Source organism: Capsicum annuum, chromosome 10, assembly GCF_002878395.1.
Source record: "Capsicum annuum cultivar UCD-10X-F1 chromosome 10, UCD10Xv1.1, whole genome shotgun sequence".
Lineage (NCBI taxonomy): Eukaryota > Viridiplantae > Streptophyta > Magnoliopsida > Solanales > Solanaceae > Capsicum > Capsicum annuum.
Window position 1 is genome coordinate 35,290,448 of NC_061120.1, and position 72,089 is coordinate 35,362,536.

Below are 72,089 nucleotides of genomic sequence, written 5' to 3' on the forward strand. Positions count from 1 at the left end.
CTCTTTTCCTCTGTACCCAGCTTTTTATTCTTTTCTTTTATGCTACCTTTTTAAATACTTATTCTGTTTCATGCACCCCTATGATAGCCACCCTCAACTTAGGCCATTTTCCTAAGTCAAAGTGCATAGTATCCAAGAAGGACCAGGGCCAAAATAGGTTCATTGTGATCTAAATGGGAAGGTGACAGGTGTCATAAAAAGAAATAGCCTAATCAGGCTCAAAACAGGGATCAAGGGATATTATGCACATAGGGAAGGTCATTTAGGATAAAGTGAGCTCATATCAAAATGTCCTATGATCCTTTCCCCTATACTTCAACCTAGGTATGACTAACTGGGAAAGTTCTGGCTTCAGCATATAAAGGGAACTAAGTAACATCTCACACACACTTGGCACACAATTATATCGCAATCTACTACTTATTCAGTTCATACAGCTATTTAGCAATGATTATTGTGTTACTATAACTAATGACATACAAAGATGCACAGTGGTCACACTTAAATGCAAATCACACAGTTAAAGAAGTAGACCACTTGAAGAGGTATACAAAAACCATAAAACAATTCTACTGCCTCAAGTACAAGTATTTCTCTTAGTCAGCTACAAAATTTTACAACAACAATTTACCCTACACCCTCAACTTAAAATTAAAGAAAATCTAAACTTAGGATTAGAGTATACCTGGAATAGATCAATCCCGGGGGTCATGGGTTGCCTCCCATGTAGCGCCTAATTTAACATCGCGGTATGACTTGGTTATCTTGACTACTCAGACTTCGCCAAGACAACCTGCTGATACCTCTTTACCATCTTCATAGAATACGTCCACGATTGAGAAAACACTTATCTCTTTTTGCTGTGTCATAGATGAGTGTATTTTGAATCATGCTTCTTTATCATTTATCCTGAACTTCAGCTCATTTATCTCCATTCTACGATCACTCTCCCAGTTACAAGGAATGGTCTGCCCAAGATGATGGTCACTTCAAAAATCCACCTCACAATCTAGGACTACAAAATCAGCAAGCAGAATAAATTCGGCCACCTTTACCAATACATCATGTAATATGCCCACTGGACACTTTACAGACCTATCTGCTATCACCAATCGCATGTTCGTAGGGATAGGATTCCCCAAACCCAGCTTCTTATACACCACAAATGGCATTAGGTTTATACTAGCTTCCAAATCCCATAGCACTTTTGTTAAATTCAGGGACCCAATAGTGCACGAGATACTAAATGTTTCCGGGTCTGCCTTTTTCTGCACTAAAGACCTTGTAGAGATAGCTCCACAATGAAGAATATTATCCTCTAGCTCATAGATAACCTTCTATTTCTTCGTGACGAGGTCTTTCATAAACTTTGCATATCCTGGCATTTTCTCAAGTGCCTCAACCAAAGGCACATTTATTGTCAATTGCTTGAGCATTGTCATAAATTTGCTAAATTTTGCATCAGCAATTTTTTTCTTCAACTGCTGAGAAAAGGGAGGTGGTGGTCTTGGGATAGTTTTCAACACTACCTCCTGTTCCTTTTCTTTCTCTTTTTCTAGAGCATCATCAAATTATCTAGCTTCTCAGACTCCACTGGACCTCCTTCTTCTGGTTCATCATCAACTACCTTATCAACGACATGTATTCCCATAGAAGGGCCAGGTAATATATTACCAATTCTAGTGGTAATCGGCATACATGAGCCATCATTTCATGGATTTTGGACCTATCACTTTGTAACGTTCTGCTCTTCCTCTGGTTGAATGTTGCAGAGAGTTGGCTCATCTACTTCTCCAACTGTTTGATTATGGTGCAGTGTGAGTTCACCAACTGACTAATAGATAATAGATCAGTCTTCATGGTAGTCACACTGGAGTTGGTAGCTTCCACTCCCTTCAACAACTTAGCCATCATGTCCTCTATGGACATTTTTTCATAACTTATTGTAGAAGACTCACGATTTTTAGGAGGGACATAGAGCCCGCTCGTATCATTATTGTTCCTCCAATTTCCCTGCTCTCCATATTTATAACCAAGATTATCATACTAATTCCAACCTTAATTCCCTTGGCCATTGCCTCAGAAATCCCCCTAATTATTAACATAGTTCGCCTCTTCTTCTGCTTCAGCATCAACTCTATCTTGAGATCCCACAACTTTCACCTTCTCAGTCTTACCTAATAGTAAGTGATTGGTTAGCAAGTCTATATGCATTTTAAGGTGAGCCATGTCTTGGTCACGCTCCTCATCTCTTTTGCTTTGTTCCATAGTAATACCCCCAGACACAGTGGGGCTAGCTACCACAGAGTCTCTTGTATGCCATGTCCAACCCTGTTTGGTCATTCTTTCTAGAATCTCTGAAGCCTCTAGAAATATAAGATCAACCAACGAACCACCAGAAGTATTATCTACAATTGGCTTTGTCACAGAGTTAAGAGCCCTATACAAAGTCTCTATGAAGTTAGGTTCGTCATATTATGGTTCGGACACTGTATTGGCTTCTTCTTAAATCTTTCCCAGGTTTCATGCAAGGCTTCAGTTAAGAGCTATCTAAAGTTTCTGATCTCATCCCTCAACTATACCCTCCTAGAAGGCAGAAAGAACCTTTCTAAGAAAGGTCCTTTCAACTACCTCCAGTTGGTTATAGAATAGGTTGTCAGCTCATTTAGCTATAAAGTTGCCTCCCTAGACAGAGAAAAAGGAAATAATCTCAACCAGATAGCCTTCTTGCCCACTCCTAGGTTATCAAAAGATTTACAGATGGTGAAAAAATTTACCAGATGCAAGTTCGGGTCATCCCCAGGAAGGCCACCAAATAACCCCTTCAGATTGAGGAGTTGAATCATAGTACTCATAATGTTGAATTTAGCCCCAAGTGCCAACGGTGGAGAAATGATTTCACCCTTTGCACCTACTCCATTCATTCCATCATCATCATCATTGAAGTTATACTAGATTGGCTGGTACTCTTGCCTTTCTCATAGCAAATGGTTCCTGTTAACATTATGTCGTACTGGTGCAGCTACTTGTTGTGCACGCCTTGGGTTACTAGGATTTAGCAACTTTTTGTCTCTCAAATTTTCATCCTCAATATTTTGATGTCGTGCTTGTTGACCGATATTTTGCCCATTCACCTAAGCTCTAGCTAAGGCTACCAATCTGCCTGCCTCTTACTATTCTGCCATTCATCTAACTCGTTGTGGTTTCGGATTAAGTGGTAATAATGGTTCTTCAGAATTTCTGGTACTTGGCATACACTACAAAGATCCTTTAATAAAAAAAATAAAAAATAAATGTAAAACTAGGAAACTTGACTAACAGTCAATTAGCGCACCCAACTTCAATTTACAACCGTATTCCCCAATAACGGAGTCATTTTTGATAATGCTCACACTACACCTCTCTAGTGAGAATGTAATCCATCATTGTCAATATAAAACCCAACTAGGTTGGGGTCGAATCCCAGAGGGAATATGGTGTGAACTTAAGTCATTTTCAATTTAATCAACTAATTGCTGGATGTTTCCTGAAATGGGGGTTTTTAGTTTAGCAAGTAATAGTTGGTCACTTTAGTTACAGTGTTCGTAATCAAGAGTTTATGGAAAAACCAGAATTATGTTCACTAGGGATTTTGGTACTTGACAAATGCTAATGGTGGTTCAAGATTCTCACAGTAGGTAGGACAATAAATTATCTTTATCAAAGTTATGCCTAAATGTCTCTCGACCTACTTAAGCATTTAATTACCTAATCCTCTTGAACTTAGGGAATTTATATTCATGACCAGATTTTACCTTAGGTTAATCAACCTTTTTACAACATCAATTATTAAATGGAAGTTTTTAGTGCTTCTAAGTCCCTGTTAATAATTCTCTTCCCACTATATTTGATTTCATTCTCAAGTAAATCAAAGCAGGTGTTATCTATCGCTTGCAACCAATAGACGATAATTAAAACCTCAGAATTATCAAGGAGTCCTACCACCTTTTGAATCTTGAACACTCAGTACCTTATCAAGACATAACCCTAGATCTCATAATTCAGGTTAAAGGAATTTAGCCACTCATGATGTAATAATCAAAACAACTAGTTATATTCATGATTTGAAAGATAAATTTACCTCTATATGAATAGAAACTAGAGATTCTCAGATTAGATCACAATAGTAATCCCAAAATAATGATGATAAACTCTTTGGAATAATTGCTTGTTCAAGTTAAGAAACTAGAGAGAGAAAATATCAAAATACGTGTCTCAATACTCAAGTTTTTTCTCCTCTTTTTAAGAAAACCCTCAATAATGCTTTAAATAGTTCACCCTAATTATGGAAATAAAATAATAAAGTTTATAAAATTCTCAGATTAGGTGACTCCATTTGTGATAACCTATCAGGAGGCTGACGACTTATCACAAATGTCGTCAGCTCCTTTTTGTTTTTGTTACTCTATGCCTAAAGCTGACGACAACCGGTGACATCCTATCAACTCCTTGACGACTTATTATAATTGTCGTCAAGTCTCTACCTCAGCCCTCATGTTCTACCTTAGGCTGACGACAACTTTGACGACCTATCATATCCTTGACGGCATATCACAAAATATCATCACAACTCTCAACTCAGGTGCATTCTCTGTCTGAGGCTGATGATGAAGCTGATAACTTATCACAGGGATGATGACTTATTAGAAATGTTGTCAGCCACACTTCTCTTCGAATTACTTCAGATTTCAACTCCTTTGCTTCTATCATTGTTGGTTCTCTTGCATCATAGCTTCTACTGCAAAATCAAACATAAAATAATCAAAAATGACAAAAGTTGCTCAAGACTTTACAATTATTCCTCGTTAAAAGCCTCAAATGTGTTAGCATTAGCTCATTCATCAACAACTTCATTTCTCCTCTTCAACATCAAAAACTAGGGTTTTTTACAAATTAAAACCCTTCTTTCTTCTTCAAGAGAAAAATCAATAGAAATCAAGAAATCAAGAATCTCTCCAAGAGCCTTAAAGAAAGAGTTTCCCTAAGGTATGCAGATTTGATTCTTTGGTCCCTTTTATCCAAAAAGCTCAAGAACTCTTTTCTAAATTTCAAAGACCTTATATTTATGAGTTTTCATGATTCATGTGATTTGAAATTGAATTTTATGCTACTATTGAGTTTTATTCACGTTTGTTTACAAGGTTTTTAAGCTTTGACCCTAGTATGTGATATTCATGCGATGTTCATGATAAAACATCTTCAGGTTTCTTGTTAAGTGATATGTTCATGTCAATTAAGTGTATAAATTATTGAATAAGCAAAGCATACTCCCCATATGTTTGATAAAATATTTATGTGAAAGAGTTAGAGCCATTATAGCATGTTGACTAGAAATCCCCAATTGTGTGCAAGCTCATGCATGCCAAGTGTTTATGGAAAAGCCTTAGTGAATGAATTATGGCATGATAGCATAAAATTATCCAATTATGTATTTTTTAATACATGCTAAGTGTTTGATGCAAGGCCTTGTTGAATGGAGTATGAGCTAATAACGTGTCACCCTATATTATCACATGTTTATGATTCCTAAATGCTTGAAGAGATGCTTTAGTGATTGTGATGGTGTATGAATATCCATGGTCTTGATTATTCAAGAATGGCTATATTTTACTTTTACGTTATCGCGTCCTGAGGGTATTTATACTTGACAAATTAGCTGCAGTCTAAAGACAGTGTTAGTTTTCTCGATAATCTCAGTCAAATTGCGATTCTCGAAACTCAGTGAGTTATAAAACTCTATACTCTCAGTTAGATACAGAACGTAAGAAATCTCAGCATTCTCAGTAATCTCAGTATCGATAGTATTCTAGCCTCAGTTTAGTACTCAACTAAGATCTAGTAGTATTCGAGTGCTCAGTTCAGACCTCAGTAGTATTCGAGTAATCATTCCAGAGCTCAGTATCATTCAGTCAGATAATGAGATTCAGTAATATTTCATCAGATATGAAACCAAGTGAATTCAGCTTAACCCAGTCAGATCATTCAAGAAATATGATCAGTAACAGACTCAGCTCAATCTAAGTTTAGTTAGAAATCAGTTCAGAGTCTTTCATTTGAGAGTAGGAGATAGCACCGAGCGAGTGCAGAGATGACGACTTTCCCGTTAGAGAGGTAGAGTCGTTAGAAGCAATCCTTTAACTCTAGAACTGCATAGCCAGTGCAGGATGTAGGAGTCACTCGTTAGAATAAGGCTTGACTATTATACTACCTTAGGCTTGACTTTTTGTGAGGGTCACCCATTAGAAAGGCTTGACCAGAGTTGAGGTCTTTACCTGTGGCATGGTATTGACACCCTTCCAACTGGGGTTACAGGTTGGACCCCACCAGTTCAGATTCAGGGCATGTTGGTTAAGTGAGAACTACCACAGTTATAGTTTCAGTACTAGTCTTTAGAGTAGAACTCAAAAATCAGGACTGTCAAATACAGTCACCTATCTCAGTAAGGAACATAGATAGTTCCATTGATTCATGGAACACCCGCTAGATAGGCATGGCCTCACATAAAGTTATTCAGTATTAGTATTATCAGATCCATAGATCACCCGTTAGATAGGCTTGATCTCAGTCTTAGATTCAATTGAGTAATCTCATTATCAAATCCAGAGATCACCCATTAGATAGGCTTGATCTCAGTCTCAGATTTAGTTGAGTATTCTTATTATTAGATCCAGAGATCACCTGTTAGATAGGCTTGATCTTAGTCTCAGATTCGGTTGAGTATTCTTATTATCAGATCCAGAGATCACCCGTTAGATAGGCCTGATCTCATTCTCAAATTTAGTTGATTATTCTCATTATCAGATTCAGAGATCTTCCGCTAGATAGGTTTGATCTCAGATATAATCTCTTGTTATTATTGATATTAGATTTAGGGATCATCCGTTAGAGAGGTTTGATCTCTGATTCAATTCGTTGAGAGTAGAAAACTCAGAGTGCAGTCATTGATGTGAGTAGATTCAGTTAAACAACTCCAATAACATCAGTTTCCAAGATCACTCGCTAGATAGGACTGATCTCAACTCCAGTACTCAGTTATCAATATCAAGAGATTCAGTTATTCAGTATCTCAATATTAGTTGTGAGTTTAGATGACATTAAAACGCTATCCGAGTTTCAATATTTCGAGTCACAATGATTTCAGTTATGATTTGTGCATTCATGCATATGTCCTCATTCAGTACTCTCATGATTATCTAGTTAAATAATTGTTCATGCATAAGCCCTTGCATTTAGCCTTACATCATCTTCATACTCGGTACATTCCCGTACTGACACATTTGCACTATAGTGTTTTATTTGACACCTTAGGTTTAGAGGGATGAGATCTAGAGAACCCTTACCAGTACAGTCCCAATCAACAGTAGTAGACGTAGCAGTAAGTCCTCTTCAATCGAGGATGATCCTTATTTTATTATCCCATCATATTTAGTTTATTTTTAGTAGACAGAGTTAGTTGGGGACATGTCCCATCAACTCCACAGTTCAGACAGTTTAGAAGCATTTCAGATAGATGTATCAGTATTCAGTTTCCAATTTTTAGTATTTTAGATGTTTTGAACCTTATGGCTAGTTTTCGCCAGTTTTCCATATTTATTTCAGATATTATGCAGTGCATAGGTATAGATATCATAGAGGGTTAGCTTGTGGTCCTTCGGGATCATGAGCACCTGTGATGTTCCGGTTCTAGAAAAGTTAGGTCGTTACAACTAGTGACCTGACTATACGACAAATATGGTCTAGTTGTATCCAAGACAGAATCCTAGGGATTCTACACTGGACAACATACGACTCAACCTTGCCACTCGTAACCTATCCTCACGGCTATTAGTGAGCCACTCGTACTAAGAGCCAAGTCAAGCCACTAAGTTACTAATTTGATTAAGGATCGTCCTAATGACTCGTCACCACCCCTAACGACTCTTACTGCCAAGTCATTACCAAGACCAAAAGCCCAACCACTATCCACTGGATACTTAACAACTAGGGTCACTTAACCCATACCCACACCATATGATTCATATGATGAGTCGTTACTAGGGCTGTGATCTCAAAGCTCAGGAAATTTTCTTGGGCCAGAATCCAGGGTGTTTTAATTCTCCCATACTTGGATCATTGTCCTCAAATGATGGTACAAGGCAGTGACTAGCATGATTAAACCCCCCAAACATCTCTACTCTTACATTTGAGACCGAAAACAGAATACCAAGGAATTCACAATCTACCTATAGCAAAGATAGAAAATAAAGATATTAAGAGTAACACATACCTTAAGCATGATTTTCCGAAATGGGAAATAGGAATGGATACTTGGACTTCATGTCCTCTTCAGCTTCCCAAGTAGCCTCTTCTACCTTGTGGTTATTCCATAAAACCTTTACCGAAGCTACGTCCTTGGTCTGCAATAGATGAACCTGCTGATCCAAGATTTCAATGGAGACCAACTCATAAGATAGGGAATTTGAAATACCAATATACTTGATAGGCATAATTTGCAATGGATCACCCACACACTTTCTCAACATAGAAACATGGAACATCGGGTGAATAGAGCTTAAAATAGAAGGCAACTCTAACTTATACGCAACATTGCCAACACTTCTCAAGATCAAGTAAGGACCAACATGTTGAGCTTCCCCTTCTTCCCAAACCGTATCACTCACTTCATGGGAGATACCTTTAAGAACACCCTATCCCCAACCTCAACCTCCAACTTTCTATGGCTTACATCCACATAGGACTTTTGGCGACTTTGGGCAGCTTTAACCTATTCGGAATCACCTTCACCTTCTCCATGGCCTGGTGAACAAAGTTTGGCCCAAACATGTCTACTTTACTAAGCTCAAACCACCCAAATGGAGACCTATATCTCCGACCATACAAGGCCTCAAATGTAATCATCCCATGCTAGAGTGGTAGCTATTGTTATATGCAAACTCTATTAGAGGCGAATGTTTAACCCAACTACCACCATAGTCAATCACCCAAGCTCGAAGCATATCTTCCAATGTCTGAACAGTTCTTTTTGCTTGCCTACCCGACTATGGGTGGAAAGCCATACTAAGACTCACTTTAGTCCCTAAACTTTGTTCAATTGACTGCTAAAAGTGCAAAAAAATTGCATACCATGATTTGGGATAATAGAAATAGGTACCTTATGCAACTTTACAATCTCTTAGAGTTATAGCCTTGCATAATCCTTCCACCTATAAATCTCCATAAGGTCATGCTATATTTTCATCGAGCCAAGATGGATAACATAACGCGACTCATGCGCCTCTATATATCATCGAGCCAGGATGGATAGCATAGCGTGACTCATGTACCTCAGTCAAGATCCTCACTCACAATTCATCCACATATGGAATGAACAATCTCCCTTGGTGTCATAAAGTACCATCAACACTAACCTCAAAATCCATTACTTTCTTCCTACCTACATCACTTTTGATCCTCATCAAGATAAGATCTAACACTAGCTTCTCTTTTACCCCAGTACCCAGGGACGACTTCGCCACCTCCTTGATGAACACACCACTATCCTCAGAGTCCTAGAGGAAAACTCAAAGGTTAGACAAATGGTGAACATCTTTCACTAATTCTCACTTTCCTTCATGCACATGAGCTATATTTCCCATGGATAACCAGCTAAGAGCATCAGCAACCCTGTTAGCTTTACTTGGATAGTAGTGGAGACTCGTGTCATAATCTTTGAGTAGTTCAAGCCATCTCATTTGCATAAGGTTAAACTTTTTTTGGAAAAATATATATTCCTAACTCTTATGATCTGAAAAGATATCCACATGCACTCCATATGAATAGTGACACCAAATTTTCAATGCGAACACCACGGACAATAACTCCAAGTCATGAGTCGGATAATTCTTCTCATGCAACATCATTTGTCTAGAGGCATAAGTTATCACCTTGCCATGATACATCAAAATGCACCCAAGCACCACACGGGATGCATCACAATAAACCACAAATTCGCCAGTGCCTTCAGGCAAAGTCAATACCAAAGCCTATGTTAGCTTATCCTTCAGTTTTTTAAAGTTACCCGCACAAGTATCAAAGCACAAGAACTGTACCTTCTTCTAAGTTAACTTAGTCAATGGGGCAGCTATAGTCGAGAAACTTTCCGCAAACCTTCTATAATAACTAGCTAAACCCAAGAAACTTTGAGTATCAGTTGGAGTCGTGGGTCTAGGACACTTCTTAACCACTACAACTTTTTGCGGATCCACTATGATCCCTTCACTAGAAATAACATGGCTAAAAAAGTGATAACGTTCAACCAGAATTCACATTTAAAAAAATTGGCATACAACTGTTGATCCTTCAGGGTCTGCAATACAATGTTGAGGTGATCGGCCTAATCCACCTCACTCTTTGAGTACACCAGAATATCTTCTATGAACACAATGAGTAAAAATTCCAAAAACAGACAAAAAACTATTCATTAAATCCATGAACGCCGTTGGGGCATTGGTTAATCCAAAAGACATAACCAAAAACTCAAAATACCCATACCAGGTATGAAAGGCAATCTTAGGAATAACCACCTCCCTAATCTTTAACTGATGATAACAAGACCAAAGATTAATTTTGGAGAAAAACTTAGCACCCTGAAGCTGATCAAATAAATAATTTATCCTTCAAAGAGGGCATTAATACTTTATCATCATCTGATTTAATTATCAGTAATCAACACACATATGAAGGGAACCATCTTTATTAGGCACAAAAAATACTGGTACACTTCACTAAGACACAGTAGAACAGATGAAACCCTTGTCTAAAAGATCCTTTATTTGCACCTTAATCTCTTTTAACACGACTGGAGCCATTTTATATGATGGAATAGAGATAGGATAAGTGTCCGAAATAAGGTCAATGCAAAAATCAATCTCCCTATCGGGAGGGACACCAGGAAGGTCATTAAAGAAGACTTTTGAGAATTTATTCACCACCGGTACTAAATGTATAAATGGATTAAAGCATTAGAGAAATTATCCCATAGGGATGACTCAACATCATAACCCCTCAACTGGTCCCATTCCTTATACCACTGATAAGATACATCTTCCAACTGCTTGACAGGACATGCATAACATAGAATATCTTTTCCATCTCATCTAGAAAGCCTTAAGGATCCTCCTCGACCATAACTTAAGTAAAGGTTGGAGGATTCAACCTCATAAATTGGCTAACCCTTGTGGGCACAAATGATGGTGTAACAGATTCACCATGCTCATCCTGAGAGGTTACCAATTGTGCTAACATATGAATAGATCAACGAAACTTTGCATTTATCACATCATCCTGAGGAGCTCAAGAAGGACTAGAGAGGAACAACGGAACTCCAGAGAGACAGTTAGGAACTGGACCCGTAGGACAAGTCTGAACCCCATATGTAGGACGTGACCCATCAACACTGTCCTCTGGTAGAATAGAGGAGTTTTCATGAGCTTCGGATCATCTAGGAGGCATGATTTAAAAAGCGAACAAATGGGATTTAGGGAATATTTTAGGACCTTAGACTCTACAGCTCAAAAATAGAATACGAGAAAAAGAAACATTCCTAAATGCCTTGTAGCCTCACCCTTATAAGTGTAGCGTGCTACTCACCCTTAAAAGAGACTACACTCGACATGGCTTTATGAACTCTGAATTGACCATGAACCTAGAGCTCTGATGCCAATCTAAAAAAACCCAAACCAGGGCAAGTCGTGTCGGGTGACTCAAGTCCAACCAGGACCGGAGACCACCCTCAATACTGACAATGACCCAAAACAGGGCCTAGTCATGTCAGAAATCTCAATTCCATCTGAGACCAGAGACCGTAACTAATATCCAACCATAACCACGCTGCACCCATGTCAAATGAATTCCAAACATATAAAAAAATAAAACAACAGTAATTGAAAGAAATTTAATAAAGTCCATAACCCTAACCAACCAAATATCATACCTATGTCAACCGAATGCCAATACCAATACCAAGACTAACACCAATACTGACACCGCCCATGCCCATAGTTGTCAGGAGAAAACTCTATCTAGAATCAATAACATTTGTTTGGGACATGCCCCCGACCATATCCAAAACAAAACTAATGAAATGACAAAAATAAAAGAAGTCCATACCATTAAAAGGAGCCTTCTGGAGTATTGAAGCTTACCACTTTATTCTGAATCAAAGTGATCCCTGAATCCAAGTCACTGAGCAGGAGGAATGATAGTATGGCTGGTTCTTTTATTGCACGGGGATAAGAGCCTAAAGATGTTAGCAAAGTGAACGCTAGCATTACTCAGGGATAAGATAATATTATGCCAGTAATTCAAAACCAAAGTAAATAACCATATGCAATCACATAGATACATATATATATCATATGGTATAGGTTCCAAAAATTAGCATTCATTTAAAGCCTTAATGTGGGTTGTGTAGCTTGGCTGTCCTAAAACTACCCATGGCCTATATGGGTTCAGCTCCCCTACTGAAAGGGCCCAGTGCTTGGTAGTGTTCGACCAGAGAATAAAAACCTGGGATGACTAGTACATCCCCCAAAATATAAAGTGTGACGTAATACACACGGTCACAAAGACCACCCTCATATCAACAAAAATGAGTTTTCAATGGCAATCCCCCGGGAACCCCACCCTGCACGACTTTGCTACTCAACCCCCTTTAAGTCCAATTAAACCTTTTTCACATAAGCAAACCATTTAACAAGGAGTCTTTTAATTAGGCATTAACCATTGGTATCGTCATACCAAAATTAGAGCTTACAAGTCTATCCTTTTATGTCATACCAAAACCATTAAACCAAGTTGACTCCCAAGTTTTCAATTGAACAAAAACCTTGACTATCAAGGCCTTTCCAAACCATATAAAACCAACCAAATCAATTTAAGTTCCATTACCATTTATGCAATGAAAAAATATCAAAAGTAGCCAAACAATGTGACAAAACCATTCTCATTGGCATTTTAACAAACATGTTGTGGGTATATAGTTTCCAAACGCAAAACCAAGTATAAATTGACCATTCCCATGCAACCACATGTTCAAATCATAATTATAACATTAAAAACCATAAGTAAAAAATGGTAAACATTATCCAACCATGAACAACAAAAAACCCCAACATCTATTTAAATACCAAAGCAAATCGAAATTAATACCATGAGAACCATACATTAAAATATACTTTTAGTTGAACGAACAATGAGGGATGAGTAACATGCTTTAGACATGAAGGAAGACGAAGAGATTCACTCTTGAGAGCCCCTAATTAATTGTCGTGTAGAAACCCTAGCCTTTTCTTAAAACAAAAGCTTGAGAGAGATTTTAAGAGATTTTAAGAGTGTTTGATTTAGAATAATAGGTCAATAAGGCCCCAAAAGGTGTCTTATACTGTAGGGTCAAAAGAAGTAAAGAGGGGAAATGTCCAGAATGCCCCCAACTTCAAACTGTAGAAAACTCATAGGTGGGTATGAGTGAACCCTCCAACTCATCACCATAACAAACGAGTGGTACCCTCAAGTCATCACTAGGTCAAAAAGTAGGACACTACATTCTATCCAACATACGACTCCTTTTTCCCAACCCATTACCATACCATATGACTGGTACCATATTATCGTACCCTAAACAGAACATCAAGGGGTAGACACCGAACAACATATGATTGAACCTAAACCTCTCTTCACAAGAACATATGACTCGTGTGGAGTCTACCATACCGAGGATGGAACTTGGTTAGCAATACACTGACCAATATATGACTAGGGTCCCTAGACCCATTCCCACACCAAATGAATTATATAGTGGATCATTACAAGGACAGTGAGTTCAAAACTCAGGAAATTTCCAAGGGCCAAAAGCCCGAGTGTTTTAATTCTTCCCCAATTTGATCATTCATCCTTGAATGATGAGATAATTAGCGACTAGCATGATCAAACCCCCAAAAGTCGCTACTCTTACCTTTCAGATAGAAAATAGAGATACCAAGGAATCAATCTTTCCTTTAACAAAGTCAGAAAACAAAGATTCTAAGAGCAACATATATCTTAAGCATGAATTTTTGGAGCAGGAAATAGGAATGGATACTTGGACTTCATGTCTTCTTTAGCTTCCTAAATAGCTTCTTCCACCTTGTGGTTCCTCCATATAATCTTTACCAAAGGTACGTCCTTGGTCCAACATTGATGAACCTACCGATCCAAGAGCTAAATCGAAACCTCCCCATAAGTTAAGGAATCTAAAATTCCAATATCCTTCATAGGCATAATTTGTGACAAATCACCCACACACATTCTCAACATAGAAACATAGAAATCTGGGTGAATGGAGCTCAAACTAGAAGGCAACTTCAACTCATATAAAACATTACCAACTCTTCTAAAAACCAAGTACGGACCAACATATCGGGGACTGAATTTCCCCTTCTTCCCAAACCACATCACTCGCTCCTTTTATGGGAGACACCTTTAAGAATGCCTTATCCCCAACCTCAAACTCCAATTTCCTATGTCTCACATTTGCATAGGACTTTTGGCGACTTTAGGTGGCTTTAAGCCTATCCCAAATCACCGTCACCGTCTCCATAGCTTGGAGAACCAACTTCGGGCCAAACATATCTGCCTCACAAACATTGAACAGCCCAATCAGAGACCTACACCTCGTACCATACAAGACTTTAATGGGAGCCATCTTAATTCTAGAGTGGTAGCTATTGTTGTATGCAAACTCTCAAAATGTTAGTGCTCAACCCAACTACCATCATAGTCAGTCATGCAAGCCCTAAGCATGTCCTTCAATGTCTGAATAGTCTTTTTTGCTTGCCCATCCGACTGTGGGTGGAAACCAGTACTAAGACTCACGTTGGTCCCCAAACCTTTTTGAAACAACTACAAAAAATATGATGAAAACTGAATACCACGATCCGAGATGATAGAAATTGGTACACCATGAAACTTTATAATATTTTAGAGGTACAACCTCGCAAACTCCTCGGCCTAGAAGTTAGTCCTTACTGGCAGGAAGTGAATTAACTTTATCATCCTATCTACAATGACCCAAATCAAATCGAATTGATTCCAAGAATGGGGAAGAATAATGATGAAATCCATGTTGATCACCTCTTGGCAAATCAACTTCTTGGTAAAATTCTTCAGGCCTCATGTGATCAACCTTTACTTGTTCAAACACCATACACTTAGACATAAAACTAGCCATACCCCACTTCATATTATTCCACCAATACATCTCCTTAAGGTCATGTACATTTTTGTCAAACCAGGTTTAATAGCATAGAGTCACTCATGCGCCTCAGCCAAGATCCTCTCTCACAAACTATCAATATTCAAAACATATAATCTCCCTTGGTATCACAAGGTACCATCACTATTAATCTTGAAGGTCATCATCTTCTTCCCACCTACATCACCTTTGATTCTTATAAAGACAGGATCTAACACTTGCTTCTTCTTTACTTCAGTAACAAGAGACGACTGTGCCACCTTTTTCAAAACCACACCATCATCCTCTGAGTCCAAGAGACAAACTCCAAGGTTAGCTAAACGATGAATATCTGTCACAAACTCCCATTTTCCTTAGGTCCAATGAGCTAGACTTCCTATAAATAACTTGCTAAGGACATCAGCAACCACATTAGCTTTACCTGGATGGCAGTGAAGGATCATGTCATAATCTTTAAGCATCTCAAGTCATCTTCTTTCATCGAGGTTAAGCTCTTTCTTAGTAAACACATACTACAGGCTCTTATGATCAGAAAAGATATCCACATGCACGCTATATAGATAATGACGCCATATTTTCAATACAAATACCATAACCAATAATTCCAAGTCTTGAGTCGGATAATTCTTCTCATGCACCTTAAACTATTTAGAGCCAGAAGTTATCACCTTTCCATGCTTCATCAAAATAAGACCAAGTCCCACACGGGACACATCGTAATAGACTATAAAACTGTCAGTACCTTTAGGAAAGGTCAAGACCGGAGTTGAAGTTAGCTTATCCTTCAGCTTTTCAAAACTACCCTGAAAAGTATCCGACCACAAGAACTTTACCTTCTTCTGAGTTAACTTAGTCAATGGGGCAGCTATAGAAGAATAACTCTCCACAAAACTCCTATAGTAATCAGCTAAACCCAAAAAGCTCTAAATATTGGTTGGAGACGTGGGTCTAGGTCACTTATTACCGCGACAACTTTTTATGGTTCCACCATAAATCTCTCACTCAAAATGACATGACCTTAGAAAGTTACAACATTTAACCAGAACTCACATTTTGAGAACTTTGCATACAACTAATGCCCTTTAAGGGTCTACAACATTATATGTAGGTGATTAGCATGATCTACCTCACTCTTTGAGTGTACCAGAATATCATTTATGAACACAATGATGAATAAATACAGAAGCTGTTGAAAAACTCTATTCATCTAATCCATGAATATTGTCGGGGCATTAGTCAACCTAAAAGACATAACTAAAAACTCAAAATGCCTATACTGAGTACGGAAGAAAGTCTTAGAGATATGCACCTCCCTAATACTTAACTGAGGATACGTGGATCAAAGATTAATCTTGGAGAGAAACTTAGCACCCTACAACTAATCAAGCAAATCATCTATCCTTAGAAGAGGGTACTTATTTTATCATCACCTTATTCAACTGTCGGTAGTCAATACATATCCGAAGGGAACCACCCTTCTTACGCATGAATAGCACTGGTGCACCCCATAGGGACACTAGGATGGAGAAAACCCTTGTTTAAAAGATCCTTTAGTTGCTCCTTAAGCTCTTTCAACTCAGTCGAAGCCATTCTATACCAGGGAATAAAAATAGAATGAGTGTCCAAAACAAGATCTATCCCAAAATCAATCTCCCTATTAGGAGGAACACCAGTAAGATCATCAAAGAAGACCGCAGAATATTCATTCACCATCAGGACAGAATACAAAGGACCCTCTGAATTAGAATATTTAACCTGGAATAAATAATAGAGACACTCCTTACAGATTAATCTTCGAGCTCTAATATATGATATAAACTTTCCCGTAGGATCTAGGGAACCACCCTCCCATTCAATAACCTACTCATTGGGGAATTTAAAGATAACCTTACGAGGCTAATAGTCTAAATAAGAATAGCACAAGTGCAATCAATCCAGCCCCAATATGATAAAGAAATCAATCATATCTAATTCAAATAGATCTACCAGAGTATCCCTACCACCCAAAGATACCACATAACCCCTATAGACTCTTATAGCCACTATAGAGTCCCCCATCGGGGTAGAAATAGAAAAAAGGTCTTAAACATACTCTGAACCAAAACCAAAATGAACATCCATAAATAGGGTCACATAAGAAAGATTGGACCTCGGATCAAGTAAATAGTACACATTAGGGGAAAGAGTTTCAACACACCAGTACATCAGGAAATGCCTCAGACTCCTGGCAGGTAGTAGAAGCATTAAGAAGGTTTTGACAAGTGCCGAAACTATATGGTGTAGGAACCTTAATTTTCCCAGAGGCAACCTTACCAACAAGATAGTTTCTAAGCATAGTTTCTAAGCATGTGCCCTGACTGACCATAATTGAAGCACCTGTCCCTTTTCTCATCAAAAAAGCCCTAATGCAAATGACCATAAAATCTACAAAGAGGGTTTGATAGATCTGAATTGACCCCACTAGCCTGAGATTGGGCACCCTATGCCCTATAATTGTTGCCACTCTAAAAATGCCAGTCACCCAATAACTTTGGGTAGGGAGCACTAGCCGTCGAGTAAGACCTAGATTTGCCCCACTTATTCTTTTGTTATTTCCTACCATCCCTTCCACTCTATTATTGGAAACCACCCTGCTGAGAGAATCTGAACTTCTTGCTTTAACTCTTCCCACTCTTAACTTCCTTTTTCTTTTCTTTGTCAACCTGTTGTATGTTTACAACTAACCTGGAAATGTCCATGTCCTAGTTTAAAAATGTTGCCTTACTCTCCAGAATCAAATCTCAAGATAACCTAAGAGAGAACTTCCTTATTCTAGAAACAAACTCACAGCATATTGAGACAACTTGTAAAACTTTAAGGCATACTCCTTGACTGACATCTTGCCTTGCTTCAGGTTAACAAACTATTTCGTGTTTTTTCCTCCCTCAACTCCTGAGAAAATAAATGGTCCGAAAAAGCACTGGAGAAATCATCCCACGAGTCTGACTCAGTATTGTCACCCCTTGACTACTCTTATTCGTCATACCATTGGTAGGATACATCTTTTAGTTGATAGGCAGCAAATTCCATACGCTCGACATTGGTAGCATGCATAATATGGAAGATCTTTTCCATCTCATCCACAAAAGCATAAAGATCCTTCTCAACCCTAAAACCAGTGAACATAGAAAGATTTAACCTGATGAGCTGGCCAAACTTTATGGCCTCAGAAGATGGAGTAACAGAAGCACCATGTTCATTCTGAGAAGCTACTAACTACGCCAACATATGAATAGACTAATGAAAATCAACATTTATCACATCAGCTAGAAGAGCTCGATAAGGACTAGAGGAAACCAATGAAACTCTGGGAGGACAATCAGTAACTAGACCCCTATATCAAGTCTGGACCCCATAAGTAGGATGGGTCCCATCAATATTATCCTCGGGTAGGATAGAGAAGTTTCTGTGAGCTGCAGATCATCAAGGAGGCATAATCTGAAAAGCGATCAAATGAGAATTAGAGAAGATTTTAAGACCATAGACTCTATAGGTTGAAAATATAATACAAGAAAGAGAAACATTCCTAAATCCATTGTAGCCTCTTCCTTATGATTGTGGAACACTACACATGCTTAAAAGAGCCCCTACTTGACACGACTTGGTCAGATACCCAATTAAGCATGAACCTATGGCTCTGATACCAATCTGATATGACCCAAACTAGGGCCTAGTCGTGTCAGGCATCTCAAGTCCAATCGAGACTGGAGACCATCCCTAATACCAAACCATAAATGCCCTGCACCTTATGTTGGATAAATTTTAAACATATAACAAAATAAGAAAATAGTAATTGAAAGACATTTAATAACGTCTATAACCCTAACCAACTAAATATCCAACTAAATATCCAATTGTTGTCAACCCTAATGCCAATACTAATACCAAGGTTGACACCAATATCGATACCTCCCATGCCCATAGTTGTCTGATAAAGCCGTCATCCAGAAGCAATAACATCCAATCATATTCAAAACCAAACAAATAAAATAAAAAAATAAAAAAAATCCATAGCATTAAATGGAGCCTTCCAGAGTATGGAAGCCCACCACTTTAGTCTGACTCAAAGCTATCCTCGAATCTAAGTCACTCAGCAAAAGGAATGGTAGTGGGGTCGGTTCCTGCATCATGTGGGAATACAACACTCGAAGACTGTTAGCAAAGTGAATTCTAGCACGTACTAAAGAATACAATAAAATAATGCCCGTAATTCAAAACCAAAGTAGATAACCATAGGCAATCACATAGATACATATATATTATGATGGAAAAGGGAATCGGGTTTAACATGCATTTAAAACCTTAACCTAGGTTGTATAGCTTGTCATCCTAAAACCACCCATATGTTATATGGGTTCAGCTTCCCCTGGTGAAAGGCCCCCAGTGCATGTTAGCCGCACGACCGGAGAATAGAAACCTGGGATGACTAGTATATCCCCCAAAATTTAAAGTGTGACAAAATGCAGATGGTCACCAAGACCACCCTCACATTGGCAAATGTGAGTTTCCAATGGCAATCCCTTGGAACCCCCACCTTTCACGGCTTTTCTACTCAACCCCCTTTAAGCCTAATTAAACTTTTTTCAAGTAAGCAAATAATTTACCAATGAGTCTTTTAATTAGGCATTAACAATTGGTATCATTATATCAAAATTAGAGATTGCAAGTCTATCCTTTTATGCCATACTAAAACTAATAAACCAAGTTGACTTCCAGGTTTCCAATTGAACCAAAACCATAGCCATCAAGGACTTTCCAAACCATTAAAAAAAAAACAAACCAATCTAAGTTCCATTACCATTTATGCAATGCAAAGATATGAAAATTAGTCAAACGATGTGACAAAATCATTTTCACTAGTATTTTACCAAACATGTTAAGGGCATATAGTTTCCAAAAGCAAAACCAAGTATCAATTGACCATTCCCATGCAACAACATATTCAAATCATAATTATAACATGAAAAAACCATAAGTAAAGTATGGGAAAACATTATCCAACCATGAACAACCAAAACCCCCAACATATATTTCAAAATCAGAGCAAATCCATATTACTACCATGAAAAACCATACATTAAAATATGCTTTTAGCTGACCTAACAATGAGGGAGGAGTAAAATTCCTTAGACACCAAGAAAGACAGAGAGATTCACTCTTATGAGCCCCCAATTGATTTTCTTATAGAAAGCCTAACCTTTTCTTAAACCAAAAGCTTAAGAGAGATTTTCAGAGCGTTTGATTTAGAATAATAGGTCATTGAGGCCCCAAAAAGTGATTTATGTCATGGGGTCAAAAGGAGTTAAGAGGAAAAATATCCAAAATACCCCTACTTAAAACTATAGAAAACTCGTAGGTCGGAACGAGTGGACCCTCCAACTCATCACCACAACATACGAGTGGTACCCTCAAGTTGCCACTAGGTCACAAAGTTGGACACCATATTCTGTCCAACATATGCCTCCCTTGCCCAACCCATCACCATACCATATGACTTGTACCATCTAGTCGTACCCTAAGCAGAACATCAAGGGCTAGACACTGGACAACAAATGATTGGACCCTAAACCTCTTATCACAATGTCATACAGCTCGTATGGAGTCTATCGTACCAAGGATAGAGCTTGGTTAGCAACACACCAACCAACATACGACTAGGGTCCCTAGACCCATTTCCATACCATATAACTCATATGGGAGGTCGTTACAAGGATAGTGATTTCAAAAATCTAAAAATTTCCAAAGGCCAAAACCTAGGGTATTTTAAATACCCCATCATTAGCCATGCTACAACCAATGTTGGATGAATTCCGAACATATAATAAGATTTACAATAATAGTCAAACGACAATAAAGTAAGTCTATAACCATAAATAAATAGCCACAACCAAATATTCAACCAATCCCAATAACAATACCAATACCAATGGTAACATAAATACCGACACCATATATTCTTATAGTAGTCCGACAAAGACTCTATTCAAAATCAAAGAATATCCAGTCGGGATATGCCCCCGACTATAGCCAAAACCAAAACCAACATAATAATAATTAAAGAAGTCCATAGCATGAAATGGAGTCTTCCGGAGTATTGAATCTCACTACTTTTATATGACTAATTTTTCCCTAAATCTAAGTCACTAAGCAGGAGGAATGATAGTATAGCCTGTTCCTGCATTGTGTTGGGATACAACATCCAAAGATAGTTAGTGGAGTGAACGCTAGCATATAACTCAGGGATAAATATAAAATAATGTCATCATTCAAAACCAAAGAAAATAACCATATGCAATCACACACACTTATATATACATACACATACGCACACATATATATATCATGCTGGGGTAAGGAATAATTTTAGATTTTATTTAAAATCTTATCCTGGATTGTGTAGCTTAACTGTTATAAAATCCACCCATGGGCTATGTGGGTTCAGCTTCCCCTACTGAAAAGACCCGGTGAGTGTTAGCCATACAAACCAAGGGTATCAAGAAAGAAAAGGGAATGCCCTGAACACATGTCAGACTAAGACGCAATCATATTAATAGTGTGAACTATGCACACAGGTTATCAAGACCAAATCTCATGATGGAAATCATGAGTTTCTAGTGTTCGTCCATCTGACCCACACCTTTATGACTAGTTATTATAATCCCCATTATTTTCCAATTTAAAAGATTTAGCATATAACCAAACAACCAATTCTAGGAGTCAATTATTAAGGCATAATAAAGTGGTATCATCATGCCAACTATAGCTTGCAAGTAATATCTCCAGCTTAGGGGAGTCCTTCATACTATGTAGACTTCATTATTAAAATTCATTTGGGGGATTCCTTCATACCCTACAAGGTTTTCAAAACCATCCTTAACCATTTAAATATTTTTGTTCCATGCATTAGTTTCAAGAAATAGTCAACACACTTTAGGGATTCCAGGGTACCCCTAGTTCAAATTCCCACTTTTCTCATAACTACTAACTATTTTCACAAATCAAGGTTGGGGTTATATCCACTTAAAGATTCACAAGTTTAAAGAAATTTAGCATTATCAAGTTCAACCACCATACCCATGTAACCACATGTTCAATACTATAATTAAAATAAGAAAAATCATAATTAAATAATGAGAAGCAATATTCATCCATGGACAACCAAAGCCCCAACATTTATTTCAAAACCATAACATTACCATAAAAACCATACATTAAAACATAAGTTTTTTTTATAAAATAACAATGAGGGAGGATTAACATGCCTCAGACACCAAGAAGTACCAAGAGAAATCACCCTTGAGAGACTTAATTGATTAACTTGATGAAATTTAGCTTTTGCTTGAACAGAGAGTTTGAGAGAGAATTTTGAGAGTGTCTTACTGGGAATATTGCATTAATAAAGTCCCAAATGATGTTTTAAGTTATGGTATCAAAGGGAATTAAAGTTCGAATTATCCAAAATGCCTCCAACTTAAAAATTGTAAAAAAGTTGCATGTGGTTCTGAGTCGACCCCTTGACTCATAACCACAACATATGACTCATACTCTTAAGTCGCCACCAAGGCAGTGAGTTGGACACCCATACACTGTACACCATATGACTGCATGATACCAGTTGTGACCTGACCATATGACTCGTATGGTCTAGTCATATTCAAGATAAAATCTAAGAGATTGGACACTAGACAACATATAACTCAACCCTACTACTCGTAACCTATCCTAACGGCTCTTAGTGAATACTCATACTTATAGATAAGTTAACCCACTAACTTATTGATTTGATTAAGGATCATCCTAAAAACTTATCACTAGCCCTAACAACTCATACCACCTATTCATTACCAGGACCAAAAACCCAACCACCATCCACTAGACACTTAAAAACTAGGATCACTTGACTCGTATACACACCATATGACTCATATGATGAGTCATTACTAGGGAAGTGAGCTTAAATCTCAGGAAATTTCCAAGGGAAAGAATCCAAGGTGTTTCATGCCAGTCAGTCCTTTCTTTATTAGATCCCAGATCCACTTATTCTTATATATATATATATTTACTATGGACCACAGTTTGAGTTATCTATTGATTTATCATTTATGCCATTATGCTTATCTACTCCTATGGGTGATTCTTTATTAGTGAATTAATATATTATGATCAGGTGTTGTGGCTGTCAGTGATATTGATACTTAGTTTGACCTATTATTTTGGTTATGGTGTATTTTGGTGTAATTTTTGGAATGGAATAATTATCCCACTATTATGCAGTCATGGACTATTTTTCCTAGATTGTTGCCTTAGCTATGCCTGGTGTACCCCCAGTCATATGGTACAGAACGGTTATCCATAAGCCAGTAAGAATTATATCTTATGTTTGTTCTAGGGTACTTATTTCTAAGGGTTTCGAGTCTTATTTAACTTATGTTTTGATTCTAGTGTTGAGTGTCTATCACTTGACTCTGTCTTTATTATTTGTGAGTTTCCTAATTTGTTCCCTACCAACCTGGATAGTATTCCCCCATCAGGGAGATTAGGTTTTGTATTGACCTAGAGACTGGTACCCGACCTATTTATAAGGCACCTTAATGTATGGCTCTTAGAATATTTATATTAGTTAATAGGTAGCTTAGTAAGGTGATGGTGAAGAACTATTATCTTTTGCCTTGCTTTGATCTATTATTTGACCAGCTTCAAGATGCAGTCATATTCTCTGAGTTTGATTTGAGGCTTTGTATGGTAGGAGCTATCGTTATCTAATTAGATGGGTTTATAATTCCAAGGTGAGACCTCATGGTTCATATTTGCTTCAGGACTCATTCGATAGAGTCAGGGTAATTTAGGATACACTGAGAGTGACTCAGATTAGGCATTGGTCCTATGCACACTGTTGGCTTCGTGCCTTGAGATTTGGAGTTAGTGTCCGAGTATTACTTCATGTTTCACTAATGTCATGTGTGATAAGGTTTGGAAGAAAGGGTAAGCTCAGTTCGAGATATTTTGGACATTTTGAGATTCTCTGCATCATTGGTGAGGTAGCTTATGAGTTAGCTGTACCTCCAAATTTTTCTACAGTTCATCTAGTTTTTCATATCTCCATGTTGTGAAAATATATTTTTTATTCATCTTATTTACTTAGATGGTACTCAGGGCAGTTACATCAGTAGTTGACCTTTATGGAGGAGCCCGTGCATATTTTTGCTAGTGATGTGAGGCGGATGCATACCAGGGAGATCCCTATAGATAAGGTTTAGTAAAAACATCATCTAGTAGGGGAGTCCACTTAGGAGATATATAGAGAGATTCAGACCTAGTATCCTCTCCTGTTCTTGGCTTAAAGTACTTCCTTATCTTTAACTTTTTAGGGAGGAAAGTGCCTTAGTAGTGGATATTGTAATGTCCCTTCAGGTCATTTTTCGTACTGTCTGCTTATTTTCGTTGTTAGAGATTTTACATAGCTACCCATAGTCATTTATGATTTACTAGAACTAATATTTTGGTTACAACATAGTTCGTTTGGTTTTAGGACCAATTTTCTATTTAAAAGTCTTCACTAGTTTCGAATAGCCGTCAAGCGAAACCTTCAGTTAAATGACCACGAATGCAAATTCTGACCATGCCAGCAGATCTAGAATATTGTTTTAAAACTGGAAAGACCCTTTGTTTGATTCCCAAGGCACCCTAGTTCATTTTGACCAATTGGTTAGAAAGTGAGAAAATTTGTAAACATGGGTATGGGGCCCACAGGTGGCCTAAATGACCTTTAATTGAAAATTCAAATTCACCAATGCATACAAAATGACTAATTTAGTGGTGTTTCATATTTTGTTTGAAAAAAAAAAAGTCTGAATAAGTTTGGGAGTTCATAAACAAGAGGACCCCATTTAACCGTGACCAAGGTACTATAAATGGCCCTTTGGTCGCGAAATTAACCATTTTCACTCCTCTTTGAGCCATAGAAGCCCTATAATGATATATTATCTTCAAATTGATTCTTGGGGGTGAGTTAGAAGCCTTATTAATATATATTTTTGTGATTAACAACGGATTAAAGGTATGAATCCTTCCTTTTTGAAGCTGTAATTTCTTGAATTTTGATGGAAACCCCAAATTGCTTGTGGGATTGATTTAGCCCAAATATTCTTCGTTTTTACCTAATTCTTGAGGTTTATGATTCCCAAGTATTGTATGAACATTGGATTGGTCTCGATAATGTATTTTTCATATGTGGGACCCATTAGGATTTTGGGTGTCGTTTTTAGACCCAAAACACAATGGTATAATATGGGTATCAAAATTCTCATAACTATGTGTAGATTGTGATTTTGATATCTTGACACCTTGAATAAGCTTCTCAAAAAGAAAAACCAAACGTTTAGTGGTTGATGGGATTTCTTTGGATTTGAGGTACATTAGGTTTACTCCTTGTTAGATTGAACTATTTTTTGATATAATTGTGATATCTTGTTAGATTAAGATGGGTTTTACATATTGGATTGATGAAATTTAAGACTTGGGTTAGTTGAACCAATTAAGCTATTTGAATTTTGGAAGTTGGAAAGCTTGACTTGTTTTTCATTATATTAGGTGGAATAGACTTCATTACTTATGTTTAGCATGAGACTGCCTTAGAATTCTCAACCTTAGATATAATTCTCTAGTTGCTCATACTTAGAGTAAATTGACCTTAGTTACTTATACTAGGGAAGGTTTCCTTGGTTCCATTAGACTTAGTAAAGGTTCTTGAGTAGAATATCTACCTTATGTCTTATGGTGGCTTGCTATACATCTAAGAGTTGATTTAGATACTTAGCCTAGTCCAGGATAGAAATTGACTTAGAATGCATTTTGAGGATTTAGATGTGGGCTTGTTGACCCACCTTAAGACAAGACTTGTTACTAGTTCCCTCTAACCCTTACGCCTAGTAATTGACTAAAAAGTGCTTTTTAAGGCAATATTGATGATTCTTGGTACTTGTTGGTTATGTGGAATGGTATTGAGAATGATGCCCAAGTAATTATGCCTTTGTATGCCTTTTTTTCTAAAGCGTATGTCAAGCTATTAATTATGTTAGCACGGCTATCTATTGGTTGGTCTAACGAATATGTTATTAAATGAGCCCTTGTCTATAATATAGCCTAAGTAATAAATAATATTATTGACCATGTTATGAATAAGTTATGGATCATGTAATGCTTTATCCATTGTTCATACTAATGATGACATATCTTTAGGCCAATAGTAGGCCAATGAATATGCTACTAATGGCCATTGTTCATGATATTATCATTATGCCTAAGGTCTAAATGACTAAATTATGGATTTTGTAATGATGAGTTCTTGACTATACTCTTGATTAAGCCATCATTTAGGCTAGTGTTCAGACCATTAACTATATTATTGTCCAAGTTATAATGATGTTTAATAATTATGGTAATAAATCATATTAAAAATCTTTCTTATTGTCCATATCGAAAATAATGATGTTAATGGTGTTAAAAGGCATTCTTATTGACTATGCATAAAGATACTCCATAGATTATGTTGGACTCATGTTATTCTTTGTCTAGTAACCCAATAAGAGATTAAGTTAGAATACCTACTTGTTGTTAATATTATGAGTCATGATACTAAGGGTTCTAAAAGGTATATTTATTGAGAGAAGCTATGCTACTAACCATGTTGAACCCATTAGCGCTTTGTAATATTTATGCTATATATATATATATTCACATATTTATCGATAAATTATCCTCAATGATGAATGATGAAATATAAAAGAATGCTTCTTCATACTTCTCTTGTATTTTAGCCCTCGTGGGGATCGCACTTTACTTTAGCCCTTATAGGGATTATCATTTACTTACCTGTCATTTACTTTAGCCCTCGTGCGGCTTGATCTTTACTTTATCCCTTATGAGGCTTGTCATTTACTTTACCCCTTATGGGGATTGTTCTTTAGTATTGATATTTATTATGTATTATGATGATATTGGGATAATATGATGATACCCGGTTTGAGTCTGGAGGATATGTTATAATATTGATATTTGGTTTGAGTTCAAAGTATATGTTAATGATATTGATACCTGGTTTGAGTTTGGAGGATATATTTATTATATTGATACCTAGTTTGAGTTTCGAGGATATGCTGATGATATTGATACTCGATTTGAGTCTGGAGGATAAGTTGATGATATTAATACTTGATTTAATTTTAGAGGATATGTTGATGATATTGATACCCAGTTCGAATCCAGAGAATATTATGATATATATTGGTACCCGATAAGGTTGAAGGATATTATGATGGTATATTGATGCCCAGAAAGGTCGGAGGATATTATGATGATATATTGATGCCCAGCAATGCCAGAGGATATTATGATGATATATTGATATCTGTCAAGACTGGGGGATATTAGGATGATATATTAATACCCATTTCGAGTCTGGGAGGATATTATGATGACATGTCATGCTTGGCAAGACTGGAGGATATAATTATTTATGTACCTATGTGTACACCTACCCATTGAATCTGGCTAGCCCTATGCATTACAAATATATGTTTATTTATGTTCTTGTGTAGTTGTCTATAATATTGATATTAGAAGTGTTGGTTATAGTCTTCTAATGGAGTAAGGTATAAAGTGGTATAGATGTTGACTTAAGGATAAAAGATGCTTAGTGGTAGATATTACTTAAGTGGCTAATAGTGACTAGTGAATTTGTGAACCTTAGTGGAAAGAGGACTAGTGGCATTGATGGCTATTAATAGGGCTGATTATTTTATTATGGTGGTTAATGATAATGGGTTTAGCGATGGTGATGATTAGTTGCTATTATGACTAAGCTTATAATGTTGATTAATTGTTTAATGAGGATTTTTGGATTAATGATTCTAGTTAATAAGAAATGTTAGTTAAGAGATGAATAAGTGTAATCATGGTTATTAGTGGTCTTTTGTTAAATGGTGACTAGTGGGATTATGTTGGCTAGAAATGAATATTGGTTAATTGGAGAATTCGGTCTAGCGATGAATCTTGACTAGATGCTACTTTTGGCTAGTGAGTAAATAATGGTTAGTCATTGATCCATGAATAGTGACTACATGATGAATACTGGATGGATAATAATTAGAGGTTATATGATGACTAGTAAGTAATTGGTTTAGTAATAAGCTTTGGCTAGCTAATAATGAGTGAATATGGTGTAATGATGAGATAGGTTCCTATATGGTGGTATGATGGAAATTGTGGAAAACTATGGATAATGAGAAAGTTGGCTATATATATATATATACACACACATATATATATGTATACATAAATATATATACACACATATATATATATTGGACTTCAATGATTTACTTTATGCTCTCTTGGGTGTACTCTCGGGTGGTATGGGAGGCCATGATAGGTTCTTTATTTTATGCACTAGTTGGTATATAGTAGCCAAATTTTTATTTCTGTTTGCTTGTAATTGTAGTTGTGTTGCTTTATGATTTTGAATCATTTATTCCTTATGCTAGACAATATTGGCATGCATTGATACCTTATATTATATTGTTATTTCTTATATTCCATGCTTGTTAGGTGCGGCGATATTGGCATGTGTTGATGCCTTATGTTATATGGTTATTTTGAATTGCTTACTTATTATGTATAGTGATGATGGAGATGATTCGGGTTTGATTCTGTACCTTGACTTAGTTATGATTATCTTACATTTTATCATTCTTATATCATAATTTATCTCAGTCGGTGATGATTCCTACTGAGTACCTGTTGTTTTGGCACTCATACAACACTTCTGTACCTTTTTGGTGCATATTTGAGTATTAGTTATCCCCATTGATCATGTTTCATGAATTGATTGATTTTTGGAGATAGGGTGAGCTCTTGGAGTTTGAGTCACCTGATTTCCTTCCATTTTTTTATTTAGTATTTAGTATCTGAGACAGATGTATTAACTAATCTAGACTTAGAGTTGTATTAATACTATTAGTTGCTCTTATACTAGCTCTACCAGATTTTGGGATTGGTATATATATGATTTCTTATTCTATCTAGAACCCTCGTGCTAGTAATTGATGTTCTTTAAATTTTGCCTATGTTGGGCCTTTCTTACCGAATTAACCCATTGTGTTAGCTCCAGATTATAGTATTGGCTTATCTACTTGTGGGAATTAGTAGGTGCCATCATGACTGGTAATTAGGTTGTGATATTTAAACTTCTATATTCTCCACTTAAAGAAAACCATTTTGAATGGTAATCCTTTGACCCACATCCATTTAAACACCTTGTTAGGACATTCTTTGTAAGTTATGTACTGTCAAGTTGTCTTAACTGTGAGATTTCCATTTGTGCTCAATATCTAATAAGGTCTATTAATCTCTCATTCTAGGTCAAGGGGTTTTATATTCTTCAAAATATGTGTTACCACCTCATTACTGAATAATTAACCCAAAATCTCTGAATCCCACTCTATTTTTTGTCAGATCAGTAATGGTGTCATAAGTATCACACTATTCTCCCTCTTCTCCCGTGTAAGTGTATAGGTCACCCAAGCCTATCCAATTATCATGACATACCTTGGAGTCTCTTTTTATTTGTGTATTCCACCATATTTGATGCTCTACCAAGTCTCTAGCTTGCAATATTCTTTTCCAAAATTAGGATCCTCCTCTTCCTTACTAACATATCACCAGGTTACTGTAACACCCCGTATTTCCCTAGCATAATCTAAGTTAGAGTGCATAAGTAATCATATATGAAATTTCTAAAACACTCTTTATTTTTCATTTTAGAGTCTGTCATTGCATAGGAAATTCAATTAGGTTTCCAATGATATAAAATTTGCCCAAATCCGATAACCAGGTAAGAAGTTATAGCGTTTTTATGTTTCAGTCGCAAAACATCATTATTTTAACCCTTAGCGCGTCGCGTAGAGAGTCCTAATGACAATTGTCGATTTCCAATGAGACTCCGCGATCATGGCACATCGCGGAGCAAGCTAATTTCCCGTTTGTCAATTTGCAATGGGCCTCCGCGATCATGACACATCGCGGAGGTGGAAAAAATGGCATCCACAGGCTTACCGTGATGGTGGCGCATCATGCCATTTTTCCAGGTCCAAGTTGTCCCTTTTCTAGTGGCTTGGCATGATGGTGGCGCATTGCACCATGACCAAAAATCGGGATGGTCAGTTTTCAGCTTTCGGTTTTAAATTCGTCCAAGGGTATTTTTGTCTTTTTCCACGACCCTAATTAACCTAAAACATGAAATTTAACCCCTAAACACCCCAAGTAGTCATCATTATTCAATTATTCTTCAAAATTAAAGATCCTCTTTTTCAAGAACAAGAAACCCTAGCTCTCAAATTCAAGGCAATTTCTCAAGAACTCTCCATCAATCCATCCAAATTCGTTATTCCAGGTATGTTAGATGTTCATCTATGGATTTCTTTCATTCATGGAGCTCAAGTAACCTTTTTAATTATAAAGTTATGATCTTTTAAAGTTATTTGATTTTAAATCATGATTTCATCCATTAATCTCTATGGACTTTGATTTAATACCATGTTCTAATGAAGTCATTGTTGTTATTCTATTCCTCATGTTTTAGTGTTATCATTTATTGAATTAAATCATGAATTAATTTTTTCCATGATAATTTCATGTCAATTATGCCAGTCCTTTTGTAATTCTATGATTATTTTAAACCATGAACTATAAGCGTTTGATAAAAGGCCTACAAGAGCAGTTGATTTAATAAGAGTCTTCATGCTATGTCCTTCAATGTTTTAGTGTCATTCTACTACTAGTGTTTTGAGTCCTGGGGGTATTGAATACCCGAAACCGTAGTTGTTTACTTAATGTTGTCTCAGTATCTTCAGAAGAACTTCAGATTATATCATGAGCATTATCAGAACAGTCAGTTAAACTCATAATAGTCTAGCGTTTCAGTGTCATTCAGTTAGGAGTAGGATTTAACACCGAGCGAGTGTAGGGATGAAGACTTCCCCGCCAGATAAGCAGAGTCGTTGGTAGAAGTCCCTATACTCTAGAACTACATAGCTAGTGTAGGATATGAGTAGTCACCCGTCAGATTAGGCTTGACTATCTTGCAGGGGTCACCCGTCAGTTCAGGCTTGACACCCTTAGTCCTTTGGACATGATATCAGTTTAGTGGATCCACACAGCCAGCGTTAGTATCCGTGGTACAGTATTAACACCCTTTCAACTGGGGTTACAGGTTGGATCCAAATTAGCTCAAATTAGGGAATGTCATTTAAATGATACCTCCCACAGTCTCAGATATAGTTTCAGTTATAGTTCCAGTTTAGTTCTTCAGTCTTAGTATTGTTTGACCAAAGCGTATAGATTTCAGTTAATTTCAGTATTTCAGTTTACAGATTTTACTCAGTTTATGTCATATGCTTGGTCATATATCCTCAGCGTCTACAGATTTTCATGCATGTTCAGTATCTACAAATTTCATGCTCTCTATTCAGTATTCCATGCTTTACATATATATTTAGACAGATCATTACGCTTATTCATGAAACCTTGCATGTTAGCCTACCTTATTTAGCATATCAGTACATTCAAAGTACTGATTGCATACCTTTATTTTGCGCTATGATGTCTCATATCATAGGTAATAATACTCAGTTCCCAGATCGCACTAAGTACCTCAGATTCTCAGTAGTACAGTAGCAGTGGTGAGTCCTTATCCCCCGATGACAGGCTATCTTATTTCATGTTTTTATTTTAGTAGTTAGTGGAGTTAGTTACGGGCTTGTCCCATCAACTCTCAGTCAGTCAGTCTTAGAGGCTTTTCAGATAGTACAATCAGTTAGTTTTTCAGTTTATCAGTACTTAATCAGATTCAAATAGTCATTTTCCTAGTTTTATATTTCAGTTTAAATTTAGATATTTAAAACCTTATGGCACTTCAATTATTCTTCCGCAATTCTAGATTATATTATCCAACGCTAACAGCAGGTACCAGCTCTTGGGTTAGTTTGTGGTCCCTCGGGACCGTAAGCACCGTGTAACGACTAAGGGATAGTCTCAGGTAGTTACAGTTATAATATTTTTTATAATATTTATTATTCATGTAGTTAATCTAGATTTATTTTTTATTCTAAAATTCCACCATAGCTTACAAAATAGTGCCACAGATACATCTTGCAATAATCTAAAACCTAACACTCTTTCTTTTTCTGGTAGGCATAAATTTCTCTACTTTTTCCAATGCCTACCTTTTCCTCGAATGTAGCTACTCTAAAAGAACTGTGCCATCATCTATTTAATTTGATTTAAAATATTCTTTAGGAGAGTTCATAATTGATAAGCAATGAATTGGAATACTCTGAAGAACATGCTTAATCAGTATTGCCCTTCCTCCATACGATAATAACTTTCCTTTCCATGCCTACAATTTTGAAAAATCCTGTGAACCATTTGATTATAGAAACTTTTCTGCTTTCTCCTATAGAATATTGGACAACCTAAATAGGTGAAGGGAAATTCCTTTCTTAGTATTCTAGTTACCACTTCTATTAGTATTACATCTCCCCCTAATGCACTATAATGCATATATATTGTACTTTTTTCTTTATTTATTTTCTGGCCTGATATTGATTTATATTTATCTAAAGTCTCCGCTACTAATCTCATAACTGCTTCTACCTTACATACAATTATCATATCATCCACAAAGGCTAAGTGATTAATTGTTGGACTTGTCGTGGGCATGCCAAAATTCTTGAACTATTTCTTATTTATTAGGGAATTTAATGCCTTGAATAAAACTTTGGATGCTATTATAAATAATGTAGGAGATAATGGATCTCCCTGCTTTAAACCTCCAGAACAGCTGAAAAAACCTTTAGGCCGGCCATTGAACAAAATGGAGTATTAGTTATTACTCAACAATCCAATTATTATGTCAATTATTCTCTCACTGAATCCACTTTTTCTTAAAGCTTGCATAAGAAAAAACCATTCCATTATGTCATATGCTATCATCATGTCCAATTTAATAATTAGATTAGGAGCTTTTTCCCATTTCTGATCTTTGCTATTATTTTATTGACCAACTATATATTCTCTATAATGCTTCTTCCCTGAACAAACCCTTCTTTCTTCTTAGATATAATCCTTGGAAGAACTCCATTCATTATTGCATTTATGATTCTTGAGAATTTTTTTTAACAAAATTACTCAGAGATATAGGTCTTAAATCTGAGAAATTATTGACCATTACCTTCTTAGCTTGCAAAAATAAGTTTGTATGAGTTATAAATCTAGGTAGTTCTGCTCCGCTAAAAATGTATTGGACAATTTTATAGATGTCTTTTCCACAATCTCCTAAGAATCTTAATAGAAAGCCTCGGTCATTACATCTAGCCCACATGCATTGTTTTTATTCAATCCCATTATTGCTTCATATACCTCCTATTTTCTTGGTATGTTCTAAATTTTTTCATTCTACTCACCTCCTATAATATTAGTAACTCCTCCAAGATATAAAAATCGCTATAAGAAGGTTGTTTCTTAAATTGGTTTTTATAAAATTGCACTGCTATTTCTTCTTGCTGTTCCAACCATTCTCCTTTTGCATTTTAAATTCTATTAATCCTGAACCTATTCTTCCTACTATTAACAACTGTATGAAAGAACTTCATATTTCTTTCCCCATCACTAAACCACTTCATGCTAGCTTTTTGCTTCCGAAATTCCTCTTCTTTATGAGGATATTTGGTTAGTTTTTCCTGAGCTTCATAAAGTGTTTTGTCAATTTGCAACTGATGGATCATTTTAAAATTGTAACTCCTATATCTTAATTACCTCCTCTAAAGTAGCAATCTCCTGAAATATATTACCAAAAGTTGCTTTACTCCATAATGAAATTTCTTTCTTGACTCTTTTCATCTTAAACCGATAAACTGAAAAAAAAAGTTTCTTCAAATTTTGTATGCTAGTTTTGCTTGACCACTTCCATAAAAAATCTTCTTTTAACCAAAAGTTCAAAAATCTAAAGCATTTGATCGCCTCTTCTGTTTCGTTCTTAAAATTAATGAGAAGTGGTGCTTATTAACAAATGCTCACTTCAATCACTGTAAACTTTGATTGCAATAATTGGTTAGACAAAACTCTATTTAGCCTCTTGAAAATACAATATGATCAGTTCTGCCATTCCATCGTGTAAACTTACTACCTTTAAAGCCCAAATCTATTTTTTAACAGACATTAAGACAGTGATTAAAATTCCTTACTTTATTTTCTATTACAGAAAGCCCCCATAATTTTTCTGCCTCATTTATAATAACATTAAAGTCACCTCCCACGATCCAAGGCTTTTGAAAGTTGATAGAAACTTCATAAAGGGCTTTCCATAACTGCATTCTTTCTCCCTGGGTGCATTTAGCATACACAAGTGTTATCACACTATCTACTGGTTTTGGGACCCTTAGAGTAAGATGTTGTTCCTCATCTCTCAAGATTTCAAAGTCTATTAATTCATCCACAAAAGCCCATATTTTTCTATTTACATTTATACAAGCATGTTTGAGCCCCAAACTTCTTCTGTATAGCTGTAGCTCTTTTCTATTTTTAAATGGTTCCATCAACCCAACAAAATAAAATTTGTATCTCCTTTACAAGTTAATAAGTTTTGTGAAAGTTTTTTTGTATTAACTGATCTTATATTTCAATTCAAAGATTTTCTTTCAACTTATTACCTTTACTAGTAGAACTTCTCATTTGTCTAGAATGCTCTTGCTCTATTAAATATCCTTCTACTCTTTTCTTATTTCTTTTTGAGTGACTTTCCTTGGATAAAGATTTCATTCCCTAGCCAGTTTACTGACATTACTGTCCATATCGTACTATCTTGACACCTTTTTTCTATATGCACCTAATTCTCAAGAATTTCTGGTTGTACTACTAATAGAAATACATCAATGTCATCCACCTCAGACACTGCAATTGCACTTTTTTCTTTGACTTTTGAATAGCTTATGAATTCTCCTGTTGTGTATGTTCTATTAATGTTGCCTCCTTTTTTGTGGGGTTCTCTTAATTTAGGTCCTCTAAACCCTAATTTTATTCTTGCTTCTCTCTTCTTTCCTGTCTACATCCTTTATACTCTCCATGTTAATATCCTCTACAATTCATTTATCTGCTCCTATTTCAGTTTGTACTATCTTACCGATTCTTAGGTTAGCCATACTTTTGTGCTCACTTTTCACTAATTATCTCCTTGCTTTCCTTTCTCTACATGAATTTCTTCCTCTTTATTCCATAAAATATCAAAAGAAATATTATCATTATACTCAATTTCTCCTTAAATGTGTCCATATTGATCATTTTGTATTTGTTTCTTCTCATTGTCATCCATTACTATTTGTATTTATTGGTGTCAGTCTTTTTCCATCTTTCACTCCTATTTTTTGGCATTATCCTCTCTCTTCCCTAGTTTTTCTTGTTTCTTCTTCCTTATAGCTTTCCTCTTATTTCTTTTTAAATAATTCTAGATGTACATTCCTGCAATTCTCCTCATCATTCCCTTGTAAACAATATTCTCTACAATATTTTGGCATATATTTGTATTGGATTTTTAGCCATTTTTACTTGATTTTGCCTGTAATAGTATCTTAATCATTGATTTTAACCCTTTCTGGTAATTTTGTAACTAGATCCACTTTAATTTTTACCTTAGCACAACTAGGTCTAGTTTGATTCTTTGAGGCCATACCTACTGTAAGTTGTTTCCCTACAACTAATGTAATAGAGAATATTGCATCCATAGCAAAAGATTTGGTGGAAGAGCTGGTAAGGAAATCCATGCAACGCCAATTGTTGTTTCAACTTTTTTATCAAACCATGGATCCCACTTAAAAGTCCTCATTTGCTAATACAACTCTTTAGTCTTTACATAAAAGCTTGTTGTTGATAACATATGAATGTAATCTTCTAGTGTGGACAGCCTCAACAAAATATGTCTCGTATCCAATACTCCTATGGTACATGCACTCTTGATACCACATTGATTAGGAATAACTCACCTTAGATCCTCAATGTTAGGCTTTCCATACGAAAATTTTTGTACTATAGCATATTGAAGGTTTTTTGTATAATCAATGTGTCGATCTCTGATTTCTTCCATGTACTTGTGGGTTGTCTTTATAACATAATTACTAGTTTAGGTGGTACACTAGGCCTCTTTTGAACTGTAGGTTTAAAATATCAGAATACTGAGTTGTATCTGTGGAAATTATTGTCATCTAGTTAAGATTTGGAACTTTAGTTTTGGACAATAAAGGAGGAAATTCCTCCAGTAGGATTGCCCCACCGGCAGAAGTACTAGTCATGCTGGCCGACGGCAGTAACAAAGTATTTTTTTTTAGGGTTTAGGGTTTCATCTGTCGTTGTTGTTGACAAAAAATGGACGGTATATTTGGAACTAAATTTCATTCATTATACTATCTCCTAATAACTTGGACTAAACTATTATCACCTTATATTCATCTATTCTATAACTTTATTCTCTCTTTAGTTATCAATATTGAGTGCTCTCTTACTTTGCAAAACTTACTAACAACTTAGTTAATGTTCTTGCTTACAATTACAAAAGAAACAAAAATATTTTTTTGTCTTCTTCAAAATTTCATGAATTACAAACAATTGAAGGAGGATAACACTATTCTGATATCGTTATATGGATATCAACTTATTAAATTTTGGATCCATGTTTTATTATTCTAACTTTAGTTTATAGTTTTCTTGAAAATTTCTTGGTGTTATTCTTAGTTCATAAGAACATATTTTTATTTTAATTAATATTATAATTTATTCAATTTAAATATGTTGACTAAAAAATATGATTTTAATTTTGATTAAAGAGGGAGAAAGAGAAAATTTGAAGAGAATGAGGGCTCATTTGGTTGAAGGATAAGGAATAACTAATCTCGAGATTAATATTAATAAGAACTTATCTCATGTTTGATTGGAATAAAATTCTTGGAATAACTCATCCTGAAATTAATTATTCTAGAATTGTAGAGTTATTTTTATTCCTTCTTGATGGTAGGATAATTAATCTTGGGATAACTTATTTTCCAATCAAATGGCCCATGAATGGATTAGTTATATTATCAATTGAAAAGGAATTATTACAATAAATTAATTATTAAAAAAAAAGAATTAATGACACATCAAAAAAGCTAGAAAAGTGAATCTTAAATAAAATATGGTGATCTTATATATATATATATATATATATATATATATATACACACACACATATACACACACACATACATGCATATATATACATATATATTATACATACATTATAATAAAGGTTTGAAGACCCTTAAAAAAGTGATTCAAACTTTTTACCCTTCATTAAAATATTCCGCAATAGACCAAACCTTCTTTCCTCCTTTTTTCTTAAATTTTTATTTATTTAGTTTTATACTTTTTAAAATTAAAGAGTCCTAAATATAGAAAGAGAAAAACTCATTTAAAAATAAAAGAGTCCTAAAAATACTTGGTAGGAGAAAAATATATTAAGAAATCCTAAAACTTTAGGTTTGTGCACGATTTAGTTTCATTCTGACAACATAAAGCAAACAACTTTTATATATAAACTAGTTTAGGGTACATGCATTTTACGTGCATGTTACGTCGATATTATTAATTTGAATAATATAAATGTTTGAAAAATCGTAATATTATTGTAAGCCTACATATTTTTTTTATTCTTAGAGTGAGTATGAAATCACATAAAGCCTGACTAAGCTGATTTGCACCTAGTAGATCCCATTCGATGGTGGTACACCAAACCAAAGATTTTTTCATACCTAACTTATACAATTCTAAATAGATGGAATTGTAATAAATGACTCTAAACATACATTGATTTTAAATTTAAAGCATATATTTTTAAAAATATTTTATAAAAATTATTATATTTCCATTGATTTATTATTGCTCAGGAATAAAATAAGACAAAACAACAAATTAACTCCTTGTTCAATGACTTTACCCTCTTCTAACAACGCCTTACTCTATGCACAAATCATATCCTTTCACTACTAAAAATTATCCCTATGTCAATGGACTTTTTTGTAGCAGTTGTCAAAGTGTTGCTATAGATGGTCTATCCAATGGTTTCAACCATTGTAAAAAAATAATAGTGATTTAGCACTATAATCGTTGCTATTGATAACTATCCTTTGCAATAGATAGTGTATACCAATGGTTATTTAAATTATTGCCATAAGGTTATCTATGACGCTTAATTGGAAAAAAATCTATTGTATCTTTTCTTTTATTTCCCTCCCCAATATTTGATAAATTCTCCAAAATAAAGAAAACCTCTATCTCAAACCCTTTCATCAAAAAAAAATCAATTTGCTCTCTCTCGCGATTTACTCTCAACTGTGAATAGAAATTGCACTTCAATTTTAGCTCTGTTAGTGTTGAAAAGTAAGACCGAACATAGATCTCTCAAATTTGTAATTTAATTTTTGAGCTTTTTTTGAATTTTCTTCTTCAATTTGAGTTTTATAAGGTTATTTTATTCTTCTAATTGGCTATTTTAACCTAATTATTTGAGTTTCTATTTTTGGGTGTTTTCTTCTCCTTCACTTTGATTGCTGACCGAATATTTGATTGCTGAGATAAAATTTTAACATGCACTAATATTTTTTTACTGGGTAAATTATGAGTGTCTATAGGGTAAATTTCGGCATGGGCTATGAATGCTAAAAATGAGTGTTTATACTGTTGGTTGTAATTGTGTTATTGTGTGATCTATTTTTATTTGAAGAAATTGAGTTTTTCTAAGTGCTTCAAGAGATGGAAATTAGTTCTCATTATTTCATTTATTTAATTTCTTGTTTTAAATGGATAATTTATTTGGTATCGAAATAGAATATGGAAAATTACTTTGTTTAGAAAGCAGTAATGACAGAATTGAGTACCAATGATAAGGAATTGAGGAGAGCATGTGAGGCGACATTAGAAAGTACTAAACAGATAATTATGACATCAATTAGAGTTGCAAAAATATGTGGGATATGGGAAAAACTAGCAAATTAGATCGTAGTAATACTACTAAACCTTGAGTTTTTTCCATTTTCAGAACATAAATTGATATGTTTTTTCTGTTTTGTATAATTGTGTTACTGCGTGATCTATTTCAATTTGATGAAATTGAGTTAGTTGAGTTGCTTCAATAGCTAGAAATGAGTGATTTAGTTAAAATCTAGTTTTAAATTTCCTTTTGCATACATATTTTATATTCATGCTTAATAATTTTCATTTAGAATTTTATTCTAAAATAGTATACTTTTACATAATTTTCGAAGTCTGATTCAAAGAAAGCTAGTGAATCACTAAAGAGGATCGTGGCCTCATTGGTAAAATTTTCCCCCTTCTGCATTATTTCTCTTTCATTTTGCACATTCAATGAGAAATTGAAATTGAAGTGTTAATTTGTTCATGCGAGTTTATTAACATAATGTTTTGCTTCCATTAAATGCAGGAAAAAGAGTACACAGAAGCTCTTGAGCATTAACTTTGATGACTTTTAAGCTTACTGATTCTCCCCATCGTTACAGTTAGCTCTCTAAAGGTACTTTTTCACTCTGTTATTGAGCTATTTTGTTATAATTTTAGTATTTCTTAAGTGAATCAGCTATGAAAAATATGTTAATTAAGGATGTTGTCATCACTAGTTGTGTTTTGGTTTATGCTCATGTAAATGTTTGGGAATTGTGTAAAATTAGTTATTACCTAATGCATATCAGAGTAACCAATTAGTTAACTATGTTTTAACCCCAAATTTAGGTATATGAATCTGTTGTTTTATTTCACTCGATATATAAATCTATATTTAGTGAATTCATTGTAGTCAGAATATTCTTTGTACTTCGATTACTCAGATATTCTGAGGTACAGTGGAGTTATCATTCTCGGCTCTTTTACCTAGTAAGTAGGGCATTCATTTGTTTTTTATATTGTGAGAAACAACAATCTATTCATGCCCACCATGATAGACTACTGCAGTGGACTATAGACTAAAGCAACTTCCACTATAAATATAAGAAATATAATCATGCTTATATATAGTTAAGGCCCTGTCATTCTCCATATTTAGGTCATGGACTCATTCTAAGGATGTGTTGCTAGCCTGTGTGCAATTAATTTTATGAAGACTAAAGATCATTTTGAAGCTATTGATGCAATTTCACTAGGCATGAACATTGTTTTATGAATATTTGTCTATTCACTTATATGGATATCTCAAATTATCTTGATTCTTGGTGTTGTTTAGTTACTAAATAATTAACTCGGTAAAGAGAAACTATATTTATGAGCTGAGAATTGTTTTAGAATGTTCACCATTACAAGGTTTATTCTGAAACTTCAAAACATTATCTTTAAGAAATTGAAACACATGTATTACTTATAAAACATTGCCTCAGAAAACTCTATTAGTTGAAACAGCTTGACCCAGAACACAGTTCGAATCCATTTTTATGTTGTTGGTTGACTAGTGACATTAAATTAAACACTTCTTGAAGTTTGCAGTTGTTTTATTTGGACTGATGTTTGGCCTATGTTATTTACCATCTTCTTTTGGTTCCTACATGAATGTTCTGTGGTTCTCATCAAATTTGTAAGAAATTTCTATCCACTTCTAGTTTCTTAGACGTATATTGTCATGGAATTTCTACATGGTCGATTGGTTAGTTGCTTTATTGAACCATGTGATATTGTTACGTAATGTATTGCTATTTGGTTATCTCTAAAACAACCCTCATGGAAATTCTTGATTTCTGGATGTTTCTAGGGCTATTTTGAGATTCATGCATCTTTGTGTGCAAGTGAGATGTATCCTTGCTTGGAACTTGTTTTGTTCCTTACTCGTGATTTAGTTGTTCTGAGTTTTTTTACTACTCTAGAGTTGCTAATTAGTCCAAAATTCCCAATTAATTTAATTTTCTCTAATTGGGACATTTGACATTAATTAGGAATTTTATCTTTTTTAATAATATAGAACATGCAAGACATAACTGAACAAAATTCTTCTTTTACATAGTTGTAGTGACATCTGTTGTTGAATCATTTTCCCTCCGTAGAAAAAAATGATCATAGTTAACTGTGTCCTTAGTTTGTATTAGATGAGTCTTGTAACTTCCTCTCACCTAATTATCCTTCAGTGAAATATCTCATAATTATTTTCTAATTTTTGTGTTCACATGAACGATGATTGATTTTTCTGTAGCAGTTTTATAATTATCACGTTGCTTTGCAGAATAATATATGGTCTTGTCATGTTTACTTTATGTGAAACTTTGTGATTAGCTAGGAGCATAACTCTCTAGGTCACTCCAAAGATGGCATATTATTTGGTGTTTTCCTTAAGCTTTCTATAACTATCCATATGGTAGTCCTGCCATATTTAAATTCACTCCCCTTAGATGCTTATCTGCTATTATTCATGTTGAGTTAGTCAAAGAGTAGGTTGGTTTACTATTGTTTTTTGGAACTTTTGTGTCGGCTGATATGTTCAAAAGGTTAACTAAAAGTTTAGCTTTTCTTTAACATGGGAAACTGTGCTTATCTATTGACATTGGTTCATAGAACTGAAGAACAAGAACTTATAAAAGTTGTAAGAGGTATTGTAACACCCCGATTTGCTGAACCGGAATGCTACACGGTGCTCATAACCCCAAGGGACCACAAGCTAACCCATGACTGATATTTGTACCTGTATACTACAAATCATAATATAATAATGAGGAATACATGGAACTGTAAGGCCATAAGGTTCAACTGAATATAATCATGTGGGTGAAAATCCCAAAACAACTCAATCTGAACATAAATCTGAAAGTAAATCCGAAAGCCTTTAAACTGTCTGAATAAGGAGTTGAAGGAACATGTCTCCAAATAACTCCATAAAACTGAACTGAAGAATAAATAAATGAATCAAATCATATTTTCCTCAAATCAATGAGGACTCATTGTGTCTCTGCGACTGGAATGCTACCGCTACTGCTGGGCTGGAGCTCGTGTCTCGAAACCTATGGTGTAGCATAAAAAGAAAGCACCATAGTGCAAATATGTCAGTACAACTGGAGTACTGAGTATACGAGGAAGGTAGGCTGAACATAAAGGGTTTCACGCATGAACAACACTAATTGACTAATATGAATGTGGGAGTGCAAACACACATATATAGAAACTGGGATCGTGAATACGTGAAAGCATGACCTGTAAGCTAATACATGGTTTACTGATAACTTTCATGACTGATATTGAAACTAATAATATGGACGACTGTATCTGACAGTCCTGTATATACTAAAATCTGAAGAACGCCTTGAGTTCTTTTACTGAGACTGATACTGAAACTGATAGCATGGATAACTGTATCTAACAGTCCTGTATTTACTGAAATCTGAAGAGTTATCTGAGTTCTTTTACTGAGACTGTTACTGAAATTGTGGGAATTAGTGTTTAACCGATATGCCCCATGTATGCCATTATGGCTAAGTTGGGGTCCAATCTCTGCCCCGACTGGAGGGGTGTCAATACTGCGCCACTGGTAAGGACAGATGTGAGTCACCCTTATCTGGCGGGTACTCAATGAAAACGGTAGGAACCCTAAACTGACGGGTTAAGCCACCTCATCAACCCTGAGTTGACGGGTTAAGATGTCTCAACCTACGCTGGCTATGTAGTTCTGGAACACAAGGATTGCTACTAAGAATCACACCCTGAACTGGCGGGTGAGTTCCCATCCTTGGGTTCACTCGGTGCTAACCTCTACTCCCATCTGGAGGGACTGGACATGAATAACTGACTGTACATGACTTGATCTTACTGAATTCCGTTGACTGGCGGAATGTTACTGATATCTGACAACTAACTTAGATCATGAGGTTTTCCCGAGTCACATGACTGACTGAAGTCTATGGAATCATAGCTTGAGTTCGGATACAAGTACCCCCAGGACTCGATGGAAGAAAACTGACACATATGACTGACTTGATCATAAGAGTAGAGTCAATAGTTTATAATATCATAAGTAGGGATCTCATACTAAGCATGGTTATCAACAATCTATTACATGGAAAGGATTTCATATCACATAGAATTATTTTCACAATCTTAATATTATGTTCATTGCATAATCATATTGGCAACACATACCAATAGCATGGAAGTTCATGTGGATTGCATGGTTATCATACATCTTGTTCATAAGTAGGATTTGCAAGTAAACATAGCATAATCTCATAAGAATAGTTCATGAGTATTCCAACAACATTTACAAGGCACATTAACAACATAGAAGTCATTGGAATGTAAGGGCATATCATGAATCCTTCACTTAGTCACAATTTAGCTATATTGCATGATTTCTAGTTCCTTAGGCATTTTATCAAACACCTTACATGCACATCTTAAGCATAGGTGAATTCATAAAATTATACATCATGAACAACCAAATTTACATGTTTCTAACTCATATGATATCATGAATTCACAAAAAAATATATAAAGATTCCATCTTGGGAATCACCCAATATCAACAACATGATCATCAACACCCAACAATATAGAAATCATACTTTATAATGAAAAAGAGGAAAACAATCAAGAATCAACATGGGTATGATCATATCACCACAATCAACCAAGCTTTTGTATTTTAAAGATTGATTCTTGAACTCTATGAACGAATTAAATCCATAGATGAACACTATGCATACCTTAGAAGGAAGATTCTTGATGATTGACAGAGGAATTTCTTTGAAATCAGATCTTCAAGCTTAATTATGCAACCCTAGTTGTTTTTCTCCTTTAGTGATCTTGGATGATGATCTTTGAGATGAAAATAGGGTTGTAATATGTTTAGAAGCTATATATTTCATAGGGTTAACTTTAGGGACGTGTTAGGAGTATTAAAAGACTTAATTACCTTTAAAATAACTCAAAACGGAGTGTTTTTGACACTTGGAATTAACTTATGTGGATCCCAAGTGATCGCCTATACTTGGGTTGAGCGGCGCCTAACCAATTGCCTATGCTTACTGTCTCTCACAAAAATGGGCATAACTTTTTGCTCGGGTATTGGATTAAGGCGAAATTGGCATCGTTGGAAAGATAATTTGATTCTATACAATTTGGTGGGTCTAAATCAGACAAAATACCATATTAACATAGAGTTATACTCATTCAAAGATGACCCTTGCAAAATTAAACACTAAAACTTTATGAATTCAAAAACTCTTAGCTTGTATTACCTTAAGTGACTCATATGAACATGCTTAATGCATCATAAGCTATCTTATCATTAGGATAGTTATTATAAGTCATTTACTCAAATATGAATCACAATATAGGAGATTTCATAGGTAGGAATACTCATTCACTTCCTAGCTTAGAAACATGTGGGGTATTACAGGTATTCTCTTCCAAAAGTATATGTGTGTGTGTGTTTTACTGCCTTTGGGAGCTTAGCATATAGTGATACATACAGAGGATATATCAATAAGAAATACACACAATGCTTGTTGATTTATAGTGTTTCTTAAATAATAGGGACGTTCATGCTTGTTTGATTACACTCTGACTATTTCACTAAGCACTTGCTACTTCTGATCAACTTTGCCCAACAAGGCATGGATTTTAAAATTGTACTATTCTCAAGTTATAGGATAATGATACAACTTTAGAAAATGATAGATGATTCCAAAGTCCAAATCCTGACTTCAAGAATCATTTGGAAATGGTCAAACATTATGGCTTAATTTGGTAATGACCTAACACTAAGATAAGGCTAAACCCTAGAAAGACGTATATATTGGTTACTCATTTTCAGACCACTGCCTGCAGTAAAATAAACATTATGAGCAGATACGTGTAATAAAATTTCTTGACCTATTTGACCTTGTTAAATTTAGCATCTTTCCATTATATTTCTAGATGTGTATTTTGGTATCATCATTCCTAAAACAAAGCAAAAGGAAAATGGTACAATGCCCCAGAAAGCAAAAGATACTGCACTAATATTTGGTCATCAATTGAAATCAATATAGTTGTGTAGACTCTTAAATGAGGAGTATTTTCTTGCAATGTGTATAGTGGGAGGTATGTTTACTAATCTTCCTGCTATAGTGTTTCTAAGTATACTTTAACTTGGTATGATTGTTCTAATACTATTATGGAAATCAATACATTGATATTGAATAAAAAAAGTTTCACCTTTAGTAACATTGTTAACGCTGTGTTTATGATGGCTGGCATCCAAGTATTACATGACCATCTCCTCACATCATTGTTTGGGTTTCTTATGATGAGTTTTCTTTTGTATTGCTTTTCATGATAGGCTATCTTTCCTATGTTTTAAATAGAAATATATTGTTATTTAATTGTTAATTAAGTTTATTTATTTTCTTTTTACAGGTGTCCAAAATAAAGAATGAGATGAAGAAAGAAGTGATGAAGACATTGACCTTACTTGAGATGATTTTTGAATTTTTGATAGATGTTTTAATATCGATATTTTTGATATTTAATTTCTTGAAACTTATCGCCACTCGAACTTGATACTATATGTGAAAACTAATCTTTTGGATTAACATCTTGCTTTTGGATTTAGATTACTAGTTTGTTGCATATTTTGGAATATTATTAATGAAAGATTTTGTTTTGTGAGTGTATATAATTGTGTATCATAATTTATTATATATATTTAAATATTAATTTACAATAGAGGTGACTTTCATCTAAATCATCAATTGGTATTTGAACTAGTTGTAATAGGTGGCAAAAATTATTACAATACACTGATAAACCATTGCAATAGCTTACTGAAATAGTTGCAATAGGTAGTGAAAAATGTTTTAATAGACCAAAAAACCATTGCAATAGACATCCAACATAGTTGCAATAGATAGTGAAAATTTGTTGCAAGAGATCAATAATTATTGTAATAGGTAGTGAAAAACCGTTGCGAGAGATCAATAAATATTGTAGTAGATTTCTAAAATAATTGTAACAGAATAATAAAATTGTTGCAATAGGGTTATTTCTATGCTTTATAGTCATTGCAAATGAATATATTGAAATGAATATTAAACATTGCAATATCTAAAATAATGTGTCCCAATAGGAGGGGGAATTTGTATCCATATGTAACGGCCCAGGTTTTTTTTCCTAGAAAATTTTCAGAAATTTCGCACTCATTGCCTTGACTACGACTTGGCCTATGAGTTAAAGGTTGTCTTGATGGGTTATTGGGACAAGTTATAACCAAATCAGTTTGTTTGTGGCTAGATTCTGCTATGAGTACGAGTGCCTCACTAAGAGCCGTAAGGATTTATTATGAGTCGTTGGGTGTAAATTGTAAGGTGTCTAGTGTATGGCCTAATTTGGGTTCTGTGTTGACTACAACTGGAACCTATGAGTTATAGGGTCCCATTATGATTCATGTCATTGAGTTTTAATGTTAACAATGTATCGTGCCTTGGTGGTTCTGCCTTGGCTACGACTCCTTGTAATGAGTTATAAGGAGGCTATACGAGCCATATGGTGAACCATAGTCACGACAACTAAATTTTAGCTTTTAATTGAAGGGCACTGTGGATAATTCCCCTCCTATATAATTAAGACCCCACATTCATAAGACACATTAGAGAGGTTAATCCTCAATCATAACGTACTCAACACTTCAAAAGATTCTCTCATCCTTCCAAGCCTCCATGCTTAGTGTTTCTAAGAGGAAAATTATCCAGGGGCTCTAGAGTTAAATTATCTCCATGAAACTTGATATTTCAGGCATGTAACTCTATTCTTAAACTTAATATCTCTATTGCATAAAAGTACATCGTTATTTACGTGATTAAAAGTAAAGGTTTTTACATGATTGAGGGTTTTGACATGAATGGTCAATTAATTATTTTCCCATGGTTTTATTGTGTATTACTCATGTCTTAACTATGGTTTTGAACTTATGGGTGCATAGCTATGGTGAATAAACTAAAGGATTGTGATTTTCCAAACTTATGACTTTTAAAGTGGTTATGACCCCAACCCCATATTGTGACATTATTTTCAGCTATGAGAAATATAGGAATTTAATAATTCTTGAACTAATGAATCATGAGATTGAATTTGAACCTTGTGTGTTGGTGTTTTCAAAAGCTAATGCATTATTAAACCAAGAGGGGTTTTGAATTCCCTAAGTAATGAAATTATTTTGGCATGTTGATGTTACCTTACAAGTGTAGTCGGTATGATGATACCAACAATGTGTGCCTAAATGTGTATTATGGTTCAATGAATAGAGTTATGTATTAATTGATTTAAATTGGGGTTTAAAGAGGGTTATGTAGCTGAGTCGTAAAGGTAGAGGTCTAAGAGACCAACACAAAAAAATGTGGTTGCCGATGAGGGGGTCTATATGACTAGGCGGTTAGAGTCCCCCTATTATTATTATATAATTGGAGGTCGAATCCCCCATGTCTCATTTCATGATTTGGTGCTCATGTCACCTTGATATGCAGGGAGGTTCGAGTCCCCCTTAGTGTGTATGTTTACCTTCTGGTTCGTGCAGCCATACGCACTGGGGCCCTACCAGCTGAGAGAGAGTTAGGCCTATATAGCCCATAGGTGCCTTGTATGTTATGATGGTTGAGCTACACAATCCAGACTAAGGTTTTAAATTACCTGTTGAGCCTCGTTCCCTATCATAGCATGTGGTATCTATATAACATGTACCTTAAATCCTTAGTTTGGATTATGTAGCTCAACCATCATAACATTCAAGGTACCCACGGGCTATGATGTGCATGGAATTTTGAATGATTTTGAACTGTTGATAATGATGTTAAGTTATCCCATATCACTAAGTTACATGCTAGCGCTCCAACCGCTAATCGTCTTCAGATGTTGTATCCCCATGTAATGTAGGAACTGACCTTACTTCTACTTTTCCTACTCAATGATTAGGAGCGGGATCAACATGTAAGTTGACATTGAAGCGGTGAGCTTCTATACATCAAAAACTATATTTCTTGTATTGGTCTCTTATGTTTTAGACTTATTTTTTGCTATAGCCGGGGGTATGTATAGACACTTTATTGATATATAGTTTTGGTTTGTGTCTAGAAAGCTTTGTTGGATTACTGTGGACTTGGGTGGTATTGGATGATTGTTTTGGCCGGTGGTTGGTTATTGATCATAGAAGTATTAATTGTTCTTGAATCTATCTCTTTATATGTTTGGAATTAATGATATATTGAGAATGATTTGTTTCTTATTTAGGTGCAGAGAGTGGTCTCCATTTCATGTGGGACTTGAGATACCCATCATGGCCAAACATTGGCTTGGGTCATAACAAAGATGGTATTAGAGCCTAGGTTTAGTTTCATTAGGTGTCTAACAAAGTCATGTCAAATGGAGTCTCGTTTATGAGTATGTAGCACACCATACTTATAATGGAGAGGCTACAAGAAATTTAGGAATGTTTCCCTTTCTTGTTATTCTATTTTTGAGCTATAGAGCCTAACGTATTGAATATCCCTAATCCCCATTTGTTCGCCTTTCAAATCATGCCTCCTAAAAGATCTAATAACTGTGGAAACTCTTCTGTCCATCTGAGTATAATGTGGATGGGGATTGTCCTACTCTAGGAGTTCAGACTCGATCTAGGGCCGCTACTTCTGATTGCCCTGATGGAGCTCCACCAGTTCCTCCTATCCATCCTCAGTCACCCCAGTTTGACGTGTCTGATGTCGAGTTTTGCCAATTAATTTGTTTGCTTACCCAGTTGGTGGCCTCTCAGACTGAGTGGGTTTTTTCTGTTGCTCCATCCTCCGAGGCCACTAGAGTTGGCCAATTCATAAGATTGAATCCTCATATTTTCACTTGCTCTAAAGTTAAGGTAGATCCTTAATATTTTATTAATGAGATGGAAAAACTCTTTTGTGTGATGCATTCTAATCTTTTGTGTGATGCATTCTATTAAGATGGAGGGTGTATAATTCACAGTTTATCAGTTCAAGGATGTAGCATACAAATGGTAGGAAGAGTGGGAGCAGCTTAAAAGCAATAATTCTGAGTCTGCTTTGTGGGATGACTTCTCTAGTGCATTTCTTGATTGCTTCTTTCCTTAGAAGTTGAGAGAGGCAAAGGCTAAGGAATTTATAAATCTGAGGCAAGGACAGATGACAATAAAGGAGTATGCCTTGAAATTCCATCATTTATCTCAATATTTTCTAGAGTTGGTGACTAGCATGAGGGCTAGGATGAGGAAGTTTGAATTTAGATTGTCTTGAGACTTGATTTTGAAGAGTAAGTCTTCCTTGTTAAACAAAGACATGGATATTTCTCAGCTTGTGATTTATATGCAGCAAGTTGAAAAAGAGAAGAAGAAGCAAGATGAAATTGAGGAGAAACAGAGTAAGAAGTTTTGCTACTCGAATCAGGGTGGAGGTCAGCAGCAAAGTGGTATAGATGGAGGAAAATGGTCCAAGAAAAAGTGGGGAAATTATGGTTCCTACTCTATGGCTAATGCTCCTTACTCAAACCCGTTGGGTGATTGTTGTTTTCAGAAAAGTGTTGGTCCCAGGGCAACGTGCCTAGTCTCATGCTAGTAAAGGAAGGGAGGAACAAGTGCAGTCAGGTGCATTGTAGTATTTCTGAAGAAGGGAGGAACAAGTGCTTTAGATGTAGTCAGATTGGTCATATGCAGAGAGATTGTCCTTTTAGGGTTGCTTCTGGGGAAAACAAGATTCCAATTACGGATGCATTAGTTTCTGCACCAAAAGGTGTTACTTCTGCTTCTGGTTCAATCACTGGTCAAAACTGTCTCTATGCCCTCACTAGTCATCAGGAGTTCGAGGCATCCCCTGATGTTGTTACTGGTATGTTGAAACTCTTTTCCCATGATGTGTATTGTTTACTTGATCCGGGGTCCACCTCTCTTATGTTACCTTCTTTGTGGTTGTGCTTTTGGATCCAGTCCTGACATTTTAGACCCCTTTTCTATTTCTACCCTAATAGAAGACTCTGTGGTTGCTAGAAGAGTCTATATGGGTTGTGTGGTATCTTTTAATCATAGAGAAACTCTGGTGGATCTGATACGGTTAGAAATGGTTGATTTTGATTTCATATTGGGGATGGATTGGTCGCATTCTTGCTATGCTTCTTTAGATTGTCGGACCCAAAAGTTCATCTTCAATTACTATAGGAACTCTTTGGGGTTGCACCACATAGTGAGGGACTAGGTCCCTCAAAGTCAATAACAGGAAATAAAATAATAGAGTGCGGGAAAACTTAAGAAAGTGTAGGAAAGAAACAACACACAAGATTTAATGTGGAAAGCTCCTTCCTTAAAGGAGGAAAAAACACAGCTTGCCCTCACAAGCACCAAAGAAATCCACTATAATCAACCTTTTGATTACAGGCTCGATTTCAGCCTAACTCTAGGCTCCTTTCACTTGTAATAACTCTACCATAAGCTCATCTTGACAATCTACCAAGAACCCTCTACACTATTTAACTCTAATCAGAATCAAACTTAGGCAACTCGACCTAAGTACTCTCGAGCATAAACAACATAAGACATTACTCTTATAGAATGAGTAATTCTATTACAAATCAGCACTCAAGAGCACTCACTCACTCTTAAAGCATTCTACAAAAATAAGAACATGAGAAATGCTTGAGCAATCTTGAAATGGTGTTTTTGCTGCCTCTCTTCACTCTTTAGATTTATGCAAAAACTGTTTGATGAAGAAGTATCTTTTTCTTTTAATAGATGAGTGATGATTAGGGCTGAAATATCACTGGACCAGGTGTCCTAATCAGTACGAGCATCACCTATAAGTTTGTTTTACAAGAGGACAAATTTGTGCAGACACGCGTGCTAGTTGTACTTTACCTTGCATATACAAAGACATGGTCCCTCAAAGTTTGTTTCTCATCATCAAAACTACATATAGAAATTTTATCCCCTTTTGATGATGAAAAACTAACCATACAGCTTTGAGCACATCTATCACAATTAATCAATGTGATTACCACTCTGAAGATGAATTTTTCCTGTATCATCATACTTCCACCATCATGTAACATAGGGACCTAGACCTTTGTTGTCATTTGCATAAAAAACTTTTGAGCACATTTGTTTTCCCTTGTCACTGTTCCTTACCATACTTCCCCCTATCAGTATGCACTTCACATTCATCTGGAACCTGGTCCCCTACTATATGTACTCAGTATTCCCCCTTTTGGCATCTTTGAAAAGTGAAACAGTAAACGAAGAGTGAATTAAGCACAAATTAGTTAACTCATGGCCACTGGGAAAACACTAACATGAAGAAAAATTTTGCAAGTTAAAGGTAACAAATGTAACACAAAAAGAAAAGATTCATTCATAAGTAGAGGATAAGTATCATTGCAGTGCATAATTTAAATGTTCTAGGGAAAAAGCCACAGGAATCAAGAAGGATTAACAGGTGAAGAACTGGAAAAAAAATTTGATGGAGTAGGTTTAGGTTATTGTTGAGATGCCTTATATCTATATTTATCCTAAGGACCTCATCAGTTATGATTGACACCCTCTTCTACAGTTCAGTATTCTCAATTCTAAGCATTTCAGAGTCATATAGGCTTCTTTTGGAAATATGTTGAATTGTAACCTGAAGCTTGGTAATTTCTTCATCCTTGACAGTTGAATTGACCTTCAATTCCTCTATTTCCTTGCTGAGCTTCCTTTGATAAATGCTACCTAATTTGACACACTCAGTTTTGACTAATGTTTTTATGTCAAGCATTAGAACCACAGATCCCTGGGTTCCAAAATAACATATAATGCCATAGTGATCAAGTACTTTGTTCAACCAATATCCATAAGGCATACCATGCTTTCCATTTTTCCCAAGAACCACTTTGTGAATGTGTTCTATCATCAATACTGGTAGATTAATAAACACAAAGCAACTAAGGCATTCCATTACCTATAAATCAGTGGCTGAGGCAATGTTTTTCTTTTTTGACCTAGGAAAAACTACCTTGTTCATAAAGTCAAAAATCAATTGAAAACTCACTCTTGAATGAGTTCCTTTTCACTGCAGCCATAAATTTCCCTTTGACCTTGGATGCATTTATTAAGAATTTTATTGAAGGCAGTTGCTTGGAGACAATTCTTACCCCATATATAGGAACTTCCAAAATTCTTCCCAGTGTTTCCTCATTCAGCTTTATTTTCTTTCCTTAGACCTGCACAGTTAGATTCATCCCATCTTTTGAGAATTCCAAAGTGAAATTCAATTCCCTGACTATCTCATTAAAAACACTGGGAATAAGTCCTTCTATGAGATACATCCAACTTTGATGTTTAACCAGTTCAACTGATTCCATCATACCAGGTTCTGTTTCCAAATTTGAATCATAAATCCTTCCATTTAACACCTTTTAAATTCTTCAAGAACCTGATTCTAACTTCCTTGGATACAACTTTTATTTTTTTCTCATTCTTTCTTCTAGTATAAGTGATCACATATTTTTTTAGCTACTTTCCTCTTCTTAGGACCAGGTCCCTCAAGTTTCAGTTGCTTCTCAGTAAAACTTCCAGACCATTTTCCAGAGATTCTTGGTGTCTTACTAATACTTTTTTTGGTGATCAACTATGCTCTTTCCTAGGCTATTTGACAACAATATAAGGTTTGTATCAACCCAGGTTTTATCCATCACAACACCATCAAAATAGTTTTTAGGATTCAGGGATGATTCTTCATCGATAGGTAGAATGATGAAGAAGTTAGACTTTTGAAAAATAGGAGAAAAAGGATGTTTTTCAAGAAGGTTTGGGAAGGGATTTTTAACAATGCTAAGCTCAGAATCCTTTGAAGGACATGAAAATAGGAGAGCTACAGCTATCAAGAAGATTTTTTTCTTAGAAGGGCTATTGGGGATAGTACTTTCCTTTTTGACAAGAGAACGAGTGGGTGCGGCTAGATTTAAGGGAACAATACGCACAAGGAAGGGTTTTCTGTGGGAACAAGATATGATCAATATCTGATTTTAGGTAACTCACCATCCCTTTTAGAATATGATAACTTTTTCTAACACAAGAACAGAGAGGATGCATCTTTTTCTTGATAGAACAGACAAAATTTGCACATACATGATACTAACCTGAGATATGGGATCAAGTCCCTCTCTAGTTTGAGTGAATCTTTAACTTTATGCTTGTCACATCTTTCCACCTTTAAATTTGCTCCTATGGTTATATTCCTGTAAGGGTATAGTACTAATTTAGACCAACAGTACCTAAATTACCAAGGATTCCTTCCTTCTGAACATAGCTAAGTTTTGGAAGGGAAGCTGATTCATCTAGTAAGTTAGGTTGATTTGATCAATCCCAGCAGAAGCTTGTTAGTTTTATTACACCACTTCAGACTATGAATTGTTTTGGAAATAGGTTTGAAGACCAGGTCTTATACTTGACTTTATTCAAAAAGCTAAAGCTTCTTCACCTGAGATGAGTTTCTTAGGGACCAGGTCCCTCAGAGTTTTATCATGACCTCTTCTAATTGATCTTAGTCTTGAGTTGGGATCAATTCCTGACATTTTTTATCATTACCATTCTCATCTACATTGTCCAACCTTTACTCATCATCTTCAGCATCATCAATCCTCTTTCTTTAAATCACACAGTTTCTTTTGTCATTAAGATTTTTATCTATATTTTTCCATGGATCAGGGGCTTTAAAATCAACTATTCCACTTGAGACACTTCCATTTTGAAGTGTCTTGAGAGAGAAAATATATTCAGATCTTTCAACATTGAACTTTTTGATAACTCATTTTTAATGATCATTCCTTACTGTAATTCTCTTCCTCATACTTGAGACCATGATCACTTGTCAGATTTGGGAACCCACTTGAGTCTGAGTTCTCAGTAGTAGGACAATAAAGTGATCAAATCCTTCTTGGTCCATCTAGGTAGAGAGGTTTTTTATTTTTTTCCAAGGTCTTAAACCATGGGATAGGTTCTCCTCGGGTGTACATGTCTAAAATTTGTTATTCTTACTCTGAACCTATTTTGACAGTCTTTTTTTAGGTGTTCGACTGTTTCACAGCGCACAAGGATTTATATGCTTTGTTTCTGAAAGTTTGATCAACCCTACCTTGTGACCCATATGAATGAGGTTTGTGCTGATACCCAAAGCCCTTACCATTATTGACTCCTTAACTAGTTAGGTTAGAAAGGATTTGTGAGGATGAAGTCCGCTAAAGGGTTTTTTGAGTTCTTGCCTTAGACGGACTAGGTCCCTTTCTAACTCCTCATTCTTCTGAAGTGTATTCATGAGAAGCCTTTGCGAATCCTCTAATTTTTTATCAAGATCAACCTAAAAGTTTAAGGCTTCTTTCTTTCTTTTACACTCAGTAGTATCTACTTTCTTTAGTTGAATTACTAAATTTTAATTCTCAAATTTTAACTTAGCAACCTATTCCTCAGTTTCAGATATCTGGAGTGTCAAAGCTATTAGCTCAAGCTCCTGATCGATTATTTTTTTCTAGAGCATTAATCTTATTACAAGCATCATCTCTTTTCTCCACTTGACTCACTAAATTCAGATTTTAACTTAGTAACCTGCTATTCAGTTTTAGATATTTAGAGAGTTTAGGCAATTAACTCAAGTTCTTGACTTTCCACTTTTTCTTCTAGAGAAAATTTTTCTCAGTCATTTCACACATAGTGTCAATCAGCATATTTGCAAGCCTTTTTATCTTTCATGCTGAATTGTTGTCCTGGTTTTCTTTAAGATCAAAAAGTGTTACCTCATTTTCTTCTTCTTATTCCGTGTTTAACATAAAAGAAAACAGGTAATAAAAGGTCACCTTATTATCCTCCACAACAAGCTTGTAAACATCTTTAGACTTCTCAGCTTTATCAGATTCACTGAAGGAGTCACCCCAACCAGCTAAGGCTTGTTTAACTACAAAGTCTGTTGCATCCTATCTTCCTGATTTTACAGGGACCTGGTCCCTGTTTCTTCTTTTGTCACCTCCAGTGTTGTGATAATCTTGATAGTCTATTTTTTGCATTCGAAAATCCTTAATAAACTATTCAATAGTTCTACATCTGTGACAAACTTCCATAGTGCCTCCCTTTTTGCTACTACTCCTACATCTTTAAAACTAGCCACTTTGTCTCATTACTCTAATTATTCTTTTTGCCAAATAGGCAACATCAGTGTCTTCTTCATCAGATTCTGATTTAAATTCTTTTAGTGCCAGATATTTTTCCCTTTTTACCTCCATCTTATCATGCACTTGCTGTTTTTTAAGTTCATAAGTCTTCAGATTCCCTATGAGTTCATCCATAGTGAGAATTTTCAAGTTCCTAGCCTCTGTGATAGCATCCACTTTGCTTTCCCAGGATTTAGGAAGAACTCCAACAATTTTTCTCACCTATTTGTATATAGTAATTACTTCTCCTAAGTAGTGCAACTCATTAGTGATAAAAGTATACCTGGTATGTATCTCTTGAATAGTTTCTCCTTCTTTCATTATGAAGGTTTCTTACTGAGTGGTTAGCATTTCAACTTTTGAATCATTCATATTAGTGTTTCCTTTATGAGCTATCTTTAAGAAGTCCCAGATTTCCTTAATTGTTTCACAAGCAGAAATCCGGTTGCATTCATCTTGTCCTATGCTACAGAAAAGTAATATCTTGGCTTTGTAGTTTTTCTCAATTCTTGTACAGTCTTTATTATTTAGCTCTCTTTTATTCTTTTTAACCATTCTAATAATATCTCATTCTTTGAATTCTCTTAGAGGTATATGAAGACCATCAAGAATAATGTCCATTATCTTACTATCCTCAGCTATAATGAAATCAAACATCCTTGTTTTCCAGTACCTATAGTACTGTCCATTGAATCTAGGTAGTCTAGTGGTTGATTGCCCTTCTTCAAGGTTAGGTGGAGTATCCATGCTGACCAAGACACATTAGGTATGAACCTTTTAGAGTGATCTTTCTCTGATAACAATTGTTGGAACCCTTTGGGGTTGCACCACATAGTGAGGGACCAGGTCCCTCAAAGTCAATCATAGGAAATCAAACCATAAAGTGCAGGAAAACTAAAGACAAAGCAGGAAAGAAACAACACACAAGATTTAACATTGAAACCTCCTTTCTCAAGGGAGAAAAAAATACGGTGTCCCTCACAAGCACCAAAGAAATCAAGTATAATCAACCTCTTGATTACATACTTGATTTTAGCTTAATTCTAGGCTACTTTATTTTGTAATAACTATACTACAAGCTCATCTTGACAACTCTACCAAGGACCTTCTACACTGGTTAACTCTAATCAGTATCAAACTTAGAAAACTCCACCTAAGTATTCTCTAGCATAAACAAAACAAGAAATTACTCTTATAGCATGAGTAATTATGTTACAAAATAGCACTCAAGAACACTCACTCACTCTTTAAGCGTACTGCAAATATAAAAATATGACCAATACTTAAGCAATAATGAAATGAAGTTTCTGCGCCTCTCTTCACTCTTTAGACTTATACAAAAACTATTTGATGAAGATGCATCTTTTCTCTTTTATAAATGAGTAATGATTAGGGCTGAAATATTATTGGACTGGGTGTCCTAATCAGAACAAGAAGAACCTGAAAGTTTGTTACACAAGAGGAAAAATTTGTTCATACACGCATGCCAGTTGTACTATACCTTGAATATTTAGGGACCTAGTCCCTTGAAATTATTTGTTCATCATCAAAACTGTATATAGCAATTTTCCTTACAAACCGATTATTGAATGGGAATATAGTTTTTTAGTGCCAAAGAAAAAAGTTCATATCGTATCTTAGAGCCTAGAAATTAATTTTCAAGGGGTGTCTCTATCATTTGATTTGGGTTTAATGATTCTACCTCAGAGAGTCCTTACTTACATTCTATCCCCATTGTAAATGAATATCCTAAAGTCTTTCCTTATGATCTTTTTGGTGTTCTCCCTGATAGGGAGATTGATTTTGGGATTGCTCTTATTCCGGACATTCGTCTTATCTCAATCCATCTATATAATTGCTCCAACTGAGTTAAAGAAGATCAAGAAGTAGTTAAAGAATCTTCTACACAAGGGTGCACCTATTTTGTTCGTACATAAAAAGAATGGTTCCCTTCGAATGTGTATTGATTATCGATAATTAAATAAGGTGATACTAAAAAATATGTACCCTCATTTAAGGATAGATGATTTGTTTGACCAGCTTCTGGGTGCTAAATTCTTCTCCAAGATCAATCTTTGGTCTGGGTACCATCAGTTGAAGATTAGGGAGACGAATATCCCTAAGACGACTTTTCAAACCTATTACGATCATTTTGAGTTCTTGGTGATGTCTTTTGGCTTGACAATGCTTCTGTAGCATTTATGGATCTTATAAATTGGGTTTTCTATTAGTTCTTGGATTTATTCATAATTGCCTTTATTAACGATATTTTGGTGTACTCCAAGAGTAAGGTGGATCATGAAATTAAAGAGGGGGAGAATTGAAATTTTTTTATAAGTCGACTACTTACTCCTCACAGTCAATTCGGCTACAGGTCAGTGCATTTCATAAATAGATTAGATTTAAAAAAATTAAGCACGTAAATAAAAGAACATAAAGTAATAACACAGAAATTTATCCTAGTTTGGAACACAAATGTGGAGCCTACTTCTAGTCTCCTTGGGTTTCAAAGTTTCCTTAGATCGTTGAATGTTGGACTCAAGTACAATGATAGGAAACATGTTCTGAAGACTTATTTTGCTCTTCAGATTTTGTGACATAGCTTTAGTTGATGTTACAAAGTTGACTAGATTCTACTCTTTATATGACAATTGTAAACTAAAAGTTACAAAGCTTTGTAATACTAAGAATGAGACACTTTGAATTTTCTCCTTGAAGTTACATAACTCGTGTCTATTATCAGTTTTCATCTCTTATAGTCTTCGGCTGCTACTCTTTATAAGGAAACCCAAGAGATTTCTTCTTAATAAAGGATTAAAATTGATTCCTTGATTAAGGAATGTAGTCATTTGATATGTCCATATTAGATATGTCCATATACGGCTTTGGTTCACGTTCGTATCAGATATGTCTGTTATCTATCTTTTCTTTTAGTCTTTGTATATATTGATGTCCTATGATGGTTGTGGTCTTCCTTTCTTTTGCTTTATGTCCTGATTGGTCTCCTAGTTCATGTAGTCATCCGTGATTCTGGGATAGTGATTCTCCTTCAATTTTTTAGATAATTGATTGATTTTTGTGCTATGCTGTTTGAGTGTCGTGATCTTTCTTTTTATGATTGGATGTCTTTCTATTCCTGGAGCAGGCTTTCTTTATTAGTATTCATCAATATCCTGCAAAGATTTACTTGCTAGTTTGTCATTATTAAAACATAGACTTCAAAGGCTACCAATCTCCCCCTTTTTGATAATGACAAACACGAGTAAACATCAGTTAACTTCCCTGTTGATCAGCTTGCTCCCCCTAACTTATAGGTATGTTTATTATCCCAGATTTCTTGGGTATCGAATAGCCTTTGTGTATCAAAGTTCAACTTTCTCCCCTAACTTTGTGAGTATTTCTATTGTCTATGTTTCTTAGATATTAGTCGACCTTTATGAGTCAACAATCGACTTATGCTTCCTGATTTTTTGATGTTCCTGTCTTTCAGATTTCTTGATGTTCCTGTATTTTAGTCAACTTGTTCTTCCTAATTTCATGATGTTCCTGTATTTCTCCCCCTTTTGGAATAATCAAAAAGAATAATAGCAATACAAAACATACATACAAAATAACATACAAGAGGCAATAGATGACAATGGACAGTCATAATTTATTAACTAGGCAGAGCAAAAATATGTAGGATAGTGTGATGAAGATTATCTTACAACCCAACAACATAAGGGACAGGACCCCATTTTGATTAAAAAAATTCACAGTTCACCATTTCTCCAGAAAATATGTCAGGGTGTTATGCATGTTTTGACAGAATTTGCCATAAGATTTTTCAACATTCTTGATAAAGAAAGAGTAAGAGTTTCGAATAGAAATTCCAGATTATCATTCAAGGAATAGACTTGAGATTTCAAAGATTTCATATGAGAGAGCACTAGAGAGAATAGCTTGACTTCTTCTTGTTTGAGCCCATCGAGTAGCAGTCAGACCATACTTATGTCGAAGCTTGTACTTTTCCCAAGGTCTAGGAGTTTAGTAGAAGACTCTTAGAGTTGCATGATACCTTTCTCAATGGCTTTGAACCACTACTTTAGTTCTTCAAGTTCCTTCATAAAAGAGACAGAAGGGATAGAGATAGATTTACTTACCTTTGAAGGTTTGGCCTTAGCGCGGAGGGCCTTTTTTCCTACACTATTTATCTTCCACTGGGACATATCCTATGCTACTTAAGGTTTTTGAATCATAAGTTTTAGCAAATTTTATAGGGGGATGGGCAGAGAGATCGATGGAGTAGAACAAGAGGATTCGAGTGATAAGCAGCTCATATGGCAAACTGGCAGATGCATTGACTTTCTTTGCACTCTCAAACATGTACTCATGTATCCAAGTTGCCCAATTGATTTTGATCTTCTTGACCAGGCAATACAACACGAATACATCACAACAAGTGATGTTTCTTAGGGATCTTTTTCACAGAATCAGAGTGATAGCAACAATATGAGACATGATACAAAATTTAAAGCATAAAGATAGGGGACCAAAGTTGGCTGATACTGAGTCACAGTCAAACAAAAATTTCTTGGCTTTCTCAAAGCCCCCTTCAAATTCCTCGGGCTAGTTATTATTTATGAAAGAGACCATGCTAGAGAACTTAGTATCAAAAACATATTCAAATAAAAAGTTGTTCAAGATGATTTTTGTGCCTAGCACAAGAGTCTCAAATTCACCATTGTCTGGGGAAAGTTAAAGATTGGTATAAAACATGCGAACAGGGACATGTGAAGTCCATAGAGGCAAAAAAGAAAGGACAAATCGTGAAATTTGAAAAAGTGACCAATATTTTAAGAGGCATCTTTTAGTTGACTAAGATTGACGATGCAACTAGGAATGATGGAATGATTTTTAAAGAAAAGGAATTTCTCTTTGTAAAGGTTTGTCCAGAATTGGTGCATCTCTTCTGGAGAGAGAGAATTAGAGGGATTTGGATGAGTTTTCTTGGCAGAAGAAATAGGGATGGAAGAGGGTCTTTATCTCTTGAGGAGAATGGATAGATATGAGGACTTATCAGAGGATTTTGAGAAAAGAATGGGACCATCGGAGAAGATTCTAGAAATATTAGCCATGGAGCGAGTTTTTATCATGAGAGAGAGAAAGAGATTTAAAAGAAGAAAGAGAGATGGAGAGGGATATTCAGTTAAGAGAACTTAGAGGAGGCAACTATTCAGAGAGGATAAGAATGGAGAAAAAGGGGTGTGAAGTAAAAGGGAACTAATGAAAAAGAAATGACACTGCATAGGAAAAAGAAAAGGCTGACAGAGGTAGCATGGGAAATGGTGAATTAATGATGACTTCCTTTTAAAAAAAAAGGTGATAATTAGACTAAGTAAAAAGATTTGTGTCCATAAATATGACTCATAAAACATTAATACCAAATCTTTTTCTAAGAAATCAAGATCCTCTGCTTCTAGAAATGATTTTGTAATAAAATTAAACTAAGTAAAAAGATTGTGTCCAAAAATATGACCCATAAATCATTAATGCCAAATCTTTTTCTGGAAAGTCAAGATCTTTCTTCTAGTAAGAAAAAAGTCCAACTTTTTACAAGATCACGAATAGAATAATGCTTAATGTCAATATGCTTTACCGTGGATGTACAGATAGACTATCAGCATAGTATTATCACATATTTCTCATAAAAACTAGAATCAAGTAGTTGACGCATGATTCACAGAATTTAAGTGTAACAATTTCCAAAAGACTGTTTATGCTGCTCTAGTTATTGGCGAGTCCACTAACGATTGTTCCTTGCTGAGTCATGAGTTTTGGGTCATCGCTCGTGTGATGAAAACTTTTACCAGAATAGCATTTCTCAAAAAGAATGTTAGAATTATCAGGAATAATAAAGAAATAACTTTATCAAAATATCCCTCCTTTTTAGATTTAAAAAAAAATTTTAAAAAATGGTTTTGGGCATAACAGGTTTTCAAATTCTAGAAATTGTCTCACAAAAATTTCTCCATGAATAAAACCATGTGAAATAGCTTAAAATATTTTAGGGAAGAAACTGATAAATATAATTCGTACTGGTTCTGACCTTGTCATAGGGACAGATATTTTATTGAGGTCAGTACCCTCTTGGAGAGAACCTGTCTTCAGTTTTATACATTGTTTCTGATGAAAGAGTCATATCTGAGGGAGGTATAGTCGACTTTAATAATACTACCTATGGCGTTGTCACTGAATCTGACTACTTTTCCATCTACATTCTCTAACATAGAAGAGATCTCTTTCTCTTCGGCTACACTCCTGGAACATCCGCTTACAATCCTTCTTTTTTGGAGATTTTGTAGACATGTTCCTGCAAAATAAGGAGCTTAATTTTGCTTAGGTTCCCAAGAGGTATTGGGTCCTTGCGGGTTAGATATGATTCCTTTGAGCTTCCAAATGCACACACTTTTAGGCTTATGCCTATAGCTGTAGGATTTGTGCCCTCTTTTTCCACGGATAAAATAGATGGGTCCTCAAGAGGAGAAAGAGGTTTTAACTTATTTAAAAAACCCTAATGAGAAACTCAAATAATTTTTGAATGAATTTGATCTTACAAAACTATGTCTTGGGGAAGTCCTAAGACTATTTAATCTTATTTTTGCATCATCATGATCTTCACAAAGCAGGTCAATTTTAATTTGATATGCTTCTATTTCTATTTTCCAATTTTGACATTTCTCTTCGAGTTTTTATTGAAATCGAGTTGTGTTTTTATGCTAGTTTATTATATTCATCTATGACTTTTTGAAGCTCGACGGTTATCATATCCAAGTTAGATTCAAGAGTATTACACTTATGACAGTCGTGTTGTCTTACCTCTCTAGGTCCACCTGTTTCCATGAAGCATATATTGACGGCCTCTATTTCTTTTTCAGATTTATCCTTATCACTCTAGGCTCTGAAATTTAGGTTCTTTCTGGATGTTCTTCTTTTTAATTCTGGATAGTTCTGCTTGAAGCGGCCAGGCTTTCCACAGTGATAGCAGCGTTCATCATTTCTAGTAGAATTATCATTCTTGGTTCCTTGGGATCTTCGTTGTCTCTATCTCATGATTTGCCTTACTCTAAAATTTATTAGAGCTATTCTTTCACTATTAGCCTCTTCAAGAATGTCCACTTCTCCAGTTGGAGTATCACTAAAGGCTACTGGTTTCTTTTTCTCCTCCTTGTGGTACCTTTTAATATAATTATTTTCATATGCATTAAGGTTACCTCATTGTTCGTCATATGTCATGTTGTGAAGATCTTCGTCTTCCAGAATAGCAGCCTTGGTTTCCAGAATCTTTGGTAGACTTTGGACTAACTTCTGGACTTGCAGGCTGTATGGATAGATCATCCCCAATGATTTCAGTTAGCATACGATTTTACTAAACCCAGCAAACTTTGTTTTAATGTTATCATTTTCTTTCATTTTGAACACTCATATTCATTAACCAGAGTTGCAATCTTTGACTTCTTAACCTTGGAGGTTCCTTCATAGGTTACCTCTAATTTATCCCATATTTTCTTTGTGGTTTCACAAGTTGATATCTTGGCATAGTCTTTCCCGCAAACTGCACACAAAAGTAAAATTATAGTTTGTGCATTAGTTTGAATTACCTCTTGTTGTACCTTGGTGACCTCGAAGCTTTCAAGGTCTTCTATGTCAGAACTACTAGATTATTTGTCTTTGTCCTTTGACTTTTTCGTAAGTCCTGGAATTGGTTTTGGACCCTTCTTGATGATAATCCAGGTTTGGAAGTCATTTGATTAGACAAATATTCTAAACCTATTCTTTCAGTAAGAGTAATGTTGTCCATTAAAGTATGGTGGTTTTATAAAGGAGTGACTATCCTGAAGAAGAACACGGAGAATTTAATACTGGGCCATCTAATCTTTTCTCAATTTAGCAATGAAGTTGGTGAGATCTACTCTAATACCAATTGAAATTCAAGAAGGGTGGATTAAAATTTTTTAATGAGTTAACTACTGACTCCTCACAGTTGACTTACTTATAGATCAGTGCACTTCATAAACAGATTCTATTTAAAACAGTTAACCATGTAAATTATAGAACATAAAGTGATAACACAAAAATTTGTCCTGGTTCAGAACACCAACGTGGTGCCTACTTCCAGTCTTCATGGGTTTCAAAGTTTTCTTAGATTGTTGAATGTTGGGCTCTAGTACAATGATAGAAAACAAATTCTTAACACTTATTTTGCTCTTTAGATCTTGTGACACAGCTTATGTTGATGTTACAAAGTTGACTCGATCCTACTCTTTATATAAAAATGTAAACTAAAAGTTACAAAGCCTTGTAAGACTAAGAACGAGACACTTTGAATTTTCTCCTTGAAGTTGTGTGACCCATGTCAGTCTCCAGTCTTCATCTTTTATAGTCTTTGGTTGCTATTCTTCATAAGGAAACCCAAGATATTTCTTCCTGATCAAGGATTTAAATTAATTCCTTGATTAACGAATGTAGTTGTTTGATATGTCCATATCAGATATATCCATATGCGGCTTTGGTTCATATCCACATCAGATATGTTTATGATATATCTTTTTTTTAGTCTTTGTATAGATTGATGTCCATGTGATAATTGTGGTCTTCCTTCCTTTTTCTTTTTATCCTGATTGATCTAGTTAGCCGTGATTCTAGGATAGTGATCTTCTTCTATTTCGAGACAATAGATTAATTTTTTTGCCATGTCGTTTGAGTGTCGTGATCCTTCTTTTTATGATTTGATGTTTTTACATTCTTGGAGTCGGATTTCTTTATCAATAGTCCTGAATATCCTGTAAAGATTCACTTATTAGTTTGTTATTATTAAAACATAAACTTCGAAGGCTAACAGATTATGTTGATTACCTCCACCTTATGTTGCAAACCCTAAAGAATAAGGATTTGTATGCTAAGTTCTCTATGTGTGAGTTCTAGTTGAGTGATGTTCCTTATCTAGGTTATGTTGTTTCTAATGAAAGGATCATGGTGGATCCATAAAAGGTTGCGGTGGTTAAGAAGTGGCGTAGACCCATGACTCCAACCGATAGTTAGAGCTTCTTAGGTTTAGCCGGTTATTATAAAAGGTTTATGCAGAGCTTCTCTTCTATTGCTACCCCTTTCACTAAGTTGACTCAAAAGAAGGTGAAGTTCCTATTGTCGGATGCTTGTTAGAGCAGTTTTAAGAAGCTGAAGGATAAGTTGACTTTGACTCTAATTTTGACCCTGCCCAAAGGTACTGGTGGTTTTTTGGTATATTATGATGCATATTGAGTGGGACTTGGTTGTGTATTAATATAGCATGGCAAAGTGGTAGCTTAAGATTCTAGGGAGTTGAAAGTTCATGAGAAGAATTATCTGACTCACGACTTAGAGTTGTTAGCCGTGGTGTTTGCATTAAAGATCTGGCAGCATTATTTATATGGGGTTTATGTTGATATCTTTTCAGATCATAAGAGCCTGTAGTATGTGTTCGCTCAGAAAGAGCTGAATCTCAGGCAAAGAAGATGGCTTGAGATGCTCAAGGATTATGACATTAGTCTTTATTACCACCAAGGTAAATCTAATGTAGTTACTAATGCTCTTAGCAAGTTATCCATGGGGAGCTTATCTATGTGGAGGATGAGAAGAGGGAATTGGTGAAGTATATTCACTGTTTGGATAAACCTTGGAGTTCGTCTCTTAGACTCTAAGAATGGTGATATATTTGTACAAAAGGTGGTGCAGTCATCTCTTGGTTTGAAAGTAAAAGAGAAGAAAGTGTTGGATCCCATCTTAATGCAAATCAAGAGTGATGTGGGTAAATAGAAGGTGATAGTTTTTGATATTGATGGTTATTGTATCTTGAGGTACCAAGAGAGATTATGTGTTCACGATGTTGATGGGTTGCGAGGTAGGATTTTAGCCGATGTCCATGAGTCATGATATATGGTTCATCCTGGGTCAATGAAGATGTATCATAAACTTAAGGAGATTTATTGGTGGAATAATATAAAGCAAAATGTGGCCAATTTTGTGGCTAAATACATGGTTTGTCAGTAAGTGAAAGTGGAACACTTGAGGCCTGGTGGGTTGTCTCGAGAGATTAAACTACCGATGTGAAAATAGGAGATAATTAATATGGATTTTATCATCGATCCTCCACGGTCTCGCCAATAGTTTGATTCGATTTGGGTCATCGTGGATAGGATGACTAAGTCTGCTCACTTCTTGCCAGTGAGGACTAATTTTTCTTCTGAGGATTATGCTAAGTTTTTCATTGAGAAGATCATGAAGTTGCATAGTGCTCTAGCTTCTATCATTTCTGATTGAGGTACTTAATTTTCATCTCACTTTTGGAGGTTATTCAGAGGATTTTAGGAATTAAGGTGACCCTTGGAACTGCTTTCCACCCGCAGATGAATGGGCAGCGAAAAGGACAATTCATGTTTTAGAAGATGTGCTTTGGGCTTGTATAATTGACTATAGTGGTAGCCGGGTTGACCACTTTCCACTCATAGAGTTTGCTTACAACAACAGTTATCACTCTAGCATTGGTATGGCACCTTTTGAGGCCTTGTATGGTAGGAGTTATAGATCTCCTATCATGTGGTTTGAAATTAGTGAGGTTGAGATGCTCAGCCCGGATTTTGTTCGCCAAGTAATGGAAAAGGTGAAGATAATTTAGTATAGGCTTAAGACTATCCAAAGTCGCCAAAAGTCCTATGCGGATGTGAGATGAAGAGAATTGGAATTTAATGTGGGAGATTGGGTTTTCCTAAAGGTATCTCCCATGAAGGGAGTGATGCCGTTTGGGAAGAAAAAAAAGCTCAGTCCCCGATATGTTGGCCCATATTTGGTTTTTGATAGGGTCGATAATATTGCATACAAGTTGGATTTACCTTCTAGTAGGGGTTCTATTCACCCAGTGTTCCATGTGCTGATGTTGAGAAAGTGCATGGGTGATCATTCATCAGTTGTTCATTTAGAAAAGGTGGGTATTTTATATTTCTTGTCTTATGAGGTAGTTCTGGTGAAAATCGTGGATCGGCAAGTTCATCGGTTGTGGACTAAGGACGTGGCTTCGGTAAAGGTTCTTTGGCAGAACCAAAAGATTATGAGGAAGATACTTAGGAAGTCGATGGGGACATGAAGTCCAATTATCCGTTCTTGTTCCTCGATTCAAAAAATCATGCTTAAGGTATATGTATTCCTAATATCTATGTTTTCTGAATTTGTTAAAGGAAATTGTGATTTCTTTGGTATCTTTGTTTTCTATCTTTGTTAAAGGTAATAGTGGGAGTTCCTTGTGTTAAACCGTGCTAGCGTAGGCCTTGTCCTATCATTTGAGGAAAAATAATCCTAATGGGGAAGTACGTAATGCCTTGGATTTTTGGTCCTTGAAAATTTCCTAAAATTTTGCACTCACTACCTTGACTACTTCTTGGGCTATGAGTCGGAGGATGTCTTGACGGGTCATTGGGACAAGTTATAAACAAATCAAAAAGTTTGTGGATAGATTCTTCTCTGAGTACGAGTGGCTCACTAAGAGCCTTAAGTATTTATTATTAGTCCTTAGGTGTAAATCCTAGGGTGTCCAGTGTATGCCCCAATTTGGGTTCTGTGTTAACTACGAATGGACCCTACGAGTCTGTAGGGTCCCATTATGATTTATGTCATTGATTCGTAAGGTCGGAAGTTTATGGTGCATTGGTGGTTCTGCCTTGGCTACGACTCCTTGTAATGATTCGTAAGGAGGCTATACGAGTTGTATGGTAACTCGTAATCACTAATGACTAAATTTTAGCTTTTAATTAAAGGGCACTTTGGACAAGAAAATTCACCTCTTATCTAATTAAGATCCACATTCATAAGGAACTTTAGAGAGGTTATTCCTCATTCATAGCGTGCTCAACCCTTAAAAGGATTCTCTCATCCTCTCAAGCCTCCATACTTAGGGTTTCCAACAGGTAGATCTTCCAAGGAATCTAGATTTAAATTTTCTCCGTGAAAGTTGATATGCATGCATATGACTCTACCCTTAAACTTAATAACTATATTGGATGAAATTACATGGTTATTTACGTGATTAAAAGTAAGGGTTTTTGACATGATTGAGGGTTTTGACATGAATGGTCAATTAATTATTTTCCTATGGTTTTATTGTGTATTACACATGTCTTAACTATGGTTTTGAACTTGTGGGTGCATGGTTATAATAAATGAACTAAGGGATTGTGATTTACCAAACTTATGACTTTTAAAGTGGTTATGACCCCAACCCCATATTGTGAAGTTATTTTCAGTTATGAGAAACATGGGAATTTAACTATTCTTGAACTATTGCATTATGAGATAGAATTTGAACCTTGTGGGTTGGTGTTTTCAAAAGCTATTTCACAATTGAACCAAGAGGGGTTGTGAATTTCCCAAGTAATGAAATTATTTTGGTATATTGATGTTACCTTGCAAGTGTACTTGGTATGACGATAACAATAATGTGTGCCTAAATGTGTATTGTGCTTCAATGAATGGGATTGTGTGTTAATTGATTTAATTGGTATTTAATAAAGGTTATATAGCTAAGTCTTGAAAGTAGAGGTCCAAGAGACCAACACTAAAAACTGTTGTTGCCAATGTGGAGGTCTATATGAATGAGCGGTTTGAGTCCCCCTATTATTATATGATTGGGAGGTTCGAGTCCCCCATATCTTATTTTATGATTTGGTTCTCATGTCACCTTGATATGCAAGGAGGTTCGACTCTCCCTTAGTGCATATATTTACCCTCTGGTTCGTGCGGCCATATGTACTAAGACCCTACCGACTGGGGGAGAGTTGGTCCCATATAGATCGTAGCTACCTTGTATATGTGATGCAGAAACTGGCCATACTTCTACTTCTCCTACTTAGTAATTAGGATTCGAGATCAGCTCGTGAGTTGATATTAAAGTGGTGAGTTTTCATACACCAAAAGACTATATTTCATGTGTTGGTCTCTTATGTTTTAAACTATTTAGACTTATTTTTTACTTTAGTCGGAGGCATGTCCCAACACTTCATTGATACACAATTTTGGTTCATGGCTAGAAGGCTATGTTGGATTACTGTGGACTTGGGTGGTGTTGGCCAGTTGTTTTGGCCAATGGTTGGTTGTTGATGATAGAAGTATTAATTGTTCTTGAATCTATCTTGTTATATGTTCGAAATTCATCTGATATTGAGAATGATATGTTTACTTAGTTAGGTACAGGGGGTGGTCTTCGATCCACGTGGGACCTGAGATGCCTATTACGCCCAAGCCTTAGTTTGGGTCGTGACACCATAGGTATATCTATGGCGACAGTTCTCTAGACCATCACACAAACCATTGTCATATATCAATTTCACAGCCCGAGGTTACTCCCTAGTCATAACACAGTGCTTAGAACCATAAGTGATCCTAAGCTAACTCATGTACTACCATGATACTTGAGCAACTGATATTTTGTAAGTAAATAAAAGCTAAATTTGTTTAGCAAAAGCATACTCATGAGATAATCTGAATGAATGTAATACTAATAAAGTTTACAACATGATAAAATTGAAGAAAGAACTTAAATTATATTTCATGACTCTGACTGGCTATCTATGAAGCCTCTACTATCTAACTGTAGGCGGCTGGGACATACCTCCAACTGCCATAAATCAATACGTAAGAATGATAATAATATAGCACATGAAATACAACTGTCTGGAGTTCTCGAAATAGGAGAACTCATCACCTGCTGGCTCAAATCTAAGAACTGTCTGACCCTAGCATATGAGCTACATCTGGTACCTACATTATAAGGATGCAGCCACAGACACATGTATGGCCAGTACGTTGGAGTGTACTGTGTATATGGAGACATGCACTAAATCATGGATATATTCAAAACAAGCTTTAAAACTAAGGATATAACTTATTTGATGACACATACATTTAAAAAATGGTTATACGTAAAAACTATAAGTCATAGTAAGATTTATAAATCATGAACTGAAAAAAAATTGTAAGCTGAGAAGCGGTAAAACATGAATATTATATGTAAATCTCATGTTAAGATGAACATGCTGTAAAACAAAACTGAGGGTCATGCATAGATACTGAGCATGAAAACATGAACATGTAAAACTAAAAATGCATGACCAAGCATAAGCATGTACTAAAATAATCTGTAATCTGAATGGTTGAATTGTTCTTAGCTGCATAACTGGATAACTGAGATCTGTATAACTGAATAACTGATATCTGTACACTTGGTCATGCGAACCTGAACTGACCTACTCTAAATATTGCACTAAGACTGTGGGAGCTACCTACAACAGACATGCCTTAATTTAAGCTATCGGGGTCCAACCTATAACCCTAATTGGAAGGGTGATAGTACCTTGCCAGGCTTACCAACATATGACTGACGATGTGGATCCACAAAGCTACTGTCTCAAAGAACAAGGGTGTCATGTCTAACTGATGAGGGAGTCATCATCCCTTCGTTCACTCAGTGCTAAATGTTACTCCCAACTAAATGACACTGGTATTATTATTCATTTAACATTATATGGTACTGTACTGATAAGTGCTTAATATGAACATGGTAATCTGAATGTGATAATAAAATAATGGTCTAACTGACTTGTTACTTGAAAATAAAATCATGTAAAACACATAGGTATCGAATATTTATAACCTGTCAACACTGAATGATCACAAAAATACAATAACAGTGCTTAAAATAGTGGTATGAAATCATAGTTCATAGACCTAAAACATAAGACATTTCAACAAATAGTTGAGAAATATGAATTTGAACATGGAAATGTGTTAAACATGAAAGGACAATATATTTACATGGTTTAATACATAACTTGAAGATTTAGCATGAAATCACTTGAATATGACATGGGTAATTGACATGGCTTGAATTCAAATCTCTATGAAAACAAGGATTAAATTCATGATTTACATGGATAATTTCGCAGAAGAAGATTAAAAATTCACACTTGAATAAAAGGAAATTTTGGAACTCAATAGGTGGAAGGAACCCATTGATGAATACCTCACATACCTTAATTATTTGAATCCTTGAAGAAGAAGCTTGGAATTGGGACCTTGGATGCTTGAATTCTTGAGAAGAAACTTGAATTTTGAGGCTTGAGAGATGACTTGATGAGAGAATCCTAATATTTATGTTCTTAAGAATGGAGAGGATTAATGGCGTTTAAAACTGATTAGTAATGGCTAATAATGCTTAGTTGATGATTTAAGTCATAGAGAGTAGGATTTGAAGTGAGGAAAAGACCAAAATACCCCTACAAAAACTAAATAAAAATTGCAGAAATTTTTAGTTCATGACTTAGTTGATATCTTATCAATTAGTTGATGGCTTCTCAACCTAGTCATCACCTTCTCTTAATGATCTGGTTAAGGCTGACAACTTAGTTAATAGCATGTCGGCTAGTTGACGGCTTATCAACCTAGTCGTCAGCTTTCCTAAGTGATGTAGGATATTTTATGGTTATGTGTCATGATAAAGTTGATAGCTCGTCCCTTTGTTAACGGCTTATCATCTCAAGTCGTCACCTTATTGATAGATGGACACTCTAAAGTAAAATAAGCCTAACTTACTACTCTGATATCGGATTAAGCTGAAATCGGATGCATTGGAACGAAGACTCAAGATCTTTCATTTGACATATTGTAGGACACCTGAATCGTTATACTCTAGGGGATAGACTAGTTTAAAGTGGGCCTTAGTTGGAGCATTCATTAAAACTCTATTGATAGAAAAGTCCTTAACTTGTCTTTGAGTTAGGAAATTTTTACGACCTCATTCATATACAAAGATATTCCCACACTATAGAATTGATAATCACACATATAGACATAGAATCATTGGGTTCAGGTCTGTATACATAGGAACAACATTTTGAATTCTAGCCCGAAAAATATTGGGTGTTACAATCAATGCCCATACTCACATATATGATGCATTCCAAACCGTTGTGGTAGCTCTATGGAAACCGTTTCTATTTCTATAGCAATGATTTTTGAACCGTTGTCATAGGGGTAATTTTCAATATTTCTACAACCCTAGTCTCCAAGTCTTTCTCCTTCTCCTCCAACAACTTCTTCATGACCAGCATATGCTCTTCTAACGTGAATAAAGAAATATGTTAATTAGTTAGAAGTAAAAGTTAGAAAAGAATATAACCAAAATTGTGTCAAAATTTAAAAAAAAAAAAACATGTGTGAACCTAAAAACTAACATCATAAAGCTAACCTATATACTTGCTTAAAATTCAATTCCTACAACGAACATCATAAAGCTGTTCAAATTTTTAGACTCAATAGTTGTAACTCAAGTTCCGTGGTTACTTTAAATTAGTCTATCTAAAAC

The 72,089-nt window shown here is 35.4% G+C and overlaps 1 protein-coding gene across 1 annotated transcript; it reads left to right on the top strand.

The window, feature by feature from the left end:
- The first annotated feature begins 49,779 nt into the window (after positions 1 to 49,779).
- Positions 49,780 to 50,437, top strand: LOC107844302. The gene is made up of 3 exons (XM_047397622.1): positions 49,780 to 49,909; positions 50,014 to 50,325; positions 50,424 to 50,437. Exons 1-3 carry the CDS (start codon positions 49,780 to 49,782, stop codon positions 50,435 to 50,437), a joined length of 456 nt encoding a protein of 151 aa, XP_047253578.1.
- The last annotated feature ends 21,652 nt before the right edge of the window (positions 50,438 to 72,089 follow it).

Bases quoted from the DNA above. Each gene is read 5' to 3' on its own strand.
- LOC107844302 (XM_047397622.1), top strand. From the start codon at position 49,780: ATGGATATTTCTCAGCTTGTGATTTATATGCAGCAAGTTGAAAAAGAG. The intron at 49,910-50,013 runs GTATAGATGGAG...TGTTGTTTTCAG, and splicing joins TGGAGGTCAGCAGCAAAGTG to AAAAGTGTTGGTCCCAGGGC.